At 33.5% G+C, this 71,004-nt stretch overlaps 6 protein-coding genes across 9 annotated transcripts in view; 3 read left to right on the forward strand and 3 right to left on the reverse strand.

Annotated features, from left to right (window-relative positions):
* Window positions 1-12,844: 12,844 nt before the first annotated feature.
* Window positions 12,845-16,202, reverse strand: LOC107419571 (glutamine synthetase nodule isozyme). Its single transcript, XM_016028311.4, has 12 exons — window positions 15,894-16,202; window positions 15,542-15,581; window positions 15,350-15,453; window positions 15,191-15,239; window positions 15,014-15,120; window positions 14,789-14,876; window positions 14,199-14,327; window positions 14,043-14,117; window positions 13,859-13,912; window positions 13,692-13,729; window positions 13,417-13,576; window positions 12,845-13,276 (listed from the first exon to the last, which is right to left on the reverse strand). The coding sequence occupies exons 1-12, from the start codon at window positions 15,965-15,967 to the stop codon at window positions 13,124-13,126; spliced, it is 1,071 nt and encodes a 356-aa protein (XP_015883797.1). The 5' UTR covers window positions 15,968-16,202; the 3' UTR covers window positions 12,845-13,123.
* Window positions 16,203-19,050: 2,848 nt separating this feature from the next.
* Window positions 19,051-23,704, forward strand: LOC107435131 (NF-X1-type zinc finger protein NFXL1). Its single transcript, XM_016046686.4, has 2 exons — window positions 19,051-19,404; window positions 19,791-23,704. Exon 2 carries the CDS (start codon window positions 19,904-19,906, stop codon window positions 23,354-23,356), a length of 3,453 nt encoding a protein of 1,150 aa, XP_015902172.3. The 5' UTR covers window positions 19,051-19,404; window positions 19,791-19,903; the 3' UTR covers window positions 23,357-23,704.
* Window positions 23,705-24,304: 600 nt separating this feature from the next.
* On the reverse strand, window positions 24,305-43,859 carry LOC107419569 (isoleucine--tRNA ligase, cytoplasmic). The gene is made up of 27 exons (XM_048473466.2): window positions 43,168-43,859; window positions 41,965-42,030; window positions 41,609-41,752; window positions 38,918-39,234; window positions 38,573-38,738; window positions 37,389-37,502; window positions 36,858-36,955; window positions 35,638-35,716; window positions 34,414-34,572; window positions 33,921-34,010; window positions 32,895-33,028; window positions 31,274-31,433; window positions 31,087-31,170; window positions 30,714-30,926; window positions 30,013-30,138; window positions 28,750-28,887; window positions 28,470-28,573; window positions 28,294-28,357; window positions 27,492-27,580; window positions 27,277-27,418; window positions 26,622-26,685; window positions 26,473-26,540; window positions 26,160-26,282; window positions 25,593-25,658; window positions 24,991-25,102; window positions 24,732-24,823; window positions 24,305-24,609 (listed from the first exon to the last, which is right to left on the reverse strand). Exons 1-27 carry the CDS (start codon window positions 43,699-43,701, stop codon window positions 24,499-24,501), a joined length of 3,657 nt encoding a protein of 1,218 aa, XP_048329423.1. The 5' UTR covers window positions 43,702-43,859; the 3' UTR covers window positions 24,305-24,498.
* Window positions 43,860-45,577: 1,718 nt separating this feature from the next.
* Window positions 45,578-50,842, forward strand: LOC107419568 (potassium transporter 25). 2 transcript variants are annotated; one of them, XM_025073956.3, is made up of 11 exons: window positions 45,578-45,727; window positions 45,913-45,959; window positions 46,958-47,183; window positions 47,274-47,516; window positions 47,605-47,658; window positions 47,772-47,822; window positions 48,289-48,549; window positions 48,657-48,709; window positions 48,794-48,911; window positions 49,001-49,255; window positions 49,437-50,842. In XM_025073956.3, exons 2-11 carry the CDS (start codon window positions 45,915-45,917, stop codon window positions 50,513-50,515), a joined length of 2,385 nt encoding a protein of 794 aa, XP_024929724.3. In that variant the 5' UTR covers window positions 45,578-45,727; window positions 45,913-45,914; the 3' UTR covers window positions 50,516-50,842. The 2 variants fall into 2 exon arrangements, with proteins under 2 accessions (XP_024929724.3, XP_024929725.3); XM_025073957.3 differs by lacking the exon at window positions 45,578-45,727 and having other exon boundaries at window positions 45,780-45,959.
* Window positions 50,843-51,379: 537 nt separating this feature from the next.
* Window positions 51,380-60,140, forward strand: LOC107419573 (uncharacterized). 3 transcript variants are annotated; one of them, XM_060814608.1, is made up of 16 exons: window positions 51,718-51,757; window positions 52,196-52,270; window positions 52,368-52,426; window positions 52,544-52,858; window positions 53,643-53,750; window positions 54,215-54,404; window positions 54,983-55,245; window positions 55,969-56,098; window positions 56,597-56,676; window positions 56,949-57,200; window positions 57,290-57,366; window positions 57,879-57,970; window positions 58,163-58,245; window positions 58,528-58,599; window positions 59,130-59,255; window positions 59,774-60,140. In XM_060814608.1, exons 4-16 carry the CDS (start codon window positions 52,589-52,591, stop codon window positions 59,828-59,830), a joined length of 1,800 nt encoding a protein of 599 aa, XP_060670591.1. In that variant the 5' UTR covers window positions 51,718-51,757; window positions 52,196-52,270; window positions 52,368-52,426; window positions 52,544-52,588; the 3' UTR covers window positions 59,831-60,140. The 3 variants fall into 3 exon arrangements, with proteins under 3 accessions (XP_015883798.3, XP_060670590.1, XP_060670591.1); XM_016028312.4 differs by having other exon boundaries at window positions 51,380-51,757; window positions 52,196-52,426; XM_060814607.1 differs by having other exon boundaries at window positions 51,380-51,757; window positions 52,196-52,426; window positions 56,606-56,676.
* Window positions 60,141-69,783: 9,643 nt separating this feature from the next.
* Window positions 69,784-71,004, reverse strand: part of LOC107419559 (disease resistance protein RUN1-like) — a 4,778-nt gene continuing 3,557 nt past the window's right edge. Inside the window, exon 4 of the mRNA XM_025073459.3 lies at window positions 69,784-71,004. This exon is cut by the window's right edge and continues 309 nt beyond it. Within this exon, the coding sequence (XP_024929227.3) occupies window positions 69,976-71,004 (1,029 nt within the window). The 3' untranslated portion in view covers window positions 69,784-69,975.

Below are 71,004 nucleotides of genomic sequence, written 5' to 3' on the forward strand. Positions count from 1 at the left end.
TTTTCAATGATTTTGGAAGTACTGCACCCTCCTCTCACAAACATGTGGGACTCGTATGGGATTCACACATATAATGTTCATCTATTAGCGGAGGGAGGAGCATCGGAAATTTTTACCCAAATAAGATTGGCAAATGAAAATCTTATAATAACCATTTATTTTCACAAACTTTTTCAACATTTTGGATCTTTAACTAAAACAATATTCACAGCTTTTTATATTTTCAATGCAATATTGCTAAGACAAATTATTCACCCAAAAAAAGAATATAGCTAAGAAAAATTGAAGACTCTAGCTCAAACTTCATTATTAGACTTTTTTTTTTTTTTAAATTTAGGATTAATATTACCTTTAATCTCTAAACTATACTTATATTTACACTTTGGTTTTTATTATTAATATTTCTTTTTGCACTTTGGTCTCTAAAATTTAGTCTTTGTTATATTTTGGTTTTTTAAATTATTTTTAATCTAATCTTTATCAATTTTTAAGTATACAATACATATAATGTAACATGTAGTAATCTTATAACGTTGCCTAATTTTACAATTTTGTTGTTTTCATGATGCAGTAGGTGCATTGCATGCCTCAAATACTTCTACAAATTAAGCTAAGATTAGTTTCAAAGATCAAAGATTAACAAAAATTGAAGTTCAATGACTAAAATGGTAAAAAGAAAAAAAAAAGAAAAAGACATTTAAAAACCAAAGTTCAAATGTGAACATAATTTAGGAATTAAAAGTGCTAATAATCCGTTTTTTGATTTATTTAAAGATAAAGAATTCGAATTTGAAATTATTATATAATTAAACAAAAATGTTTAGCATAAACTTTAGATGAGAAAAAAGCTTTAGGTGAAGATATTTTTTTTCCCTGATATAATATATCTTGACAACAAACATCTCAATTTCATGCTTAAATTGTGGTAGAGTATTAGTCCTTACATATATAGCTAGAATAAAAAGAAAAACAAAGTTGAAAAATATGCTCTGAAAATATGTTAGTAAAACAAAGACGAACAGAGTAGGGTGAAATATAGAGAATGCAATATTTTATTAATACGAGTACAACCAATATAAATACTATGCACGTATAGTTGCTGTTAGAGAAGATAAACAATATATCCTATATACACAGTATAGTTTAAATTCAAAAAATAGATAGTCTAACTAATATTTAAAAATTAAACAATAACTAGCCTAACTAATATTGGTTACAATGTTCTATCATGCCCCCTCAAGATTTGGGTTATGTCAAGTACTTGAATCTTGGAACGCAATGATTGAAATGGCTGTTTAGATAAGGACTTGGTCAAAATATCTGCAAGTTGGTCACTAATAAAAACATAAGACACTCAAATGGAGCCTTTAGAAACTTTGTCCCTCACAAAATAAAAATCAATTTGGACATGCTTCATTTTGGAATGAAGCTTGGGATTCTTGTAGACATATGTCACACCTAGATTATCACAATATATTGTAGGAGTAGTAGAGGACTTCACGTGCAATTCTTGAAGAAGAGAAGCAAGCCAACAAAGTTTTGAAGTAGTATGTGCAACTGCTTTATATTTTGCCTCAGTAGAAGTTCAAGATATAGATTTTTGCTTTTTTGAGGACCACGAGACAGGATTGTTGCCGAGAAAGATGACATAACCAGTTGTTGAGGTGCAGTCATCTTTGTTTCCTCCTCAGTCTGAATTTGAGAAAGCATGAAGAGCTAAAAGTGACTGTCTTTTGAGAGAGAGACCATAAGAAAGAGTTCCTTTCAACTACTTGATAAGGCGTGTTACCGCTGTCCAATGAAATTCAGTGGGTTGGTGCATAAATTGGGAAAGTTTATTCATTGTAAAAGCAACATCAGGACGAGTAAGGGATAAATACTACAAGCTGCCCACTGTTTGCCTATATTTGGTAGCAGAAGGAAAAGCAGAGCCAGATGATAACTAGAGGTAAGTAGAAGAAGACATGGGGATAAAGTTATCATTTTCATCACTCATGCCAGTTTTATCCAAGAGATCCAAAATGTATTTTTGTTGGGATAAGAAAATACCAGTTGAAGTTGGAATAACTTCCACTCCAAGAAAGTAATGCAAGGCACCCATGTCTTTAAGAGAAAATTTATTCGAAAAAGAGGAGATGAAACTATCAATAAGAGAAGAGTTATTACTGGTTACAATTATGTCATCCACAAATACTAGAAGAAACAAAATGGAACCGGCTTTGTGAAGAATAAACAGAGAAGTGTTAGTATAAGCATTTCGAAATCCATAGGCAATAAGAAAAGCTTTAAGTTCAATAAACCATGCCTGAGGAGCCTAAACCATAGATTGTCTTTCGGAGCTTGCAGACATGCAATATTGGTTTTGACCTTTCTGGAAAACAGATCGTGAGACAGAAGATCTAGAAGTGGATTTAGTGGCAGCAAAAGTGGATATGTCAGTTTCCACCGGTCTTGAATCGACTCTCTTTTTATAGTTTCCATATTCAACAAGTTTATCATACAACTCATTGAAAGAGATAGATATTTCTCTTGTTTGAAACGCAACAGAAATATTTTCAAAGTCCTTTGAGAGACCATTAATAATGAAGAGGGTGACATTATCATCATCAACGGTGTGACCCATAAGAGCAAGTTCATCAGCAACACCTTTGACATCGTTGAGGTAGTCAAGAATGGAGTGAGACCTTTGAGGGTGATGAAGTCGTTCACATAGACGTAAAAGTCGGGGCCTTGAAGGTTTGGCAAACGTGAGTGCTAGATTGTCCCATGCTTCTGTGGAGGTGTCTGCAAGGATGGCATTAAGCAACAGAGAGTCTTGTCGAATCTAGAAAGTATAATTGGGATTCAGAGAATTGGTTGTGTCAGAAAAAAACTAGAGATGAATAGGGAAGAGTGCCATCAATGAAACCATAGAGATCATAGCCAATAAAAAAAGCATCAAACTGCTTCTTCCATGGAAAATAAGTAGTTTTAGTAAGTTTTAATAGTGCTTGTGTGACGACATTTATGACTACCAATGTTCTATTAGCATAGAGAGGCGCGGTGGTAATAGAAATAGGATTGTTGACATCATAGAAAAAATGGGAAGAAGAAGTCATGATGAAAAACATAAGAGGCAGAGAGAAAAAAAAATTAAAAAGACTTGTTAGAGTACTTGTTGCTTTGATACCATATAAAGAAAAACAAAGTTGAAAAATATGCTATGAAAATATGTTAGTAAAACAGAGACGAACAGAGTAGAGTGAAATATAGAGAATGCAATATTTTATTAATATGAGTACAACCAATATAAATACTATGCACGTATAGTTGCTGTTACAGAAGATAAACAATATATCCTATATACACAATATAGTTTAAATTCAAATAGTAGATAGCCTAACTAATATTTAAAAGTTAAACAATAACTAGCCTCACTAATATTGGTTATAGTGTTCTATTAGAAAAAACGTGCTATCAAATTAAAATATTACAATAATGGAAGGATGAGGGTCTCAAAATCAAAAAATTGTTGTGCTCTAGAAATATGCATTTTATAGATCTAAGAGTTTAAAGAAAAAATAAAATAAAAACTTATTTTTAATTAATACTTTAGTAAATAAAAAGAAATTTTCTATAATTAACATGTGGACATATTACAATATTCATATTTTTATTTTTGTATTTTTGTTTTGGATTATATAGATCCATACATCACTAGTATCTATTACCATACATGCTAAAGTTATGCTATATCTTGCTTTCAATGTGTTTAAACATAATTAATTTAAACATGTGATTAGAACATTAAACAACATAATTTTGATGCTTAAATCTCACTCAATTAAAAAAACAACAAAAATCTTCAAAAAGTAAAACAAAGATCCAGTGCTTAAATACCACTCAATACAAAATTAAATAAATAAATAAATAAAATAAAATAATGGTCCGCTCCACATTATGTGATTGTAATAAAAACATGATACTTCAATCCTACTCCAATAAGGTTTTTTCTTTTTCTTTTTTTTTTAAAAAAAAAACATTTTTATAATTCTCAATTGTTCAAACAATCATTGAATTCCAATCAATCTCTACTGGAGTAAAAAATAAGTTTTAATTTGTACGCAAAATTTTGCATGTGTCAGCATATTCTATTCCCATTAATTTTCTTTTATTTTACGAATTGTATGTATAATATAAAATAGCTGACCGAATGAATTTGGAAAATTAAGGGGAAAAAAAAAAAAAGTCATTTAAATCGTGAAGAATTGCGTTTCAGAAAAAAAAAATCGTGAAGAATTGGATATTGTTGTCGAATAGAAGTTCGCCACATGGCATTTTGCTCACATCATGGTTATGAAAGCCGGCAGCCCACTAACAAACTCTAACCTCCTTAACCCAGTGGTCAACGCCACGTCAACTTCCACGTCATGCTTCCTTAGGCATAATAGATATATTGCCCCTGATGTTGACCTGAATTACGGAGATACCATCCATGCCAAAATGCCCAAAGTCTTTGACTATTTTATATATTTTAAGGCACGAGAAATAAGTGGGAGGCCGGAAAATATTCTTCTTCTTTTTTGGCGTGAAAATGGCATTTTGAAAATTTATAAAGATTGAAATGGCTTTGACTTGGTATCACTCACCAGCCACCCCACCAAACCTATCAAAATTTATGTTGTTTTGGATATGGGTATTGAATAATTCAACTATGCAAATATACCAAAATTATGTTAAAAAAAAAAGAAAAAAAAAAGAAAATCAGAGAAAAATAAAAAAGAGTACAATTTATGCATAGGTTAAAAAATTTTGATATTGTTATTAAAAGTCCCTAAGTTTCTTCACCAAAAAAATTGCATATGGGTATGACTATTTTTCAGCTTTTTTTTTATTATGATTAGAATGCTCGTTACTAATTTTGAATTAGAACGTGATTTTCGTATTGTTTAATCATAGTTATTAGCGTAGAAATTTGAAATTTAATTTTTATGAATGATTGTGACTTTCTTATTTTATGATATATAAATTACAAAGAAGATTAACATATTTAAAAGATTTTAGCAAAAACAAAATAAATAAATAAATATAAGAAAAATAAAATTATGATGTCATCAACCATTCATTGCTCATACCTATGTCACCCCTTACGACCTCTATCATTGCTCATACCTACTAAAAGTCTTTCTGTGCCAAAATCATAATTTAATTAGCTACACATTCCTTCCAATACATAATTTACTCGTTCTTTTTTTAGATTTTTCATGGTGACATTAATGGGGCAAATATTAATATATTTATTAAATCTTGCAAAAATATCCAACATCTAATTTTGTGGTGGGTTTTCAACGTGGTCGAAAATCAATGGGCGAGTTGGTACCTATCAACAAATACGAGTTAGGGGATAGAATTGTAGAATCTTTGTGTCCAGACGGTTTTGGTATTTGGTAAATCTCTTCGAGACACAGCCTTAGAAAGTGTACGAGTTTTGACCTTGACAATTGAAATTTGACAAATATTTTTGCCAAGACTTTTTTTTTGGTAAATTGAAATGTGACAAAATATTTTTGCCAAGACTAAATAGCCCTTAAGATACTTCACCTTATGTTCACACACAAACACCTTTTTCCACAAGTAATTGTCATATAGTTTCCATTTTCCATTAAATTTTAGATGTCCAATATTTTTTGTCATAAATTTCTATGTTTCCCTAATTGGAGATGGAAAAAACACAACAATTTAGTTATTATACTAATAGTGCATGAATTTGTAACAACTTTAGGGCTAAGATTAGCTAAAATTAAATGTAAAAAATAAGAGAAAGAAATATGATTAAAATAGCGGAAATGTTCATGTATTAAAAAAAAAAAAAAAAAACAAAAGTGCACCAGATTATGACACATTTATATATATTTAGTGAATTGGATGTGGTTTGTTCTCGAATAGACGATTGTCACTTGATAACTTCAAAGCTGACTTTTCATCATTAGACCCCATCTATGAATGAACTACATCTCATATATGCCACTGCTATCTTTTTTTTTTCTTTTTTTCTTTTTTTTCTGTTTTTTTTGTTTTTTTGGGGAAGAATTGAAAGAACCATCGTTGCTTTTATTACAAGTCAACCTAAAGAAGAAAAAAACATTAGGTCATGAGCATCTCTAAATTTAATAGACCCCACATGAACAAGACAATTATCACCATAAGATCCAGTGTAAAACAAAGCAATCAAACCGTCCATAATGCTCATACCAATAGTCGGCTATATAATCATATTATACAAAATATTTAAAAAAAAAAAGTATTATATTATATGATTTATTTAAATTCTGAGTAAGAGAGTAAAGGATTAAGTCTTATCATTATTTGAATCGTGGTTTAATGATATTTCTAGAAATATAAACATAGATATACACAAAAAAATATGGTGGCCTCTACTTTTTTTTTTCTTTTTATTTTTTTTTCCAAAAAGAATTCAAATATTATATTGTTGAATTGAATATTTTATGTTCCAAAGGGTCTAAATTAGTCGTCTCAAAACTGATCCACAGATCAAAAGAAGTAGATGTTTCCCACCAAACTTGTGCTTAGTCCCTCTTTCTCCAACCGTCCAAACGTCTCCAACTTGGAACATTTTCTCTCTCTTTCTCTTTCACTTTCTCTCTCTCTCTTCCTATGTACAAATATAAATAGACACCCACAAACCCAATCAAACATATTCATCATCATCTTCTTATTTGGATCTCTACGCAACCAAAAGAAAGAAGAAAATGGAGAACAGAAGGAGCAATAATAGCAAAAGAGGGTATGAGCAAAAGGACTATCCAATTCATAGCCAAGTGAGGAAGATCATCAAGGAAGATGAAGATTCAGAGGAGGAAATCATGGACTGGTTGCCAAGGCAAAGTTCAGAGATGAGGAGACCGGCTCTGAGGGAGATAACAACAACAACCAAGCAGATTTCTCCTTCTCCTTTGGGAATTTCTGGTTCTGTCAGACCCATCTCTGTTTAGTTGGGATTTCAAAATTCTTGCTAGTTATATGGAGCTGGGTTCAAGACAGGATGGTTTATTTTTGCTTTTCTTGAAAAGAGGCAGAGGGGCTTTTTTTTATTTTTTATTTTTATTTTCTTCTTCTTCTTTTTCTTCTTCTTCTTAGATTTTCTATGCTCTGTTCTGCTCTGCTCCTCCCCCTTTGTTATAAATAGTGTTGTTAGCTTTTATTTGCTTTGTAAATAATACTTTTGTTTTCAATATTTAGTATGGACAACAGTTTCCATCTCAGATAGTTAGTTCTATCCTTATAGTGTATGTGTATATATATATATATATATATTCGGGAAAGGAAGAATTTTTCTCGATCAAGTTCTTTGTCTCTCTCTCTCTCTCTCCCTCCGTCTCTCTCCCTCCAAATGTTTGATTTATGAAGATGGACATAAATAAAATTTTTCCAACCTTTTATTGGTATACATATACATATAATATATATACAATATTATATATTTTATATTTTATATTGATAGATATTATTGAACTAGATTACGGAAACACCATCTTTCAAAGATTTTAGATTTTATTTTTTATTTTTTATCTGCTTTATTATTGCTTTTGGAAGTTGAGAGGGATTTGTTTTTAACTTTTAAAAGGAAGAGTATACATAATTTGAATTAAAGGGATAATATTGAGATTTTCTCTTTCTTTCTTTTTTTTTAAGTAAAGGAAGATTTATATGATCCAATGTTCAAGCTATTGTTATATAATTATAATAATAATTGTGTTTGAAGTGAGAATTGTGAGATGAGAATTGGGTTAAATTTGGGTATCAAAGAATAATTTTGCTGAAGCCAATAATCTGCTTTGCGGATCAAACTATACTTCTAAACCATGACCTAAAAGATAAATAATTTTAATTTCTTCAAAAGGACTAATCTAATAACAGCAAAAATTACCAGATACCAATTTAATTATTAGAGAAGAATATTTAATTACCACAAGTTTTGATCGTCTCTCTTTTTTCTTTTTTCTTTTTTGGGAAAGAAAGTTTTGATCTTGTCAGTCACAGTATTTTTATCATTTTTTTTTAATGTTTTACATTTTTTTCCCATACTCAAACATGAAGTTTTTAGTTAAGAAGTTTTTAAATTTTAGTATTTAAATGTCCATCAATCTCACCTTTTTTTTTTTGCCCCCTCTCCCTTTTTCTTATATGACCATTATTTTATTCTTCTTATGTAAGTTAAAAAAACGAATTTTAGATAGCCAATAGAATTCTCCTGACTATTCTTATTTAACTTGACCTACCATTTTTTTCCCCTGTTCAAAATAAGCAACTACTTATTTGTCCAAACTAACATATTATTGAACAGAGACAGAATAATAATGACAAAGGAGAGGTCAAATTTTATTGATAAACTCATTTTCTTATTTGCATATATATGACCTTAAGTAAATTATTAAACGGGTTTCTATTGTTATCGCTCTTTTGTTTTTGGATTTATTTTCAGCATTAATTATTTAGTTTTTTTTTTCCTTAAAAAATTTGTTTAGTTTTTGATTCAAAAGTGAAAGGATAATATACGCACAAAAAAAAAAAAAAAAAGAGAGCATAATAATTCTCTATTAGAGGTAAAATTTATTGTTTTAAGTTCTATTTAGATAATGACAAAGTTAACGAAAATCTAATTTATTTGAAAAAATTATGAATTTTTTTCTTTTTGAATATTTATTTTGAGGTGAAAAGATGTAGGATTAAAGAATTAAATTCTTAAAAATGTGGAGAAATATATGGAAGAAGTTTTTTCTATCTATGCAAATGTTAAGAAAATAATTTTATAATTTTTTTAGAATACAAATTTATCTTTAATTTATTATATAATATTAAATTTAATTACTTACAAGTCTACCAAACATAATTAAAAAAAAATTTGATTCTTACAAAACTAATTCTTAAAAACATTAAATCGTAGAAATCAAACTTCTTTTAAATTTTGATAACTTTCCAAACATAGCCTTAATTCAAAACCTGCGTCCTTAGCTTACTTGTGATTAATTTGTCCACTATTATTCAAAATTGGCCTTGAAGTTGTGTTGTTTGCTTGAAAAGAATGTGATTTTTTTTTTTCTTATACAAAATAGAGAACTTTGGTCAGGTTGTTGAACTCTGGTCTGCTTTCAATTTTCAAAATCCAATATCCAACATCAATAAAATTGATTTATAAATTACAATTATTGAATAAAAAATATAAACAGATTAGAATAACAATAAAATTAATATTGGTTTGCCTAATGGCTTAGAGGGTGTATCTGAATAAATACATGGACCATTGAACTTTACTTGCTGTTCTTAATATTCAAAACATAACTGCTCCTTTTGAATTAGACCAGACAAACTTGTTCATCTATTATACAATTTGATTGTTCAATCTTTTGGCTATATATCTTCTAACCTAATTTAGATACATTTTCATGTTCAATTCGGTCAAAATCTATACTTTTCAGTCTTTAGAATTGTTCAGCTCAGATGTAAAAACATGATCCTAACTTGATCGCTGCTAAAAACAAAATTGAGGGCCAAAAGTTCAATCAATGAAGATTTCATATCCCTAGCCATTGTCTTTTATTTATTTTTGTGGAATATGAAATCTCTAATATCTTAAATTATGTAACACCGGGAAAAAAAAAGGGTTATTTCTAGATTTTTTTTGTTTTTTTGTGTTTTTAGTTCTTTTTCCCATTTTTTGCTTTAAAGGACAAATAATTTTATCAAAATCAAAATGAACCCTCAAACTAGGACATGTTTTCATGGGATTATCCTTCCCCATGAGACGTTTGGTATTATGTTGTACCTTTTGTTGAATTCAAGTATATTTCCTAATATTTGGGAAAGCAAAAAAAATAGAAAAAAATAATTAGTATTTTTATTTTTATTTTTTTAACTTTACTGGCTGTTGATAAGCTTTAAAGTTTGGTCATGTATTAGATAATTAGTATTTTTTATTTTTAAAAGACAAATTTGTTCATGTAAATTAAACTTTTAACCAAAATATATATATATAAAAAAAATAGTAAGACTGGTCATGTTATTAACATTGACTTGGACTATCATATCAATGCTTGGAAGAGACAGAATAACCAATAATATAATGCATGTTTTCATGGGCATTTCGGGTGTAATCCTTCGGTTGACTCACTTTTCCTTTTTGCACAAAATCTTTTAAAAAAATATATATCAATGTACATGGATGTGCAAATATCCAGTTGTTTTTTGTTTAATTTTTATATTTTAAGAGTTCAATGTTTTTAATATTAAACTACGAAAACTTACATGTTAAAACTTTAAGAATCAAATGTATATTAAAAAGGTGACACATTGGAGGGAAATTGATATTACAGAAAGGTTTATGTAATTTCTATAAAAATACAAATATATACATCTAGAAAATTAGCAAATCAAAATAGTATTATTGCATTTTCGCATTCCATTATCATATGATTAGGACTTCACTCTTTATTTATTTGTTTATTTATTTTGACAACAATTAAAGAATTATTGGTCTGGCTTGTGCCTGATATCCCTAATCCCCTAGAAGATATGCTCTAAAAGCTATCTATTTATTTTTCATTGTGCATATGTATGATCTAATTTTACCCTTTGCTTTATGAAATCTCATTTCTTTCCCACCTTTTTCCTTTTGTACCAATTGTATAATTAATTCACTAAAATATGATGTAATATGACATGACTTGTGATAAACCTATATGATATCGTAAAAATCTTTATGCAAAACATATTCAAACCTTTTATGGATTTAAATAACATTTAACTTACCCAACTTAAAAGTTTAAGCTTTTGGACTACATTCCCGACCTCTGAATCTCTATATTATAGTTGGATTGACAACTATTAGGGAGAAATTTTAGTGGCTTGGGGTAAAAATTATGAAGATATGGTTCAAAGATGATTTTCCTTCTGGGATGCACACAAATGTCATTTTCATATATGTGAGTGTGTGTGTTTGTTTGTTTGTTTGTGTGTGTGTGTGTTTGTGTTTGAATAAAAAGTAGAGGTTGTCTAGTTTGGTTTTGCCCCACTAAGTCTACAAAAAATCTAAAGCAATATATAATCACACAGGCGAAAGATAACACACCCTGTAATCCACTTATGAAATTAACTTAGAAACTGTGATTGAAACAACAAAGAAAGAGACAAAACATAATAATTAGTTGACATACATCCACCAATCTATTTATGTATATACGCATATGCATCGGCATATGATCTGCATATCATTGGGATACCATATATAAAGGTGATATATATTATAGATGACATGATCTATATGATGACTGTTAATTGTTGTGGAAGATCTTGCTTGGTTGGGCATTGACAGCTACTTTTCCACAGTAGTGTTGCATTATCAAGCCTGACTCAATTTGGATTGTAAAGCCAAACCAAGTTAAAATATCTGTTCACTTTTAATTTCTATTTTCTTTTTCTCTTTTATGTGGACCGTGCATTTTGCTATTGTTTTGAAATCTTTAATTTCTTTGAAAATTCCAAAGTCATAACGAATTAGGAGGAGTGTCAAATTCACAACAAATGAGAGAGCTTATTGGAAGCAATCAAAGTTTTATGGAACAAACTAACTAGCTTTTTGGTTTTTTTTTTTTTTTTTGTGTGTGTGTGTGTGTGAAAGAACAAACAAACTAGTTTTTAGATAAGTTCAAAGGTGTATAGTATAAGATCATTATTTTAATGAATTTCTGACACTTTTTTTTATTTATTTATTTTTTTTTATTTTTTATTTTTATAATAGATAAACTCTATGAAGGAAGATTTCCAAGTTGAGATTGTAAAGAAACTGCTTAGAGCGGTTCAGAGGGTATCAAGGAGTGAGTCACAGTGCTCTGGCAGTATTCGCAGAAAAATAATGGGTATCAAAAAGCAGCACAAAAAGCGAAAGGATTGGTCGGTGGTTTTCATCAGAAAACAGAAATCTATGCAGGTTTTTTGGGGGTTCAATGACCGGGTGTGACTTTTGGGATACTGTTTGGTTTACAAAGCCCAAGAAGAGATATTCCAATCTCAACTCATGTAATGGGGGCAGATTCACTGCCTTACAATGCTGACTACTCCATTATCAAAAACAACAATACTGACCTCTCATTGTGTTATATATATATATATATATATATATGTGTGTGTGTGTGTATGTATATAATATGTTATATATATGTATGTATGTATATAATATGTTTCTTTTTTGGCACCACTTTGTGGGGGGTTTACCTTTATCCAATGCTATCATCACATGGGGTTGCAGTTGTTTGCCATGGCTTTCCAAATTGACAGGGAGTACAGAATTCTATGCCTCTAACCTCATTGCTCAAATCACTAGTTTTTTGGTTGATAGATTGTTGTATATATTTCTTCGTCTCTAAAATCAACCAATGACAGTATGGGTCTGAACAGAATCATTTATTAAAAGCCGGTTGATAATAAATATCTTATATACTACAAATTTTAGGGAAAAGAAATTAAATATATATATATACATATTAAATCCTCTGTCTACCAAAATCTTTGCGCACAATAAGATTTCTTTTTATAACATATACTTGATTCCTTCAGGCATTCCTTCTTTATTCAAATTAAGAAATAATTGAACCAAGAGAATCTTTTAGATTTTAATAAACCCTGAGAGAGCTTATACATCTTAATTCTTTACTATCCAACATGGGGAAGCCTTTATGTTTTATTATTATTTTTATCTTTTTTGTTGGGGTATGATAGTAGATGATCAATTTCACAGAGCAGAAAAGCAGAAAAAAAGGTGGCCAAACAAAATTTGCAGTGACATACAACCTTAACAACAATCCGCCCATTTTATCAATAATTATATTATCCAAACAGGCAAAAATAAGGCCTTTAAAAAGGACAATTGCCTGTTTCAATGACCATAAGGGCAAGAATCAAGTTATTACAGCTAAAAACAGGACTTGCAGACTCAAGAGAAAGAGAAAACAATATAGTTCTTCAAGTTTCCCCTGATTAAACATAACAATGAGATAAATTTTTGAATGCTAGTTTCAAATAGATAGAATTTTGTTGTCCCGGTTCTAATGGGGTAATAGATGAATAGCTTCTATGGTTTCCAGAGAATGGTGGTCTCTGCAATCATGGAGGTGACGACATAAGGATCCATGTTAGAAGCAGGCCTCCTGTCTTCAAAATATCCTTTGCCTGCTTTCTCTGTGTCTCTTCCAACTCTAATAGAAGCTCCACGGTTTGCTACTCCCTGTCATAACAAAGAAAGGAAACGAAAAAAAAAAAAAAAAAATTCATATGGTTTCTTATTTCTCAAGGATTAATGTTTTAACTTTCTGTAAACAGCTACTTGACTTTGTTATTTATCATGTGTTAGATGAAAGAATGTACCCATAAGAAGGTGTTGATGTCTGCAGTTTCATGTCGTCCCGTGAGACGTCGCTCGTTGCCTTCACCGTAAGCAGCAATGTGCTCCTTGTGCCTCAATCCAAGCTTCTCTATTGCCTTTTTGATGACTTCGTACCCTCCATCTTTTCTCATGGTCTTGGTGCTACAATTTCAAAACCATAAGCTTCCATTATGCAAATGACAATCCATAAACCATATATTTTATCAAGGAATGAATACATGGATTTCCTTATGAGTACCGAGAAATAAGGTAATACCTGTAGTTTGTGTGAGCACCAGCCCCATTCCAGTCACCCTGATAACAAGACGTAGATAGTGAAGTTAAAATATATATACGTATATATATATATATATATATATATTTATATACACTAAGCAGAAAACAAAAAGGACAAGATGATAAAACTTCATATAAGAATCTAACCTGAATGGGTTTAGGATCAAATGAAAGAACCACTCCAGCTATCTCTGTAATCCTCTGTACACAAGAAACAATCACATAGAACATTCAATTTTTAACATCGTTCAAATAAGATTAATTACACGACAGGAATCTAACAAAGTAAATGAAAAGAATCGAAAATGAAGAGATGTTTAACATAAATTACCTCCAAAATGTAGCGAGCAACCCATAACTCATCTCCAGCAGAGATACCAACAGCAGGTCCAACTTGGAATTCCCACTAAAAAAGAGAAGAGATAAGATAGAAGAAGTGGAAAGAAGATTACAATGAGAAAGAACCACAATACAAGTAATATTTTACCTGTCCGGGCATAACTTCTCCATTGATGCCACTGATGTTGACACCAGCATAAAGACAGGCTTTGTAGTGAGAATCAACAATGTCACGACCAAAAGCCTTATCAGCACCAATGCCACAGTAGTATGGTCCCTGCTCTCATCAAACACATTATGTCACATCATCAAAGATTACTTAAATTGACATTTTGACAAACACGGCTAAGAGCGGTTCATGTACTATATTTCTAAACATGGTCCATTTCTGGAATACATTTCAGGCACAACTTTTTTATCTTCGAAAATTTAAAACAGGATACAAATTTCTTCTATGCAATTACAAGAGAACTAAAAAGACATTAATATTCTATTGCGGAATGATATATCTTCTCATGATTGCTTGAAACTCTATTTGGACGATGCTTGGAGAGTTTAGACATAATCAATGGAGATATATTTCAAAATATTCAATACTAGGTTTCCTCATTTCAACGTAACAATAAACCATGAAAGAACCAGTAAAAAGAAATCAAGAAAATTGTTTACACAGTAGAAACAAAAAGTAAATTATGAAAATCTACAAACTAAATTATGAAAATTTAGATTTTTTGTCACCTGTGGTCCTGGATATCCACCCTTGGGCCATCCAATAGGCCATTTCACATCTTTCTGCAACAAGGTATACTCTTGCTCTATGCCATACCTGTATGAATTTTTAAGTTCAAGAAATTATAACAGAAACAGTGAAAATATACAGAGAAAGCAAAAACCCAGGAAAGAAAATGGAATAGATCTTAGAAAGTTGGGAAAAAAAGGTATTAACAAACGGGTAGAACTTACCATGGCTCTTCAGCTACAACATCAGGATGGCTGAAGATTTTGGCAGCATTATGCCTCTTATTGGTTGGAATTGGCTCTCCAGCTGGTGTATAAGCATCACATATGACCTACATAAGGCAAAATTAAGTTAATGGAAGCTAACGAATGATTCAACCATATGTTGGGAAAGTGACTTACAAGAATATTGTTTCCCCTCCTAAATGGGTCCCTGAAAATTGCCTGAGGGCTATTTTGAGACACCAAAAATGTTGAAATTCTTATTAGAAACAGAAAAACATAAATATATATAACTCAATAAAATATATATATATATATAGAGAGAGAGAGAGAGCATACTATAGGATGACTTCACTGTCTTCTCCAGGAGCTTGGCCAGTGCTAGAACCATCATAGTTCCACTTGGGAAGCTTTGAGGGATCACTAACTGGTCCAGCAAGAGTCTGTTTCCAAAAAAAAAAAAATAACAAAATAAGAAATATAATGACAGAAAAATTAGCATATAGAAAGGAAAAAAATAAAAATCATCACCCTGGCTTTGCTTCTGAGGTCCATTCCAGATCCACCGATCCTGTTTTGACATTTTTACAAACATATCAGAACTTGGATCTTGAAAGAAACAAAACTGAAAAAGCCCACAAAACATATACACAATAAAACTTGGATCAAACCCCAAAAAACAGATGCTACTCTCATAAAGAAAAAAACACACAAAAACGAAAGGGACCCGAGAAAATATAACCATTTGACAGAACAGTGATATACCCAGAAACAGACAATCATAGATAAGAACACATAAAACACTAGCCAAAAGTAATTGTCATCTAAGATGAAAAGCAAAATAAACTGGGAAAGAAAAGAGTTGAGATCAGAGAAAGCTCACCATATGTACTCTGCAATAATCTTATCAGTGGTATCTGAGAGGTTGAGGTTGATCAGATCAGAAAGCAGAGACATTTTTTTTCCACAGAAAGTGGAAGAAAATAAACAGAGAAAGAAAGGAACCACACCAAACAAAAGGGAGAGGCTTTTCTTTTTCTTCTTTGTTTCTTGATGTTGGAAATACAATAATGATTAGATATATATATATATATGATATATGTATGTATCTATTTGTCTATCTGCCAAACCCAAACCAAAGAGTCCTTAACTGTGCGCAGAGACGTGAAGATAGAAACTGAGGACACAGGATGTGTTGCTCATAGAGCGCGAGACTGCGACTTTAGCGTCGAAATATTTATACAAAGTCAAGTTTCCCAAAATATAAATAAATAAATAAATTATATGAATAAAGATGAAGGAAAAAAAAGGAAAAATGAAGAAAATAATAAATAAAAATAAATAAATTTATGGCAAACTTTTGAATAGTGAACGGTAGGTATTGACCATGAAGTCGAAATGTGACATCCACCACAACCCACAAATGGGACAAAGATATGCATATTTTATCTTTTGCATGAATTTCTTACAGTTCACATATAGAAAAAAATAAATAAAATATTTTAACTTTTAGTAAATGTATATCTAAATATATTCTTAAAAAAAAGTGTATATATATATATATATATATATTACTTTAGAACATTTATGTTTATTTACAATATGATATATACTTTTTTATTTTTTTAAACATATATATTTTACAATATGATATATACTTTTTTATTTTTTTAAACATATATATATATATATATATTAATGTTGTTAAATGAGGTTTTATCTGAAAAAAATGTTGTTTATGAGATTTAGGTCATGGTCGTTTACAATTCTGCCAATTGAAAAAAAAAAAAAAGGTATATTTGTCTCCATATATTATTGGTTTGTAAAACTTGCAACTTATCTTTGCATATGGATAAGTCACAATATCTAATCACCTTCTTTATTTGTATATATAGGTAATTATTAAATGTGATATAGATAAACAGTTTTTTGCTTTTATACCTTCAAATGTTTCATTTACTAAAAACATGTTTTTTTTTTTTTTTTGCTTAACATTTACTAAAAATATGTTTGTAAACTATTATTTTCAATTGAGTATTTTTATTTTTATTTTTTTAAGGGTCTCGATTGAGTTAGGTAATGGTATAATGCACAATGACTTGAAGTAGGTAGGGACACATGAGACTGCAACAACTACTTATAATCCTTGTTCTCACAAATTTGTGAAAAACATGTCTATATCAAATTGTCAAAGATTAGGAGAAAAAGTTAACAATAATAATAATAACAAGTTTGCTGTATAAGGTTCAAAGTTTGTTGTATAAGGTTCAAAGTTCAACGAGAAATTTTGTTTCAATAGCATATGTAACATTCCGTTTACACTGGCCTGCTTTAAGAAAAAAAAAAAAAAAAAGGGTAAAAATCAAAATAAAAGATAAATGTAAAAGTGGAATTTACCAGTTTTAACTATATATATATATATTTTTCATTATAACAGTCAAAATTAAAAGGGTTGTTAATGTAATTTGTGGGGACAGCAATGGCATTCTGCTTTTAAAAAGTGTTTCCTGTTTATTTAAGCAAAATTGTTTCATCTTTCTTACCAGTTTTGTGTCCCACATTCGGCTTCCCATTTTAATAAAATTTTAGGCTTAAATTTAAAGTGACAAGACAGCCCCCTTTATTTATTTATTTCGTGAAAGGGTCTCAATTGAGTTAGGTAATGATATGATGCAAAATGACTTGAAGTACATAGGGACACAAGGGATTGTAACAACTGCTTATAACATCCTTCAAAAGCAGCCAAAAAAAAAAAAAAATGCTTATAACATCCTTGTTTCCACAAATTTGTAAAAACTTGTCTATATTAAATTGTCAAAAATTAGAAGAAAATGTTAATAATAATAATAATAATAATAAGTTTGTTGCATTGGGTTCAAATTTCAACCTAATAGGAGAAATTTGGTGTCAATAACATAAGGAAGTGGAATTGTGGGGAATTGCATTTTATCTGCAATTGGAAATTGGCAAGTTGCTCATTGTTCGGTAAATGGTGTTGACATATAGGTCCCCAAATAAAAGCATGACCAATTAACGAGTATGAAATTTAATGATTTTTTGGTACTATTGGTATATCTGGCTCCACTATATTATACAGATACAAATTCCCAATGGAATAGTCCAATAAAATAAAAATGCAATAAATATCACAAAAAATAAAATTAAAAAAAAAAACTAGAAATCTTCTTACTTTCTTTACATTTTATCACTCTCTTTTTTTCTTTTTTCTTTTTTAAGTAAGTATTAATATTAAAAATTCTTAAGTATTAATATTAAAAATTATTATTTTTTCTTTAAAAAAAAGGTACTAATATTAAAAACTCCTCTCGAGTATGAAATATATAGAATTCCATATTGTAAGGTAGATTTTATCTCCAATCTTTTTTAAATTTTATAGATATTACATATTATTTTAGTGAATCGCAAATATTTTGACTTTCATAGTTTAAAGCCCTTATCAATTGTAATGCTTTCATAAATTTTGTTAATATATATATACACAAAAATAATATGATAAAATTTATAAACAAAAATTTTAAAAAATAGTATCAACAATTTTTTATAATTTGATGACAATAGGTAAATTAAATATCTATAAAGCATAGACATGCACACATGCATTACTGTTTTCCAAGCACTCCTAATTAATGAATGAAATGCACAGATTGTACTTTGAATTGAATATCCATCACGTGCATATACAGAGTCAAAAAAACTAAAAAAAAGAAAAAAGATTATGGGTATTTTGGTAAACATAAAACGGACAGAGAGTGTATAAAGATAAATTGGAATACAAATAGAAGTTTCTTAAGAGAAAGATCAGGCCCAAAGGTAAGTCCTAACAAGATCATAAAAAGACGTGTACAAATGTCCAATTGAATAAGAACAAAGCATAGAGAAGAAGGTTCGAGGAAAAAGCCCAATAAGAGAAGAGAGAAAGCCCAAAGAGTGTTGCGCAAGGAAAGAGGCGGAGGAGTTGGGGTCAAAAAATGCAGATGGCGGTTTGGAGAGCAAGAATGCAAAAGGAGTAGAGTCAGCAAAAGCCGAAAAATCTCACAGCCCCACAAATCGGTCTCCTCCAAATTTCCTTTGGCCCCAAGCCAATCTCTCTCTCTTCTTTTTTTTTTCCTATAAATACTCTCTCTCACTCTCTTCCTCTCTCTTACTATTTCTCGTGTGTCTTGGTTTCTCTCCAGACCAGAGAAACCTCTTCCCCCCCTCAAAAAAAAGAAAAAAAAAAAAAAAAAAACACAAAAGGCTTCAAGGAAGTTAACCCCCCCGAATTAGTAGCACCAACAAGAAAATAAAAAAAAGAAGAAGGAATTTTGATCGGAATCCTAGAAACAGAGAGTGTGATCAAGAAAGTTTCTCCTTTGGGTATCGTCTCTGATCAGGTAATTTTCTTTTTTTGTTTTGTTTTTATTCCACTTTTGGTTTGATTGTGCTTTGCTGTTCTTTGATTTTCTTTTTTGGGTTCTGGATTTATTGGGAATGGAATTCTGGGTTCTGGGTTTGATTCTTTAAACACCAATCTTTTTTGGGTTCCGTTTATTTATTTGTTTCTTTTTTGTTAAGAGTATATGGAAGTGGATGAAAATTTGGAAATTGGAACCTGGAATTTGTTTATGGTAATGGATTGATTACCATTTGGATTGATGATGGTGAAAATTTAAGGTGGGGTTTAGGTGAATGAGAGGGTATGCGGGGCTTTGTTTTTCTAAAATTTGATTATACGCCGACCTTGTTGATGATTTATTTATTTATTTGTTTATTTGTGCAGTTTGTAGAGGAGGTGTTTTTTTTTCCTTTCTATATTCTTTTGGGTTGTTGCTGGACATTTGGGAGTCGTTTCTGTTCAATATAGAAACGGTCTTGGGTTTGCTTTGCTCGGAAATGAGTTCTCAGGTCCGAAATGAGCGAAGAGATAGACCTAGGATCCCTACCCACACTGCTCGTCGTGAGTGGGTTCCAAGGGGATCCTCTACAGCCACTGTTGTGAACCAGCCATCAAACCTCAATTCAGACTCAAGTGAAAGTGGCAGCCAACAGTCGAGCTTGTATTCAACCTCAAATGAAAATGGAAGCCAACGTTCGAGCTCGAATTCCAACCCAAATGGAAATGGCAACCAGTCCTCTAGCTTTAATTCAAACCCAAATGGAAATGTCAGAGATTCAAACTTTAACTCTCCCCCCTATGAGGGTCGCTATAGGGGAAATCATAGTTCGAGGGGTCACGTAAGTCGGCCAGCAAATCAGAGGAGGGAGAGGGAGAGAAGTGAGAATCAGGAGGTGAGGGGTTTGAAAGAGAGGAATATAAATCAGGGTGGAAGAGGATTGAGGGATTCCAATTTGCCTCAGCTTGTGCAAGAAATTCAGGAGAAACTGATGAAGGGGACTGTAGAATGCATGATTTGTTACGATATGGTGCGGAGATCTGCACCTGTTTGGTCGTGCTCGAGCTGTTTTTCAATTTTCCATCTGAATTGTATTAAAAAATGGGCTCGGGCACCCACCTCAGTCGATCTTTCTGCAGAGAAAAGCCAAGGGTTCAATTGGCGGTGTCCTGGATGTCAGTTTGTTCAGCTCACCTCATCAAAGGAGATTCGGTATGTTTGCTTTTGTGGTAAGAGGCCAGATCCACCTTCTGATTTATATTTAACACCGCATTCATGTGGGGAGCCATGTGGAAAGCCGCTTGAGAAGGATGTCCCATGTGCTGGAGGGAGCAAGGAGGATCTTTGCCCTCATGTTTGTGTAATGCAGTGCCACCCTGGTCCATGCCCTCCTTGTAAAGCTTTTGCTCCACCACGGATATGCCCATGTGGAAAGAAAGTGATTACAACAAGATGTTCTGATCGGAAGTCTGTTCTTACTTGTGGTCAGCGTTGTGATAAGCTTCTAGAATGTTGGCGACATAGGTGTGAGCGTATTTGCCACGTGGGTCCTTGTGATCCATGTCATGTTCTGGTCAATGCTTCCTGTTTCTGCAAGAAAAATATGGAGGAAGTTCTGTGTGGAGATATGGCTGTAAAGGGAGAGGTGAAAGCAGAAGATGGTGTCTTTTCATGTGGTTCCATTTGTGGGCAGAAACTCAGCTGTGGGAATCATGTTTGCGGGGAAATTTGCCATCCAGGCCCTTGTGGAGAGTGTGACTTAATGCCAAGCAGGATTAAGACGTGCCATTGTGGAAAAACAATGTTGCGGGAGGAGCGGAAGAGCTGTTTAGACCCAATTCCAACTTGTTCACAAAAATGTGGTAGGTCTCTTCCTTGTGGGATGCACCACTGTGAAGAGGTGTGCCATGATGGTGATTGCCCTCCTTGTTTGATTAAAGTCACCCAAAAGTGCCGTTGTTCATCAACTTCTCGAACAGTGGAATGCTATAGAACAACTACAGGCGATAAATTTACTTGTGATAAGCCTTGTGGGTGGAAGAAGAGCTGTGGGAGGCACCGGTGTAGTGAGCGGTGCTGTCCTCTTTCTAATTCAAGCAATATTGTCTCAGGGGATGGGGATCCACACTTTTGTTCAATGCCGTGCGGGAAGAAGCTAAGGTGTGGGCAACATTCATGTGAGTCTCTATGCCACACTGGTCATTGCCCTCCTTGCCTTGAAACAATATTCACTGATTTAACTTGTGCATGCGGGAGGACTTCCATTCCTCCTCCATTGCCTTGTGGTACACCCCCTCCTTCATGTCAGCTCCCATGTTCAGTACCTCAGCCTTGTGGCCATTCCTCATCTCACAGCTGCCACTTTGGAGACTGCCCCCCTTGTTCAGTGCCTGTAGCGAAGGAGTGCATTGGTGGACATGTAGTTCTCAGGAATATTCCATGTGGATCAAAGGATATCAGATGTAACAAGCTCTGTGGGAAAACCAGGCAATGTGGTATGCATGCTTGTGGCAGGACCTGTCATCCACCACCTTGTGATAGTTCAATGGGTTGTGAACCAGGTGTAAAATCTTCCTGTGGGCAGACATGTGGGGCTCCTAGGAGAGATTGCAGGCATACATGTACTGCTCCTTGTCACCCTTCTGCACTTTGTCCTGATGTAAGATGTGATTTCCCTGTCACTATCAGTTGTTCTTGTGGTCGGATAACGGCAACTGTTCCTTGTGATGCTGGTGGCAGCAGCAGTAGTTTCAGTGCTGATACTGTATATGATGTTTCAATCGCTCAGAAGCTGCCTGTACGACTTCAACCGGTTGAAGCTACTGGCAAAAAGATTCCACTTGGACAGAGGAAGCTTATTTGTGATGATGAGTGTGCTAAGATGGAGCGTAAACGGGTTCTTGCAGATGCATTTGATATAACTCCTCCGAACTTGGATGCTCTTCATTTTGGTGAGAATTCTGTTGTTTCTGAGTTGCTTGCAGACCTCTTCAGACGTGATCCCAAGTGGGTAATATCCGTGGAAGAGAGATGCAAGTATTTGGTACTTGGCAAGAGCAAAGGAACTACCAGTGGTCTTAAAGTTCATGTTTTCTGTCCAATGCTGAAAGATAAAAGAGATGCAGTTAGGGTAATTGCTGAGAGGTGGAAGCTCACAGTTAGCGCTGCTGGCTGGGAGCCAAAGCGTTTTATTGTGGTTCATGTTACACCCAAGTCGAAAGCCCCACCTCGTGTTCTTGGTGTTAAGGGTACCACCACTGTGAGTGCACCCCATCCTCCTGCATTTGATCCTCTGGTAGACATGGATCCAAGGCTAGTAGTTTCTTTTCCGGATTTGCCTAGAGATGCGGATATAAGTGCGTTGGTCTTGAGGTTTGGTGGGGAATGTGAACTTGTCTGGTTGAATGACAAGAATGCACTGGCTGTGTTTCATGATCCGGCCCGAGCAGCAACTGCAATGAGGAGATTGGATCATGGAACATTATATCATGGGGCTATTATGGTTCATCCAACTGCTGGTGTATATGGAGCATCGTCAGGAACAAATGCTTGGGGTGGAGCGGGGATATCTAAAGAAGGAGGAGCAGCACTCAAGGGTAATCCATGGAAGAAGGCTGTAGTTCATGAATCTGCTTGGAAAGAAGATTCATGGGGTGAGGAAGAATGGTCTGGTGGTTCTGTTGATATGCAGTCATCAGTGTGGAAGAAAGAAGCTCCACTTGCAACCTCATTAAATCGTTGGAATGTTTTAGACTCTGAAACTGCTTTGAGTTCATCATCTACCTCCGTCAGAATTAAGGATTCTGGAAAGCAAGCTGCCGGGGGTCCATCTTCAAGCTCGGAAGATACAAAAGACTTGAATTCAGTGGCACAGCATGGAAAAATTATAACTATGACAGAAAATTCTGAAGTGGTGGATGACTGGGAGGACGCTTATGACAATATAACATAGAACATTACATGCATATGCTAAAATTTTAGGATCATGGACAGGGAAATGAGGTATTTTGTCACCTTCCCGTCTGTTTTGTTTCATATTTTGGCTATCCTGCAGCGGCATTCTTTCACTTTTTGAGATTTTCTTCTGTTGCATCTCCCATTACCTGACATGGGTGTCTGCTAAGAATTTTTTTTTTATTATTTTTTTTAAATTCTACTTTTCTGCCTTGGAATTGTGGAGGCAGCAAGGGTGTGTTCTGCTGTGGGAAAAACATTCCTTTTGTATATGTGAATTTTCATTGTATTGAAGAATCTAGTAACTATGTTTTGAACCTGCTACAATCACATCTTTTATTCGTCATATAGTTGGAGCTTCTGCTTATTTAGAAGGAACTTGGTTGTAGGGATGAAGATAGAAGAAATCATTTGTACTTTTTGATCCTGGAAACAGCAGCTTATTTACAAGGAATTTCAAAATCCTTTCTAATTTTCAGATTGTACCATTGAAGCTTGTCACTTATTTGTTATCAAGAAAGAAAAATTAACTAATTACCAAAAGTAAAAGAAAAAATATAAAAATAATCTGCATATTACTAGGGAATTTCATTGATTTTGAACTAGTGGATTAAGTCACCAGAGATTACCAGTGCCAGTTCTTTAGGTAATTTTTTAGGAGAACAGTAGGATCAGATTGCCTTCTATTAATTATTTATCTTTCAATTAAAACTAACAATTATTTACATCAGTAAAATCATATTTAATTGTTTAGACTTATTTAATCCATATTCGCTCGAAGGAATGTAATTTAAAATAATTCAATAAGACAACTTTTAAAATTTGGAAATATAACTTTTATTGCAAAGAAATAATTATGAGGGATAATGTCAAAGAAAATAACATTCAAGGGAATGTTACGTAATAAAATAATAATAATTAATAACATTAGTAAATCTGCAAAAAGTTCTAAAAATTTTCAAACGCTTGATAAATTATATTGCAGTAATTGAATGGCATTCCAACTATGAAAAAAATTACACCAGTAATTTAACAATTGCCCTCGTATGTACAAGATTTAATCATAACAACAAACCATGTGATTTGAGCTTTGTAGAACCTCAGCTAAACAAACAGTAAAAGTGAAATTGAAAATAAGACTCAGTTTTCCTCAGATCTTGTGCTAGAATAGAAGTCTCCAACAGTCAAGAACACTTGCTTCCCCAGCACCAAATCCACAGCAGGAACATTTTCAATGCTGTCAACAGTTATCTGCAAAAAGACGTAATTGCATGGACTGAGTAAAAAATACCATTTATACGATAATTGAACCAAAACATACACAGTTCATTAACAATAACAGAAGCATATATTGTTTGCGAAATAACACAAACCTTTCCATTTCCACGTTGAAACTGAGACTTCAAATTTGCAAGATCCCTAGATAACAAATAAGTCTGAAGTCCACCTGCTAATTTTGTGTTTCCTGCAACCACAATGCAACATTTTTCTAAGAGATTAGGCATGATAAAAATTTCCTCAGGCGGAGTTTTTCATACGTGGTTCGCATCAGGTTGGATGTAATAATAACACAGGTTAGTCAAGAAACTACCTACATACAAGAGAAAAACAAGGGGCGAAAGGAAACCAAACCTGAATATAATGCAAGAACCTCACGTGAGTTGAAAGCTACTGTAGGCCGTGACAACCTGATTACAAATGATATGCCAGAAATCCCATGGAAAGTCTCCTCACCGAGAATGACCTGCAATTTGTATGACAATCAACCATAAATTAACAACTAATATGAGACTCCCACATTGGCAATAAAGAAACTGGTAGTTCCACTACCATCCATGTTTTGATTTCTTTCATAAATATTAACAAAAATTATCTACTAGGTGCCTAATATCATATTACATATAATTTCGATGATTATATATATATATATATACACACTTCTTACAACATCAGTATAAAAAGTCATGGGAGTAATTTTTGAATGCAAATGCTTCGGAGGGCACGAAGGATCATAAGCTATTATAAATTTATAAGAATGGCTATCAAGCCTTTATCAACAATATATATATATATATATATATTACTGTATTCAGATCACTTTACGAAATTTATATATATATATATATATATAATTTTTTTTTTTCTATTTTAAAAACCAGACTAGAAAATTTTCAAAAATAACAATTTAAGAAACCCACAAATACCAAAGCAGTTTCTTATTAATTCCAACTTACAGCATATGGTGGTAACACACTGGAAGGAAGTAATTGAGAACCAATAGCATCCCTTATGTATAGTTCCTGCACATAACATAGAACGACATATCAGTTAACAAAGGCAATGCATTAGAATTCAGATCCTGATTTATATACCAATGCAAGAATACTAAGATGATAAAATCATTTATATAACCAACATCTATGTTCAAATAACTCCCCCCCCCCCCTCTCTCGGTTTTCAGGGATAGGAATACATATCAATTTAGTAGTAACTGAGTGGCTGACAAACTCAGGTGATACAGATAAATGATAACGTAGAAACCCTGAAGAGATGACAATGGAAGTACACAGAAAAACGTTCTATATAATGTTGTTTTATAGTTATTCCTAGTAAGCATTCTATTTAGTATTATGATTGTTCCAAGTAAATTAGGATAATACATTGATTTGAGATATTATAAAGCTGTTACTTAATATGGCTTGGTTTTGATGATGCACGTATTTGTCAGCTGAAGCAAAATAACAAATTGAAACTTCCTGATTGTTAAGATTTATCAACTTAAATAATTGATCTTATCATACCTGCGATTGCAAAACCCGTTGTGAGATTGATTGATCTTGGTCCAATGATTCAAAGAAAACCTCCACTGCATCTGTAGGTTCGAGGGCAGTTTTTTTTCGTAACTTCTGGATTCTATTAACAATCTACAATGTTTTGGCAAGAAAATATATATCAGAAATATGCCCACTTTTGTTTGCTGACAATCAATGCATGTTGCAAAAAAACAAATGTTTAAACAGCCTCTACAACAATGAAGGCATAAAAGGCACAACCCATGTTCCAAAACCAAAGATATATACTCTCATACATACATCCAGAAAGGACTTAAGTTACCTCACGAGCAATGCCAGCCTCAAACAATGACTCATCAGGACGCAAATCCAAAATAACCAAGACATCACCTGAAGTATAGGATAAGAAAAATGTTAGGCAACATATTGGCAAACAGTATATTATAACATGATACCAGCAACAATCCCCACCATCTCCTTTTGCATCAATCTCCTTTTCTGTTGTGCCAACAGGACGTTTGAAATCCCGAACAACCTAAAAATTTACAATTGAAATTATTCTTTCATATAAAACCAAAACACAATTTAAATGAGCCACCACCGATCCAAGATGGTCCATTTTCCATCAAATACTATAGTGTACTCACTAGCTTGCTATATATTAAATAGCTAATGTATACAAGAGATGCTATAATTTGTCCAAATAGCAGTCCTACTAGTCTAAAGGCAAGCCAAGAAAGAGGTACATGAAAAATAATCAAAGAAAGGGAAATATGACAAAAACAATATTTTAGTCAGCTTGATAATTAAATAGAATCAAATCAACAAAACCATAAGTTCAATACCCATTCTCTTCCATGCAGCTTACCCAAACCATTTTTATGTGATGTTGATAAATATATTCCTTCATTTAGAATAACATTGATTTACTCCTTTTCTTCAAATGGAAATAGAAGGTAAAATTATCATTATTTCATTGGTTTTGTTTTGTTAGCAACAAATTTCTTCTCATGGAACACATCACAAAAATACATGCTATTTAATTAAGTACTCACAACAACTTAACATAACATATTCAACTAATCAAAGAAGAATATCAGGTATTTTAGAAGCAGAAGATGAGGACCTTAATATCAGACAGCTGCAAACAATGACCGTGAATAGTAACTTTTCCATCTTTCTCAAAAGCCAATATTTCTTCATGGGTCATCCTTTTTACAGCTGCAGCAACTTTTCCCATATCTTTTCCAAGCCGCCTACCTAGTACACTATAAGAAACAAACAAATAACATTAACATGGATCTGCAACAACATACAGGCTTGCATAAGGAGTTCACATACCTAAAATCAGGCTCTGCTTGTAAAGAGGCATATTTTAAAGTATCATTGCATGGGACAAGTGACCGAACATTGAGCTCCTCTAGCACATACTGAAATATAAATGAAACAAATCAAGCCTTTATATGGAAAACAAATATGTCCAAGAGAACAAAAAGCAGAAAGCGAACATACATGAGATATTCATAGGAATGCTAATGGTCAAAAACATAGACACTTATATTAAAGGTAATAGTTTTGCAAATAGAACACAACATTAATAATTTTTATTTGTTTTAAAATGATAAGATCTTTTAACCACCATCATGACAGCAGAAGGTAAGTTGAAGGGTGCATAAAGCAATTAATCAATTCAGAGCAGGACAACTGATTAGTTCAGTTTTCAAAAATCTTCATGGGAAAACCAAATCAATTATGTAAAATTATCACTGCAGTAGAATACTGCACAACAATACCCTAAAGGTTAAAGATTTCTAAGATCTAAATAGTGCTTAACAACAATATGGAAAAAGATAGAAAAAAGAAAACAAACAAACACACACAAATTCGCCAGAACCAGTCGACCAAGAAAAACAGACAACTTTAGCCATGGAACATGTACAAAACAAAGGAGTAACTGTGAGGTAGTAGAAGTTAAAAGCAAAAACCTAGAAGACTTCTGGGCATGACTGTTACAAAATATGGCAAGAAAGGACTATTGCATAAACAATAGAATTTTTGGTATAATTATTGATCAACTGACCAGAAATTTCTAGAAGTACCAGATAATATAAAGTTTGGTTGACAGGCAACCATATTCATATACCTCTCTTAGCTTTCCAGCAATATCATCTAGAAAGTCCGAATCAGGATGAACTATGACCATCTCCCTGAAATTGCTCAAGCAAAAATAGTTATAGTCAAGATATTAGAAAAGGAGGTGAATAAAAAGCAGAAGCATATAAATAAAAACAGAAAAGAACAGCGGTGCCACTATCACACCTTAATGGTGTCTTGAGAGGCTTATTGTGACGCTCACGAATGTTACGGGCAAGATCAATAATAGTCATCATCCTTGTAACACTTTTCTCAATTCGCTCATCCCTCTATAATGGCATTAGAATTTGGTCAGAACATGTAGATGAAATGAAAGGGGACATATAATGACCAAAATCACAAAGTTCCAGAATCTATTAAAAAATAAATAAATAAAATTAACAGCTTGAATTCTTAAAAATGGCACAATTTCCAATCAAAGCTAACACAAAATGACAAGGAATACCTCTCCTCCTGCAAGAGGAAAAGTGCAATAATGAATGCTTTCCTCTGCCTCATTGGAAACTTTTCGCATATTCTGATAAAGAACCTCTGTGAAGAATGGTGTAAATGGTGCCATAACTTTACATGAAAGAACAAGAACCTGCAAGCATATGTGAAAAAACATATTAACTTTTGATTAGTAAAACCATTGAGGACACTTCATCAATAGCTAAGATGATAGAGTACCGGCAAGAGAAACAGAGAGAAGAAAACAACAAGGCTCCATACAATCCCCATTTGAAGATGATATGTAACCCAAAATGAATACCGTATAGAAAAATCCAAACAGAACAAACCTTTGAAACTTACAAACAAATGAAAATAAAAAAAGTAGGTGAATGCCCAGATAACACAAAACAAGACCAAATATGATGAAACAAATCTTAATTTACAAAACATCAGACAAGAACTATCTACAATAAAAAAAAAGTAGGTGAATGCCCAGATAACACAAAACAAGACCAAATATGATGAAACAAATCTTAATTTACAAAAAATTAGACAAGAACTATGTACATCTGGGTAGAGTGTCATTTTGCTTCCCATCCCAAGAATAGAATCTTATAAAATCAACATGCTTACAATGAAGCTCTGCAATTATGAGTTTATCAACCACAGAGGTTTCTATAGTCCCTTTTGAAGCAAAAAATTCTCTTATATTAGAATGGTTACCTGTATCCTCAAAAGTTTAAAATGGATATGGCTATTATTGGATAAAGACCTTGAACGTTTATCAGTCCAGAAAGACAAAGATACAGAAGCACATCTTTGTTCGTTTTACAACCTTCCAAACATAAAGTCATAACACTAGTCTTCTTAAATAGGACTCAAGCTTCCTTTGATTATGGAGATATGTATACAACCGTGTGAGCTATTTTAGTTTGAGTAGGTATATCATCTCCTATATTCAAATTTTCCTTCCAACCTGAAGATACATATGGGAGGCACACTTAAAACTAATATACTTTCATCAAACCACATATGGTCCAAAAATTGAAAATAATTTCAGAACATATACTTGCACATAGAAAGAATCTAATAAACCTACAATTTTAACTAGGATTCAATCATTAAAAATAGGACCAGCATGACCATCAGGCTCAAAATTGATATTTAAGCAATCATAACTAATAGCACTAAAGGTAAAACCATACCGTTGATTACATACCATATTCAACCAAAAAGAAGGAATACTTGAAAATGCAATAGAAGTTACCAGTCATACATTAAAAAGAGTAGAGAGTGCTGTCCTACAGTCTTCTTCTCCAGTACGACCTTTTAGTCTCTTGCGGTTGAACCTCACATATATATTTGTCAGGTTGTCAAGAAACTTCAAAAGATATGGCACCACCTACGTTATTTGTGAGGCCACTAGTTAGCATCAAATAACTATGATACAATCTGAAGGAATAAAAATTATATTTGCCAGGTAAACTGAGGTGCCTCAGAAAGCTTTAAGAAATTAACTTTCCTTATATCTTGATTTTTAAGTTTTGATAGGTTATTTAAGGGAATCGATGAGTTACTATTTACTATGTGATAAAATTAAGTTTTTGACAGCCTTTCAGTTATGAACTCCAAGCAGTACAATGATACACTAAGTTTATGATACATTTGAATTGAAAGAATGTTTCATGATTCAGTTTTGCAATTGTGCTTTTGAGCTCTGATAGAGGATTCATAGCAAGAAACTTAACGGAATGACCTTTTTTATTCTTTGACATTATATCCTAGCTTAGGGGTAACATTACTAAAATTAAAGAGAGGGGGGAGGGTGTTGTGTAAATGAGGGACTCGATTGCTGCATGACGAAAGTAAAGGGGTCAATTTTGAAATTATCCCTAGAAGTTTTGTTTGCATATTGTTCCAAACCCCCCCCCCCCCCCCCCCACAAAAAAAAAAAAAAAAAAAAAAAGGAATACTAACTGTGTAAAGTCGATAACCACTCATCTCTTGGCGGACAAAATAAACAAGACTCTCTGTAGCTGAGTTGATCCACTGATCAAGCACATTAGATGACTTCTGAAGGGTGGTTGGATCAATGGGGACAAATGGTGCAGACCCCTCAACTTCAAGTCTCTTTGCATTCTGAACAAGAAACCTATATGCGTTGTACCATGGAAGAAACACATCCTTTACCTGTAAGAGGTAAAAATACATTATAGAAAGAAAAAGTATTTGTGGATCAATTGAAATGAAACAAGACAAAATTGAGATCACTATGATTAAATAAAAAGACAAAATAAGACAGAAAACCAATGAGAAATCAATAAGAGGACAGCGGATAGCCAACACTCACAACACCATAAACTCCTTCCCTCTTAAAACGCAATGGTTCTGCACGTACAACTGGAGAATTTATGAGATATAATCGTAATGCATCCTGCATAAATGACAACAAGGATATAGACCACAAACTAGTTCATGAAAATATTAATAAAAGAACAGAAGAATAAGCAAATAGAAATGTACAAATATGAACTTACAGCCCCATAATCATCAATAACACCCATTGGCGAAGGATAGTTTTGTAGACTTTTACTCATTTTTTTACCATCCTCAGCCAAGACAAGCCCATTGCAAATGAGATTCCTAAATGCAGGTTTCCCAAATAAAGCAGTAGATAACACCATTAGAGTGTAGAACCTGCAGAGTGAAGCAAAGAATTAAAAAAAAAAACCACGTTACTTAAGCAAATGGAAAATCCAACTTGACATAGAAGATTTTTAGACCATTATTGGGAATAGAAAAACCCGCAACACTAGAAAGATATTACTATTTACAAATTACACTTGAAATATGCTACTAAAAACTAGCTGACAGACAAACAAGAAAGTTGGCAAACATATAGATACTTTAATAGCCCTTATGAACAGTAAGACAGTGATGAAAGTATATTAGGTAGTGATCCAATTGAAATCAAGGACAAAAGAATATACCAATGTTTCATTGGGAAACTTATATAACTTATTGTTCCTAGACCAGACATTACTTTTGATGTTACTGTTAAGTCATTTTCCAGAGAATCCTAAACAAATACACTGATCCCATGTCTCGTTAGCACAGCAAGCATATAGAAATGGACAACTTCATTTGGGACGTTGTGGTGAAGGGAGACTGGTCACTTCATGTTTTAAATAGCATAGCAGTATTGTTGTGCACTACCTAAACACTTACTTGTACTGCTATGCATCATGCTAGGCATAAAAAAATATATGTGGGAGCTTGAGGTGGAGTGTTAAAACATATAAGTTGTGGCTACGCATTTAACTTGATATTTATCTTAGAATTTAGACACACATATATATGTAGGTATTGGATATATGACTTAGATACAATTTGCTCTAATATTTTTTCTCCTACACCACATGGAATCTCTGATATAATTATGTAAATGATATAAAAAGCAAATAAATAAACCCTTAAACCCTTAAAACAAGAAGAAGATCTTTTACAATGACAAAAAGTATATTAAGATCAAAATACAAACGCTTGAGATAAAATTCACATTTTTTTTTTAAAATATTTTTTCCTTCCTACAAAGGAAATTAAATCTGACATTAAAATCCTTGTTGTTGCAGTTTTAAGTGCCAAACTTACAGTATTATTACTAGGAATGCATATATAGTTTACTATTAATAAAAGAACCTCTATAAAAAGCAATTATTATCTCGCAAATATCATTATTATGGTGATGTCCTCTTGCAAAGATTTGTGATTTGCAATGTTCAACAATCCTTTTGAGTTACCAGTATCAAAACATGAAAATATTTGGTCAACAAATTATACATTGACAAAGAAAAACAAAATAAAATTCTATGTCTGCTTAAAATGCAAATAGAGATGAAACAAACATTTCTATACACTCTGAAAGCAGGTTAGACACACTTTATCCATAAGCAATCATTACAAAGAAATGGTTGATGCTACATCTGTGTAATTAAAACTAGGAAAATAAATACTCGTAAAGTTAGTAAATCAGACACGTAGATTTAAGGACAAAATTCAGAAATTAGCAACCAATTGAAAAATCTCAAATTTATGAAAGAGTATAATAAGATATATCCAGAAGGAAGCTGATTAAAAAAATTAAAAAAAAGCACCAACCATCCTCGAGTCTGATCAAGACCTTCGGCCACAAAATGCCCTGGAAAATTTTTCTCAAAGAGTTCTACATTTTCAAATGGATAGTGGATATAAGCATAAGGCATGGACCCACTCTCGAACCAACAATCAAACACCTGAAAAATTTTGGCTTAGCACTTAAAATCAGGAATACAAACATAAAAGCAAAAGATTGATTAAATGTTGGACAAAAGTCTAAACTATACAAGGCTTCCGCCCTTAAATTAAGAACTAAGACACCTAAGCCTTTTAACAGAGTCAGAAAAGAAAGCTTGCATTAAAAGTGTAGGTGGCATATTGAGACACATCACAAAGTCAGAGGTGTAAATCCTTGCAGTTTCAGAAATTGTACTCAAGGTGGGTTGTTTTTCATAAACTATTTCAATTGGTTTATACATGTCAGCATTAAGTTTTTTTAATTTTAAGAACTATTTTCTTTTCTTTTAGGTGATTTTTCATCTTCTAAAGACTTTGTCATAACTTCTTTTCTATTAACAAATTATGGTTTCTTTAAAGAAGAAAAGTGGTCAATGGTCATAATGTCATCAGATCAACACCAAACGAGACTGTTCTTTCACAGAAGACATGTAAACATTGAAAAGTCACTTGATTGAAAGAAGATTTTAAGATCAAGTTTCAGCATGGTAGAGTGAACTTAGTCTTGTAAAATCAACAGCAATAGCAACTGATTATTATGCAATATTTTTATATTATATAATCCATTTTCACCCTGCCTCCAATAAGTTTGAGACCTGAAGAAAAGTACTTTAACATGGTATCTAGGTCTACTGTCTGTCTAGTCCCATGTTTCAATCCTGCTAACCCCAATTTTTGAAAAAAGTAAGGGTGAATGTAACATATAACGCTTTGTGCTGCCTTATATGCATTGTTAGCCCCACTCCTGACAGTTTAAGCTTTTAATATTAAAGGTAACATAACAATTATGAATGAAAATTCATGAAATGGATACAGAAGTGGACTCTAGTAAAATAGATTATTGAATCTTACATCATCTACGCGATGAAGAACACCAAATTCAGGACCTCGACTAGATGGAATTGTGATATGATCGATGTTGTGGCGGTGCAGATCAAATATCTGCAAGAATTATAACAGCAAGACAAGGACAAATTATTGATCTCAAAATAAGTTTAGACTGTGGCAGAAAATCTAATAAAATCATCATTTTCAGAAAAAGGAAAAAAGCGAAAAAAATATTTTTTCCACGCATTTTAAAAAACAAATCAGCCACTTAAAACCCAATTGAAAATTGTTACGGAAATTTGATTATGCTCACATGAGCATAGGTTTATAATCAACTCTAAACGAGATAATCAACTACGATATTCTGGCATCTCATCCTTGCCAACACCACCAGGATAAATTTTTTATGCGCTAACTAATAAAGATATCAAAATTAGGCAAACCTGACCTATAGAGTTATGGATCATAAAGTAGTAAGTCACAGAGAGAGAGAGAGAGAGAGAGAGAGAGAGAGAACCTTAACCCCAGAAAGCTTTTCAAATTTCTGAATAGAATCCATCACAATTATTTCCTCGCCATCCTCACTAATCCACAAAGGAAGAGGAGTGCCCCAGAATCTACTTCGACTAATTGCCCAATCTCTGGCATTTTCCAGCCAATTGTGAAATCGTTTTTCCTGTAAGGCAATTTCAAATCTCCATAAATATCTGCAACCAAGAACATCTTCCCCATCCAAAAATTGCCGTGATAAAAAATGAGAAAATAAATAAGAACAAAAACACAACCGAAGGTTCTAACAGCAAGAAACCTCAGAAGCAGAAGCAGCATATCATAATGCCATCACACGTCTTTTAAGAACCCAACTACTTTTCAATCATGATATAGCTATATTTTAGATATTGTTGCGCAGAAGAGTTGACATTGGACCATAGTTCAATAAGCATCAGCATGATAGCTGACATGACCCATTGATGAAAGATATAGGGATTGTTACAAGTTTAACATTAAGTATATGGTTTCTTTTTCATGCGCATAAAAGAATTCATTACTTATGTATAAATGCAGCTCTTGTCAGTATGGGATGATATGAATTAGATAATTCTTGATATATAAGGTGGAGATAAAGCAAAATTTTGAGTGGGACTAACTTATCTTTAACAAAGAATGGTAGAAAAATAATGTAAAACCCAACACATGCAGAATAAATTAGGACCCTGAGTTTATGAGCCTTGGCCTTCATATATAACCACCCCCACATAGCTAGGAAATGAAATATTAAACCTCAACCAAAAGTAGGTCTTGAAAAATTTATTTTGCTTCACAAGTCCTCCAAGGTAGAGGGATTTTCATGTACCAATGTTCAAAAGTACCCCTGCTATATAAAATTTCTTCCCAAAACTCACGATGTGTAAATTTATGACAATTATAAGACCTAACAAGAACCAATGGAATTAGCAATTGATAAAAAATTCCAATATCATTTTTCACCAACTAAAAGTTCAATAAAGCATATATTTCAGCATAAACTTCTTCATGGGTAGATAGCGAAGCCAAAAGACAGTATTTGCATTTGAAATTTTATCCATTCTTATCCCCGGCCCAAAACCAAACATGAGTGCATGAACTTTTTTTTTTGGGGGGGGGGGGGGGGGGGTGGGGGAGGAGAAGGGATTGTGTGTGTGTGGGGGGGTTTGGGGAGGGAAAGGAAAGAAGCAATATTTGCTAGCTAAAAATACCCTACCTTCACAAAATCTGGAACCCAGTACGTTTGCTTGTTGTTTTCTAACAATTGGTCTTTCAACTGTTCCACCCGAACAAACCTGGTTGCAAGCAATAAAACTCTCAATTACAGCAAAGAAAATAGTAAAAAAGCAAACACTGATGAACAACAAGAAGCAACGAGTATTTATTGCTAAAAGCTATGATTGAATCAAGGCGCTAATGCAGAAACAAAAGTAGCAAGGAAAGATAACAATCCTGTCAAATATTCATTGTAAGACTTAGCAATAATTTTGTTACTGCAATAAGAATATCAGGCTTTTCAGAACTGCTGTAAAATTCCATACTTTTGTTATACTAAAAAGTTATTTAAAAGACTGGAAAAACTAAAAAATTAATAAATAAATAAATAAAAGAGAAAGAAAGACATTACAAACAAAAATTGCCTAGCTGTGCAACTTGACATTCCAAGCGCAAAAAGATGTCAAATACACGACAAAAGAAACCTATACAACCTTAAAAAATCTCTTGAACTACCAAAAGGAGTATAGGAAACAAAACAAAGAAGCAATAAACATAACCCTTCCCACGTGTATCAACATATTTTTACATTTTCTTCAAAATTCTATCATCCCTTTCAATCCAGACTACCCATGACAAGGCCAATATTTAATATCATTATAGAATTTTGCTTTTTCTTATCCTTCCAAAACCACTTTTAAGTCAAGAAAAAATTTGTAGATATGTTGAGAGATACGATCTAACAACTCCATTAAGCACAACAATTTACTCCATAGTCCAAGCACCAATTCAGACTTAATAAACAGGTATTTTGTAGATTCACCATTTTTCTCCCAAAGAATACATTAATTAGGAAAAAAGCCAACTTGGACCCCTCCCTTCAATTAATATCCTCAGCATTCATTTTCCATCCCTCAACATCAAGCCAAGAACTTAACTTTTGGGGGTACAGGAGATTTCTAAATAACAATCCTAGATGAGAAAATTGAGAAACATAAATCATCAATCAATTTCTCAAAGAAAGATTTGCATGAAAAGGTACCTGATGAGTTAAGGACTCGGATCTTTTATCATTTATGATTGAGAAGGGAATATAAGTTTAGAATTTTAATCAAAGAGGAGAGTTCCTCTGCCCCACTGTTGTTGAGTTCTTGGATAAAATGAAAGTTCCAATCAATTGAATACCAGAAGACGAAGTAGATCATGAATGGAATAGCTTACCAGCTTGGAACAGCTCTGTAAATCAGAGGAGTTTTAGATCTTGGGCAAAATGGATAAGAATGGGTAAATGTTCCAGTCTTGACGAGTCTTCCTTTCACCTGAGCAAACATGAAGAATTACAAAAATATTGAGAAAAATGATTGGTATTAGATTTTAAAGACATTGCGTCCAAAACCTAACATTAATCTCTTATTGTTCTTGATTTCTAACTACATGACAAAAAGAAGTTTGGCCATGTAACTCAAAAGCTGATTCTGGTTTTAAAAACAACATTCTTCAAACAAGGATTTTTCAATGCCGTCTGAAACTTGATTTTAACACATGAAAATTGGAAAAAAAAAAAAAAAAAAAAAAAAAAAAGCAAAAGGATATGAAAATATTGTTATTTGAGGTAGTTAATATTGATAGTATTATATGATGACAAAATTCTCAATATATAACAAGAGATTCAAATTGATCACCCCTTCTTATGATCAATGCAAATATATACATAAACAAATCCTCCAATATTCAAATCCTCGCAAATTCTACCTTTACTGATTCAATAATATCTTTATCTGCATCCTTCACATAGCACCCGCTAAAGTCAGTAATTTTCTCGGTAAAGCAGCCATCATCATCAACTGCTACAATCAGGTTCTCTCCCTACAAGCCAAAAAGACAACATCTTGATAAGAAAAAGAACTTTATTAATTAAAACTTTACGTTGAGAAGTCCTCATGCAGTCAAAAACCAAGAGAAATAAAAAGAAACTAGCATTGCATCAATTTCCACAATCTCTTCCACATAAAGAAACTAGCATGACATTTACTCTCCATCATAAACTTGTAATGTTTATCTTGATTCTGGTGGTAAGGAAAGCATTGGCTAAAATGTTACTGTACCAGTTAAACAAAGTGAAAATCCAGCATGAAATTTCCTCTCATCCTAAACTATACTAAACAGTCACGTTGTGCTCATCTTGTTCTAAGGTGCTATAAAACCATTGTCCTGTATATGTCTCTCCTAAGAGGTTCCTAATTTATAACAAATCCTTTTTCTCTTCAAGCAGATTTATGTATCCTTTAAGAAACGGAGAGCCGGAATATAAATTTAATCATATCCAGGATCATAACTGAATATAAATCTCTTGTGACTTCATTAAAAAGAAAGACCTGGAACCAATTGTGTAATATTCCAATTGAAGTGTGGAATTCATTATTCATGTCAGAAGTATCCTCTTACACATCGCACCATACATATCGCATTTGTGCATGTGTGCACAAAGTCTCACATGAGGAGGTTGAGTGGACAACCAAAAATACTATTTTAAAAAATGAGCAACTATAGCAGTATAGGACACAGGAAGTATTAAACAAGATTATTGGGAGATACACTGAGCAAGAACTTTACTATTAATCAAGAAACTTGGATGAAATGGCTGAAAAACTGCAACAGAGTCAGAGATAAGCAGGAAAAATGGACACTATTCGAAGGCAAAGAAGCAAAGAAGCTAAGAATATAATACTAAATACTTTCAACAGCGCTTGAAGCAGAATAGCACCATCTTTAAGAACATCACATGATGTCAGAGTTGAGGCACAAATGACACATGAAAAAGCTAATTGCATTGAAGTTATCATAAATTTATGCTTTGAAAGTTGAAATTGCAGCGTTAAAATGTATCTGGACGCTAATGATCTCATTTTCACTACAAAATGTATCTGGGCGCTAACCTTTCTAATGATCTCATTTTCACTACAAACACGATAGTCATCTTCACCAAATGCAGGAGCACAATGAACAATTCCAGTACCACTGTCATCAGTAACGTAGTTATCTGCCACAACTCTGAACGCTACATCAGACAACTCTGGAAAGTAATTGAACAGTGGTTCATACCTGCAGAGTAAGCTTTCTTTAAATTTCTATGGTCCAAAAGCATCTATAAAGTAATCAAACATTACTTGAAAAACAAATTAAAAATAATAGAAAAAGCAAGAGGGGGAAAAATGTAACTATCTGAAAGCACCATAAAAACAATAATAGTAGTTATGTAAAAGGTTAAAAGAAAAGCTTACTTCACTCCCACCAGTGAAGCACCCAAGAATCTCTCCAAAACCTCATAAGAATCATCTATATTATCCTTCTTCTCAGCTGAGGATCCTTTGCTTTTAGAATTTGATTTCTTTGAAGTATCAACAGATCCCTTGCTTTTCGATGATTTATCATCCACATTATCCTTCTTCTCATCTGAGGATCCCTTGCTTTTAGAATTTGATTTCTTTGAAGTATCAACAGATCCATTTGCTACATTTGTTTTCGGTTTCAAGCTAGGGAGTCCAGACAAACGAGATTCAGCAACTACAAATATTTTTCCAGAATATTTGTTGCTAACCTGATTGTTTTGTCCAGTTTAAGTAAGAAAGTCAACAAACATATGGAATTCAAACATTTATTTATTGGTCAAAAATCTTAATCGCTTGAAATGGTAAGGTAATAGAAGTCTTAAGAATTAAATAACAAACTACACAGCAAATAAGTGCCAAGAGTGATATTTGAAAGGGCTAACCTACTCTTCTTTTGTAAAATATATATACTTGTATTAAACCAAAAAAAAAAAAAAAAAAAAAAAGGGGCAAAGCAATCAAGAGAATGAGAAATCTTAAAAATGCATAACATTTCTCTCTATAAAAAGCTTATTGATAATAAAAACATTCCATAAGAGAGTATGATAAATCCTCCAATACAGTCAACAAAACTAAAGTAAAGACAATAAATGACATCCTTGATAAATCCTCCAATAAAGTCAAAACAAACTAAAGTAAAGACAATAAATGGCATCCTTCTTGCTCTAGAAAATATCTTCAAACTTTCTACAAGTAGAAGCTCAAATTTAATTTAATCCCATAAAATCCTCACCATTTCACTCTTCATTCTGAAAGCCTTCCATCTCTTTCCAAAAATATTGGTCCAGAACAAAACCAACATAAGACATAAGACATATTCAAAGAACATCCCTTCTTTTACTACCCAAAACATAAAAAATACAGTAAATCTTACTCTTATCAAAATGGTACATTTCCCCACTCAAATTTAACAAATAAGGTAAATCATTAAACTCCTTTATCGTAGATGCCCAAACAAATTTGAGTCAAAATCTTGTTATGATTCCAAAAGAAATCTAGATCTCAAAATCATCCTTCAAAAATTGTTTGGTCCCTTTTCCATCCAAATAACCCAGAAAAGAGCCAATTTCCATATCATTTGCACTTCCCTCTTTTCCATTGCTAAGATTAGATTGAGATATAAAATAGAAACGCCAAATTGAGTCGTTTTATTTTTATGAAAAGGGAAATTGATGTTATCTTGGAACAACACTGAATGGAATTGTAACCCTCCACACACTTTCAAAATCTAATAGTCAACTTTATCAATTTTTATGAGCTTCCAAAGGAACCTGTATCCACTACATAGGAACCAAAACGCCATTTGCATGCACTCTATGCTTATTGTTAATAACTTAATGCCACAAGAAATCCTTTTCCTAAACCAACTATTTGCCTAGAATTTAAATGTTCCTGGGATTGACATTTCTAATTCTCTAAGGTGTAGATAATTATTCCACGGAAAAAATAAATGCATCTTTAAAACCCCATCCTTACCTACAAATGAAACTTGTTTCTTCACTTTTTTTTTTTTTTTGTTTATTATTATTATTTTTCCATAAACTGCTTTTGGGGTTTTGGAAAAGGAAAGAGAGCAAGTGAAGATGCTGGACAAAAAAGATTGGACCAACAAGTTACCATCTGCTAAATAAACAAGCTCAATTCCAACCATCCAATAGATTTCCAACTTTTGCCTCTGATGAATCCCAAAAAAATTGTTAACAGGATTCCCTCCCTGTGGAATTCCAAGATAATTTAAGGGTGAGTCACCAACTTGACAAGCAAGACAAGAAGCACACATTTCTTTATGAATGGTGCGATTCACCCCAAAATGATACTCTTAGTCAAGTAAATCTTTATACCGGATCCTTAAACCAAATTTTTAAACTTGTAACCCCAAAAAGGAAAAAAGAAAGTATCATCAGCAAATTGTAACTTGTAAATGGGTAGCCTCTACTCTATTTATTACTAAACCTTGAATCAATAAGCTACTTTTTGCCTTTTCCATCAATCTACTAATAAGGTTCATAACATACACTATCCATTTAAAAGTAAATGGATACATAGGTTCCCTTGCCTCAATCCTCTAAAGGTAGCAAATTTGCTTCTTGATCACTCTCATTCATTCAAGAAAACAGAAAACAGTAAATCAAAATCTTACAATATCATATGCTTCCTCAAAACCAATCTCTCTTTGCCTTCATCCCTATACTTTAACTGCCTCGTTAGCAATCAATTCAATACCTAGAAGTTGTCTCCCTCTCATAAAAGCTCCTTAGGATTCCGAAATACTTAATCAGTATCCAATAAAACCTCTTTTATCTAATAAATAAAACTTTGGTCACATTTTTACAGGCTTTGAGGTTTTGTGACTGAACTAATTAAAGTTTTTAAGTCTTGACCGATTCAAAAATAATAATACTTACACATTTCATATCAGAAAATAAAAAAAAGGCAGTAACAACAAGATATACAAAAGAAATAGTAGCAGAATTCAATGTAAGAGTCAACAGAACCTACTAGTTAACCTTCAAATAGAATATTATCTTTGAGGCACCAAATTTCATGAGAACGGTACCAATTAAATCAATGAAGCTAACTAACCTTCACATAGGTAAAATTTGCATTTACACAAAGCGCTAGATTACTCGGGAGTGTCCATGGAGTTGTTGTCCAAGCCACAAGAGCTGCATTATGTGGATCACCAACAATTGGAAAAGTCACCATTATTTCAGGATCAGGCACATCCTGTATTACTTAAAGTGTATTAGAAAAATTGGCCATTCCAAAAGTTGGAAGGATGTTCTGTTACTTAGTACCATTGTCCTAACTTTGTTGATTCTGATAAGAGTTTCTCATCCTCTTTCAAGTTATACTTCTAAATTGATAAAGTTTAGTTTCCTATGAAATAAAAAAATAAAAAGAAACAAGAAGATATGCAGAAGTTCTGGATCACATACCCTATATTCTTGGCTAGCCTCAAAGTTAGACAGTGGCGTCTTGCAACCAGTGCTGTATGGCATGACCTACAAAGAAAAGTAAAACAACCAATAACAACTTAATATCTCTTTACAGCAAGGCCAATAAAGAAAAGAAGAGACACCAATAAAACCTTGACACCTTTTTACAATAAGTAGCAACATAAAACTCAACCTGATACAACTTAGCAAGCGTAAACTGAGTGCATTTATTCTAATCACACAAATCTGAATTTCTTTTATTAAAAAAAAGTAAAGAAGATTATTTCATGATGGGTTCGCTAAAATGGTTTGGGTACTAATAACTTGGCTGAGGTGATGTATTTATAAGTCTCTGTTAATGTCTTAATGTTACTGTTTTGGTTTTTTTATTTTTTATTTTTTATTTTTGTTTTATGAGGATTTCTTATCCTCTCTTTTACCATTTGTATTGATTTCCTATCAATGACAGGTTGTTTACTATGAAAAAATAAAAATAAAAAATGATGGATTCGCCAAAATCAGAAAACAAATCTGAATTGCACAGGAATCCATTATCAGAAATTAAAGACAAAGATAGCCAATCTTCAAGAACAGTAGGTTGAAAGCATCAATAGCTACAACATCAGAAGTAATTCAAAAATGAAATTGAATAATTGGTAAAATCTCTTACAACCTATATTTTAAGAATTTTCTTTTTCATAATTCCCATATTTTAAGAATTATCACAAAAAAATTTACTTAAGAAAGAAAATGATTGGTGTATTCCCTCAATGAACTTTATGTTTAAGAACTGATATATTGAACTCCAGTTTGTGTGCCACAGGCTTGTGGCTAACACGTAGCACTTTTGCTTAAAATTTCCCAGCCATTTATTTTGTATAAGACCAAAAGTACATCCAAACATGTGCTCATATGTTGCCTAAACAATATCAATTTTCCTGATACATTTGAGAAAATAGTGAATAATCATGCGGGAAGAAAATAAAAGACAGAACTTACCAATCTCATAAACTGAAGCCAACAACCCAACACAGAATATCTAACCTACTTTGAAACCTTTGTTCACAATAATCAATTTAGCATAAACATTAATCATTAATATTACTTTAAGCATGAAAATTTATCAATCTCATACAACGGAACAAACCCCACAAATAAAAATAAATTAATAATTAAACAACAAAGAACAAGAATCCAACAAACCTTGAAACCTTTATACACAAGACCCCTCTCAAAAAGCTGAGCAAAAACCCACCAAACACTCTCCATGAACTTCAAATCCATAGTCTTATAATCATCCTTGAAATCAATCCACCGCCCAGTACGAGTCACAATCTTCTCCCACTCCTCCACGTATCTTGTAACAATACTCCTACACTCCTCATTGTACTTATCAATACCGAACTTCAACACGTCCTCCCTGCGCTTGATCCCAAGCTTCTTATCGATTTCATTCTCGACGGGGAGGCCATGGCAATCCCAGCCGAATCGGCGGGTGACGTGGTGGCCGGTCATGGTGTGGTACCTAGTGACAATGTCCTTAATCGTTCCGGCCAAGATGTGGCCATAGTGGGGTAGTCCGGTGGCGAATGGCGGGCCGTCGTAGAATATGTATTCTGGGTAATCTTTGGTGCGAGCCAACTGGGTCTCGAAGGCCTTGATTTCGGACCATAAGTGGAGAATTTTCTCCTCGTTTTTGGGAAAGGAGAAGTCCTTGCCTTCGCAGACGTCTTCCATTGTGGATAGAGAGAAAGAGAGAGAAGAGAGAGAGAGGGATGAGGGTTTTTGCAGTGGAAATGGAGATGGAAGAGGGTTTTACAGTGGAGAGGGATAGTGCGGCGGGTAATGCTCCAATGGGGTTGTGACTGTTTGGGCGTGTTTTTCTTTTACTTTGTCTTTTTCTTTTTTAATTGTTTTACAAACTTGTTCTCCAAGGAAAAAGTAAGTAAATAAAAAGTCTGTAATGGCCATTTTCTACATTTTCTGTTTTTGTCTTTTAAACATTATTCTCAAAACAGAAAACAAAAAACAGATTTTTGAAAATGAGTTTTAATTGTTTTCTCAAATGTTACCAAAAAAATAAAAAATAAATAAAATTGAAAGTTGCTATTTCAAAAACTTTCTTTTTCCGAGAATAATCACTAATTTTCAAAAAATAAAGAATAAAGCTATATGACCAAAAAAAGAGGCTCATATAAGTTTTCATACATTTTCTCTTGATTTTTTTTATTTTCTTTTATTTTTTTATGTTTCCTTTTATTCATAATTTTCTTTTGACCAATCAATGGCAACCAGAATATTTTATTATTATATATATTTTTTCTTTTGCTGAAATTTTTGTTATTTTTTTACTTTTTCTATCATTGATTCCATTCTCCAGCATATAAGTTCCTATTTTCCCCTTTATTCTCTTTCAAGCATCTAAACTAAAACCATATAGAAAACACATTCATATGTTAATGTTTAAAGGTGCTTTTTTCTTATAATTCCACCTTCCCACTACATTTATTCCATCAAAAGACAAAAAGAAAATTCTTCCCACTATTAAAATCTTATCCAGTGGAATTTTTTTTTTTTTTTGGGGGGGGGGGGGGGGGGGGGGGGCAATGCTATTTAATGAAACTTTAATTGTAGTAGTTTTTAGCAGACCAACTACAAAAAAATAATAAATTTATTAACAAATTTCATAACGGTTATTGTTTATTCTGTCTGATAGATGGGCCATTGGATAAGCTATTACATTAGTAAATTGGGCTTTGACATATGGATTGTCACATGTTTGGGCTTTGAGCCTTGATTGGGGATTGAAATGGGCCTGGTATAAGTTGAAGTTGAAAATTTCCTTTTAAAAAAAAAAAAAAAACCTACACTGATATTTATATATTTATGTATATAATTATTTTTTAGGAAAAAATGGCATTCCTTACAAGGCTGAAATAATAAATATATCAATCAAAATTTTACATTTTGTTTAAAGGACTTTTTATTGATTAACAAACGGACGATTAGCTTATATATATAATATTTACAAATTTAACATTTTTAGAATTATCTTTTGATTTATAATAAAAAACATGATAACACTTACAATTATTTTTAATTTTGAATTATTAATTAAAATGTTACTTATACAACTTAACAAGTAACCATGTCACTAATTATTAGTTAGATGATTCATTTGAATATTTTTCATAATATTTATTAGCAAAAATATATTTACATATATTGTCATTTTAATGTATCTTTTATTTGTTTTTTAACATTTGTTTTAGACGTCCTTTTATATTTTATGTGAATTAGAAGACGATGGATACTTTATAAAAAAATTATACATAAAAAAAAAAAGTAAAGATGATGCAAAATCAGAATCCAGCAAAGAAAAGGTCAAAATGATATATGTATATGTATATATATATATATATATATATAAAAGTCATTAATCACACGACATGTGAGGGTGTTCTAACATGAACCCAATCCCGACCGGAAAGGCATGTGATTTGATTTGCTATCAACCATTAATTATTCACATACTATATTTAATAAATCTCAAATACCATTATCTTATTCATTTTTAATACCAAAACGGTTCATTTGTCAGTCATTGTATTGCATTCCCTATCAGCTTCTATATGAGTTATATAAATAACTAAATTATTCCCTCCAATCTCATTGTCTTTCATAGTAATAAATAAACTAATAAAAAGCTTAATAACAGCTACTGTTGCTGCAAAAGCCTACCTGCATCACCTTGACATTATATGTGAGATCTCTTTCTCTTTCTTTCTCTGTCAGTCTTTGTGGGTTACGTCTATTTATTTATTTTTTGGCATAGTGATTTCCGTTTGCAACGCATTGGCTAAATCGACTGGCATTGTATATATCAGTTTTATCTATGTTAATGCATTTTAATTTGATAAAGTTTGTCATTTTCTGTATTCATTTCAGACATGGATCCTCAGCTCAGTCCTGATTCCTACTCTCATCAGATTAAGGTAATCTTTTTGCCTCTCTGGAGCTGTTTCTGTAATTCATTTTGGTCCCATTTGCTTGTTCAGTACCATCTTATTTTTTACATTGGACTACATGAACTGGTAGATGCACTGATCACTCTCTCTCTCTCTCTCTCTCTCTCTCTCTCTCTCTCTCTCTCTCAGTCACTTATGGGTTTTGCAATTTTGTTCAGTTTAATTACTCTGTGTTTCTTTTGAATGTTAATATTGGACACCTTTTGTTACATCAAGTATTTAATGGTAACCATGGTAATAAAAAGTTGAAAGATCTTTAATTTTAAATTTTGATTGATCTTTGGGTTTTTGCTGTTTTTAAAAAAATATAAAGTTTGAATCATATTTTGGAAGACGACACGGTAATATTGGAATGGTTGCATCCAATATTGAATATGTGTATGGAAAAGTTCTACTTCATGTACCTCATAATTTGGAGCAACATACTGATTCAATCTTAACTATGAGAGTTCTATTCTTCCCTGTGTGAACAGATTTGGTATTGCTTCGTGCTATGTTGGCTTGATATGCAAACTAGGGTCCGCTTCCTAACAGTTTGACGTGAGATTGATGATAACATACTAAAACTATGGCTAACTGCCTAAATCTTTTGGTAATTAGGATGGTTTCTGTTAAGATCATAAATTTTTTTTTTTCCATATGTTTATTCCATTATGCATTTGCATCCATGTCACATTAAGTATGTGCCTTCTCTATTACTTGAACATGGGCTTCAGTACTTTGTTCAATTTTGATGCATATAGAGATCTACAGCCACTCTTACTATATCTTTTTTTTTTTTTTTTTTTTTTTGATTTTCAATTTACCAAAATGAGATCTGATCTGTTTGTTGGCAAATAATTGTGTACTGGATTCTTAGAAATCAGTTTTAACCGATTTAGGTTATAGATTCAACTGGGATGGAAGCACAATATTTACTATTAGCTTGTTCTTGTGATCTATTTTCCTGACATGGTAATATGCAGAAAGAAACATGGAAGCATACACTTCTTTTGTCATTTCAAAGCCTTGGAGTACTTTATGGCCAATTAAGTACTGCTCCCTTATATGTATTCGGGACAATTCCTGCAAAAGATATTTTATCGGAAGAAACTGCATACGGACTCTTCTCCTTCATTTTCTGGACTTTGACAATCGTTTCTTTGCTGAAGTATGCCTTTATAGTCCTGAAAGCTGATGATGATGGAGAGGGTAATCGTCTTCAGTAACCTGTTAACTACGAAAAGTATTCTGCCTAAGGATTGTTCTCAAACAATTACTTACTTTACCATATTCTTGTAGGTGGTACTTTTGCTTTGTACTCAATCTTGTGTAGGCATGCCAAAGTGGGTCTACTTCCAAGTGACAGAACTGCTAATGAGGTTACACATTATGAAGCTGGAAGTCCTTTCAAGATCAAGGTTGAATCAAGGGCAAGAAGGGCGATCGCAAAACATAAAAGCAGTCATTATTTAATGCTGTTCTTGGCTTTGTTTGGTTCTTGCATGATAATTGGAGATGGGGTTCTTACTCCAGCTCTTTCTGGTGCAGTCCTTATGAACCTCTCTCTCTCTCTCTCTCTCCCCCAAACATTATTTACACTGATAAAATGGTCTTCTTTTTTCCTTGTCAGTGTTATCAGCCTCAAAAGGTCTCCAAAGATCACTATCTGATATGTCACATATATGTAAGTGACAACATTAAAAAATTTTATGGCAGAAAAAAAATTTCTGGTGAAGTTTAAAAAAATAATCCAACGGTTTCTTTCTCATTTTAACTATATCTTGTGATTTTTAACAGTTTCTTCTTCTGAAAGTAGACAGGAGTCAATATCAAAAGATTTTAAAAGATGTAAGTATATGTCTGTATGCATATACTTCAATCGAATATTTGCTTTCCTCTTCCTTGTCTTTTTGGTTAAATTCAATATGTATGAGACTTATTCTCACTTTCATTTCACTTTGCACATAATTCTTATCCAAATACCTCAAGTGGCTTAGAAACTAATTAAGATCCTTGTCATGAAAATATGTTATTTTCTATTTGTCTACTAACATTTTTTACCCCTTGTAATTTGTATATTCCTATGCTGTGAGGTAAGCTTATGTACTGGATCCTGTTTATAAATCTACTCTTTAGACTACGTGTATGTGAAAATAAGTTAGAATGTGCATTCAAATCCTTCAAGGATTATGCGTATGTGACTAATTTCCAGTGTAACAAAAGAGTATTTATATGTTCCGGTTTCTTGGACTATTCATAACTTTAAACATTTCAATTACTGATTTTCCAGTTCTTGACATATAATTGATTGCAGATGTCCCAGTGCCTTCTGCATGTGTCATACTGTTGTGCCTTTTCATGCTGCAGCACTATGGGACTCATAAAATTGGGTATATGTTTGCCCCGATTATCATCATTTGGCTCTTTCTTATAAGCGGAGTTGGTATATACAATATCTTTTACTGGAACCACCACATCATCTATGCGATATCCCCAGTATACATGTACAAGTTTATTAGGAATGTCCACGTTAGCAGCTGGAGGTCATTAGGCAGCATCATTCTATGTGTTGCAGGTTGGTCTCCATGACGCTTAATTATGATATCAGAATCTTCATATTTGAGATCTATTCAAAATGGTGCTATGATTTCTCTTTATCACGATGTGCTGTACGTTTTGCAGGATCAGAGGCAATGTTTGCACATCTAGGTCATTTCTCAAGGAGATCTATCAAGGTATTCTACATATCTCATATCCTATCAACTTATGCAAAATTTGGTTGAGCAAAAAGGAACTTATCAATGCTGTCCTGACTGCAGATTACATTCATATGCTTAATTTATCCGGTTCTTGTTTTATGCTATGCTGGTCAAGCGGCATACATATCCAAAAATCTTCATGTTGAAGATTTTAATCATCTCAGTGAATCTGTACCTAGTAAGTTGTATACTTGTAATGTGCTTTGTTTCAGTGGCAGCTTCATTCAGGATATAGGTTTCTAATATATGAGTGCATTGTGAGTCCAGGACATATTCGCCACTTCTTCATCGTGTTATCCCTACTTGCTTCAGCTGTTGGAAGCCAAGCAACCATAACTGCCAGTTTCTCCATCATAAACCAATGCCTGGCACTTGGTTGCTTTCCGCGAGTTAAAGTTATTCATACATCAGATAAGATAAATGGGCAGGTTTACATCCCTGATATTAACTGGTTACTTATGGTGCTCAGCCTTGCAGTCACAATTGGTTTCCGTGACATTACGAAGATTGGGAATGCTACAGGTATTCTTTCCTTAATATCTTCCTTAATATAAAGAAATATACACATATAAAATGCATTTTCCAGCAGACCATGAAAATGGTAACAAACTTGAATTCGCCATGTAGTCACAAAATTGAGAAACTGATTCTATAAGAAATATGCTAATAGTTTGCTAATCGTTTTTCTGTCATTTTTCCACAGGTTTGGCCGTAGTTTCTGGAATGCTTGTAACAACTTGTTTGATGTCACTTGTCATTGCTCTATATTGGGAGAAAAGTTTAGCAGAATCAGTATGCTTTCTCCTACTCTTCGGCTTTATCGAAGCCTCATATGTCTCAGCATGCATGTTGAATTTTCACAAGGGCGCTTGGTATCTGGTTGTCCTTCTCATGTTTTCGTTTACAATCATGCTCGCTTGGCATTATGGAACCATGAAGAAATACGAGTTTGATTTACAAAACAAGGTGTCTACAGAATGGCTTACAGATCTTAGTCCAGGCCTTGGAGTTTCCAGAGTACCTGGTATCGGTTTTATCTACACTGATATAGTAATGGGAATCCCAGCTTTCTTCTCACACTTCATTACAAATCTCCCTGCATTTCATCAAGTACTTATCTTTGTATCCTTCAAATCTCTGCCAGTTCCTTATGTTCATCCGAGTAGGAGGTATCTAATAGGCAGAGTTGGCCCCAAAAAGTACAAGATATATCGTTGTGTTGTAAGATATGGATATTGTGATCGTATTAGGGACACAGATGATTTCGAAGAGCAGATTATTCGTTCGATTGGAGAATTCATTTCTTTGGAAGAAAATGATCTTGAATCCTTGACTTCACCAGAAGGAAGAATGATTGTTGTTGGAAAACCATCATCGTCACAGGATGGCAATGCTTTGATCCCTATGGATGATACAATCTCAAATATGAGTCCTGCTGGCTTTGCAAACAATGAAACACAGGTGAGTCAATTCAATGATATATCTGAAAGAGGTAATGGACCTGTGAAGAGGAAGAAGGTGAGGTTCATGTTGCCTGCAGATAGTCCTAAAATGCGAGTATCTGTAAGAGAGGAGCTACAAGAACTGGTTGATGCCAGGGAAAGTGGTACAGCATATTTCTTAGGACAGTCACATTTATCAGTTCGAGATGGTTCAAACTTTCTCAAGCGATTCTTGATCATGACATACTCATTCTGTGATAAGAATTGTCGTGAGCCTCCTGTTGCGCTGAACATACCTTATGCTGCTCTTGTTGAGGTTGGTATGGTTTATACCATATAAACTGTACTACAAATATTGAAATGAAAAAAAAAAAAAGAAAAAAGAAAAAAGTATGTAACAGTTTGTACAGAACGAGATGAAGAACAAAAGGAGAAGAGAGAAGATATTTATGCCAAGAAATTAACAAGTTCAACTTGGTAGTTTTTACAGTTCATGTATTTGATGAATTTAAGAGAAAGAAAAATTATCTTCAAGATAATTGACAAAACAGTTATATTTATATCTAACAAAAATAAATAAATGTAAAAGTAAGAATCATGAGAATGGTATTATATCTTTTGTGTTTGTTTGTTATGGATTGGAGGAACAGAAGGACAATTTGGAATTTTGTGACTTGGCACAATAATTGGCAATGCCAATATACATATATAACACTTTTCATATATTTCATTGAATGATTTTAACATTTGGAGTTTTTGCAAGTAGAATTTTATGGAACAACTATAAAAGCAGAAACTTCAAAATCCCTATTCAGTGCCTCTAAATGCCAATTTTGGCAACAATTAAAAATATCACTAAAGAAAAAAATAATAATAACAAATTATTAAACAAAATTAGAAAAAAAATGATAAGAGTTTTATAACTGGGAAAAAAAAAATCATTGAAACAAGAAATGAAAGCTTGGATACAATACAATCCAATTGTTATAAATTTATTTATTTATTGGTTTGTAGTGGATTTGAAATAAGGAACAATTAATTAAATTTAATAGTTATGAACAAATTATAATCTCAACTCGGAAACAATGATGAATCACAATTGGGCTTTCTTGGGCTGGAATTAAAGCCCAATTTTTAGCCCATCTGAAACAAATCAGAGAGAAAAAAAAGAAAAAAAAGAAAAAAAAAAGACTACAGTGTTGGACTCTTGCTGAAGATTGTGTATGATGATGCTGACAGTGATAAACTAGGGTTTTTCCAAAATCTCAGTTTTCCGATTAAGACTTCTCGATCTAAATCATTTCCGAGTTTTCCAAAATTTTGAATTTAGAAATTCTTTCTAACTGTTTGCGAAAATCTTTGATTGCTTAAAAATTTTATTTGTTAATCCGAATAAGAATAAGAATAAGAAGAAGTTGCAGAAGAAGAAGAAGAAGAAGAGGCGAGAATGGTTGCACACAAAAAAGGTGCATCTAGAGGTTCAGAGGAGCCGGAGGAATTGGCACGTGTGCCCTTGCAGGCCATCCTTTTGGCTGATAGTTTCACTACCAAGTTCCGACCAATCACCCTTGAACGCCCCAAGGTTTCCCACTCTCTCTCTCTCTCTCTATATATATATATATATATATGTATATATATGTATGTATCATATACTTAATATTTGTGAACATATTTGCAATGGGATTTTTTAGTTTTATTTTTTTATTATTATTATTTTATTGCGATGTTGAGTAGCTCTGTAACCGCAAATGAAATTGGAATGTTGATTGCTTTTTTTAATTTTGATAAATTGCAAACTGCATGAACAACATCTTAATTAGTTGCTTATCAAAATTTAGTTTGGTTTTAGCAAGTTCATTGTACAAAAGCTTGGAAAAACATTGTTCTTTTGTGTGTGGAGTAAAATGTGATGTTTCAATTTACTTTGTGAACAATTTTGGTTTACATAAAATCTCCTATGGTGCAAAATTTTGGGAATGGTGCAATTTTTTATGAACTAATAAATTTCTGCTATTTGAAGGTACTATTGCCATTGGTAAATGTCCCAATGATCAATTACACCTTAGCATGGCTTGAATCTGCCGGTGTCGAAGAGGTTTTTGTTTTCTGCTGTTCTCATTCCAAACAAGTCATTGATTATTTGGAGAATTCTGAGTGGTTTTCTCAACCAAATTTCTCTGTCACTATGATAGAGTCGCACAATTCTGTGAGTGCTGGAGATGCTTTACGCTTGATATACGAGCGCAATGTGGTATGTTGAGATCCCAATCTTTTTAATGTATTAGGACTACTATGCTTATTCAAATTTTGTAATGTGCAATTTCATTCTTATACTAACATTTTGATACTCTTCTGTCTGCTTTTGAAGATACATGGTGACTTTGTCCTAATTAGTGGAGATACTGTAAGCAACATGTCACTTACACAGGCCCTTCTAGAACATAAGGAGAGAAGAAAAAAGGATAGTAACGCTGTAATGACAATGGTGATTAAACGATCAAAGCCTTCTCAGATTGCACTGCAGTCTCGACTTGGCACTGACGAACTTTTTATGGCAATAGATCCAAATACGAAGCAACTGTTGTATTACGAGGACAAGGCAGACCATTCAAAAGGATCTATATATCTAGATAAGTTGTTGCTCGTTGAAAATACTTCGATATCTCTGCACAATGACAAACAGGTTAATTCCTCAAATTTCTCCATCAAAAGTATTTTGGTTGTTTCTAGGTTGCTTATTAGTCTGGTACGGAAATGTTGTACTTTGCAGTCTTCAGTTCTTTCTTCTGCCATTATACACTTTTTAATTTTTTTTTTTCACCTTCTATTTTTGATAAGTATATACAAGTGGAGTGGAAAAGGTACTTCAGTTTAGCTGCTTATGTTATATTTATAGCTTGTGGTTGAAATTCGTGGATAAACACGATATTTCTCTATCCTTCTAATATGACGCAAATAATGGGGAATGTTTTTTCACCAATTTGGATTGTATATTAAGTTAATTGTTTATTAAGTCTCCTTTCCACTACTTTCTTTCTTGTAGTCATGACTCATGACCAAGCTATTTATTTTTTGGCACCTCTATCTTTTACTGGTTCCTACTTTGTCATATCCGCTGTTTTACTTTTAATTTTCTGTACCTTGTGATAAAAAATCGTTCTACAAATCACCATCTGTTCTTTAAAGCCCATTTGATTGGTGGACCTATATGGTATATTATTGGGTTCACTGGAATACAGTAATGGAAGCTGTATTGAGTTGGGACAGATGGTCCTATGCTGTTACTGGAAGATAGGAATTTCTTTTTTGTTCACTTCCTTCCTTGTACTATGGTTTTACGTACCAAAGTGTCTTTTAGAGTTAAGGTCTTGGTATGCATGATAGACATGGATATTTTTTCCATGGGCATGTCATTTCTTATTTTGATTGAATCTTGAATATATGCTTACAAAGTTTCTCATTTGTAGGATTGCTACATTGACATCTGCTGCCCAGAGGTTCTCAGCCTTTTTACTGACAATTTTGATTACCAACATCTACGGCGCCATTTTGTCAAGGGATTGCTTGTTGATGATGTATGTATTTCAAATTAACTATCTATTATGTTAGAACAAATTTGACCTGTCAGCTGGATTTACATTTCCATCAACTTATATATTGTATTACATAAATGGAGGCACAGATGCACATACATGATGTTTGTGCCTCTACCAACATGAATCGTGCATATATTATTCAAACTTTATGTTTTTAAATGTAAACAGAACTCTCTTTGATTAGAATGTAGCAGAATTATTTCATGGCTATGCTTAGCTGTCCATAAACTTGTCTAGTTATGTTGGATAAGAATGCGGATGGACAAAGATGTATTCATGGTGGAAATTTCTCATGTTTGTTGTTGATATGTAGCCAATTTGGATTGTCATTCTCACTGTTTAGTACCTTTTGTCAAGTGATGCATTTTGTCCTTTTGGACATGTCAACGTTTATATTTATTTTAGTTTTGGAATTCTTCTAAGGTAACCGTCTATCCATTCAGATTATGGGTTACAAAATATTCACACATGAAATTCATTCAAGCTATGCGGCTAGAATTGACAATTTCCGCAGTTATGACACTGTCAGTAAGGACATAATTCAGCGATGGACATATCCATTGGTGCCAGATGTTAAGTTTTTTGGGAACTCTTCAGTTAAATTGGAAAGACAGGGAATGTATCGAGCATCAGGTAATTATCACAAAGTTGTTATGGGATATCCATTTTATAATTGTTTGAAGAGTTGAGAATTTTCTCGTGTACTCATAGCTTTATGAATGGTATCATTTATGTAAAATATTCACGTACAAGAGAGTACCAAGTAATTTGACTTTAAGTCTGCTAGAATCCTTATTTAAACATATCTTTGTTACTTATGTTAAACTAATATTTATTTCTGTCAATATTAATAAATGCAACTAAAACAGTAGAAAAGCTCTTATCAGATAGTTGCATCTTTTTGGTGCTTATTCTGAAGAATAGCTTCACCTCTCTCTCTCTCTCTCTCTCTCTCTCTCTCTCTCTCTCTCTCTCTCTCTCTCTCTCTCTAAGAGAAAGGAGCTTTCACCTATTTTCATAGCAAGAATGAAGAATTATATGGTATAGTGTTTGGAAGTGGTTTGATTTGTTTACTGGTGATTTGTATTTGAGTAATTTTCACCATACTCCATGTTGCATAACATCCTTACAGCCTTGTTTCTTGTAATTCTTTTTGACTTTTTTCCTCTAAATATTCCATTATATTAATGTGATGAGCACCTGCTGTTCAGAAATAGGGCTATCACGTTCTGCGCAAATTGGTCCTTTTACTGTCATTGGAAATGGCACCAAAATTGGGAACCATACTACAATTACGAACTCAGTTATTGGGGAAGGGTGTAATATTGGATCAAATGTTTCAATAGAAGGTTCCTATATTTGGGATAATGTCACCATTGGAGATGGTTGCAAGCTAAGGCATGCAATAGTTTGTGCTGGGGTGATAATGAAGTCTGGAGCAGTTTTGGAACCTGGTGTAATATTGTCTTTCAAGGTATGTGATATTTTATCTTTTATAGAACTATATTTTACTGCAAGAATTAGTTCTTTCTCATATGGTTGGAATAAACTAGGTTGGCTATGATAATTACATGCCAGTGCCACCAATTAGTTTAGTGGCCCGGATACAACTATTAGATTTTTAATTATGGGGGTATAATTCAATTAAGTTTGTGTTCAGGCATTGAAGATGGATTAGATTTTTTCTGGCGTTTGGATATTTGATTTTTTCTGGTGTTTGGGTATGGTCCTAAGATAGAAAATGCCTTATTATATGATATTTGAATTTTGATTGTAAAATTTATTAAACTTGCCATCTGTTGAAGGAATCTGAGTGTGATTGCTTACTAAAAAGGTCCTTAGTGCTGAGTTTGCTGACTCATTGTATTTTTTTTTTAAAATTTGTTTCTGAATTTTGGCATATATGCTTACTTAAAAAAGAAAAAAGAATAGAAATAACTTAGCCGCTATGAAACAAGACCCTGTTCTTTTAAAATCTAAATAGTAACCTTGGAAATTGTATATTTATTCATGTGTTCAAATAGTCTGAATCGCTTGATGCTCAAACACAGTCTTGTCAGTTATTTGAGTTGTATGAATTTAGTGTCTTACTGAATTCTTTTGCCCCCTCTCCCCATTTCTATTGAAGTCCATCTTTCTTTTGTGGCGTTTCAACTACTTTTATTTTATAATTCTTTTGACATTTCTTATTCTCCAGGTATTAGTAGGGCAACAATTTGTTGTTCCTTCATACTCAATGGTATCTTTACTTCAACAGCCAACTAAGCAAGATAGCGATGAGGAGTTGGAGTATGCTGACAATAGCAGTGGGATTGTAGAGATACCATGTAACTTCCATTACATTTTATACCTTCTTCTAGTATTTGGGTTTTTAGTTGCTCAAGTATATCTTTTTGTTGCAAAAGCATGACCTAGTATGGTGTAGGCATTGGATCTCCTTTCTATTTATTATAATTTTCAAATGACTGTTGTGTAAAACAAGTCTACAAACTTTCTGTCTTGTCAAGCATTTTAGTGGATATAACAATCAACTTGGACAACATGCCTAAGAAACCTCTCATTTGTTTACCAATTTACTATTTTGATTTTCCATTTATGGAATTTTCTTTGACTTTCATGTTTCTTTGTCATCTTTCCTCGGAAAGAATTTCAGTGAATTAAAAAGAAATTGAATGCTAGGTCTCTGTAATTCTTGTAAATTTAAAGAGGAAATTGCTGTGATAGCCGTAACTTTTAAATATATCTTTGCTTTTGCTTATTCGAGTTATTGATTGGTGAGATACACATATTTTTCATGTCTCCTTTTTAAGTTGCTTTATATGTTGCATTTGCAGGTACATCGGACAAATCCAATGGGGAGATGACATCAGAACAATCAGAGTCACAATGTTGGCCTGCATCACAGGTTAGCTTCTATTTTATTAGATGTTGTAGGCAGTCTTGAAAGAACTGGGGTAGACCATTGCTGGTAATTTTTTGTTATGTTATTGATTGAACAACTATATGCATCTTTAGATGAATCCAATTAAGAAATGATAATATGTCTTGGTTTCTGTCTTTTAATAAAGGGGAGCTCTGAAAGAATTGTGCTTCACGATGAGTACTTCCTGATGTGTTATTGATTGAACAATGCTATGCGTCTTTCCATCCTCTTATACAGTTACTATTATTGATCAGCTTGGTAGTGGTGGAGCTGGTTATATTTGGTCAATTTGTGAAGGAGCCTATGATGAAGAATGGAGGCATTCAGTTGCTCCCATTCCTGCAGATAAACTTGCTGAGGCAATGGATGCTGCAGATGATGACCAAGAGTTGACACAAGATGGCAGTATTCTTCCACCTTCAGGAGAGTTGAAGCCTGATTCAAACGACTCAGAAGATGATGATAATGAGGATTCTAGAGATGAAATGATATACTTTGAGAAAGAGGTGAAAATTTTCATCTAGAAAGCTTGTGGTGATTATGTTTTTGTCCAAACCCAATCATTATAATTCCTTCCTAATTTGCAAATTTGCAGGTTGAAGCAACATTTTTAAGAGCTGTGCATGAAAATATCAAAGTAGACCATGTAATCTTAGAAGTTAATTCACTTAGGTATGGTCTTATGGCATTCTGATCATTTGTTACCTTTATTAGCCTTATTTTATCACAGCTTTTGAAATATCAAGGGTATTTAGTATTCTAGGGAATCAATCATTTTGAATCCCAGTTGTGTGTGTGTGTGTGTATGTGTTTTTTTAAATTTTTTTTTTTTAAACTTTTACTAAATATAATTGAAGCTAGACAAAGAGGCAGCAAATAATTGCAGTTGGAAGAAGTGAGATTTTTGGTGTACGAATTTGAATTCAATGATTTATAATGGGTTTCTGCTTGTTAGAAAAATATTTCATTTCTGAAGATGCGGGGTCCTGCCCCAATTGTCTGCTGTCTTCTGCAATTGTTGACCTTTATGCAATCTATTTTCCATTTCATTGCCATCCTCATATGTTTTACATTATGAATATTCTGAATTTTACCCCATTATTGTTTCAAATGATTGCTCCATCTATTTGTTACTTTGATATGTATTGCTTTTGCTCATCACCTTTTTGTCCCTTTCATTTCAGGTTGTCATACAACAAAGTAGCTGCAGACTGTGCTGGAGCTATATTTTATGCAATGATGAAATTGGCTTTAGAAACCCCTCATACTTCAGCTGGTAAGTTTTCCTTAGGATGCCAATCTCCCAGTTTAAATTTCTTTGATTCAAACCAAATATGTATGTATTGAAATCTCGAATTACGTTCAGATTCTCTGATTTTCGTGTCCTCTATATTTTGTTTCTCAAGTATTTTATTTTATTTTCCCTTCGTGGTTGCAACAAGATGATGCTTTTAAATGTATTCCTCAGGTGAATTGCTTCAAAATGCAACTAATGTAATTACGAAATGGAAGAAGCTTTTGAAGTATTACCTAGCAGATATAGATGAGGAGGTTTGTTCTTGCTTGCCCTTTTGAATGCTTGTAAACGTCTTTTCAACTATTCAAATTTGATGTTTGACCTGCTTAAGCTTGTAATGTTTCAATTTTATGTTCGCTATATCGTAATTTACATAGACTTTGAGTCTGTATACATAAGCAATTTCCCAACTTATGGTTCCAGTGCAATGCTTGTTGTTTTCAAGCAATATACTGCTGGGCATGTTTGATAATTGCTAATATAATGATCATTTCTAGTCGATGTTTTGTGATTAACCATGTTTGCAAATTCTGCAGATGGAAGTAATACTTAGATTTGAAGAAATGTGTTTGGAGTCTGCTAAGGAATTCTCGCCATTATTTACGAAGGTGTTTTTTTAATTCAGTTTCTGGTCATTTTGTAAAACAGAAGAATAGGATGTGTCAATTTTTTAATAAATTCAAATTTTCACGTTGCAGTATTCAACTGGATGGAAATTTAACATTTTGCATAAAAGCATTGCACAGCTTCTCTCTCTCTCTCTCTCTCTCTATATATATATATATATTAATAGATGGTAATGGAAAAACTTCCACATGAACATTGTCATGTTTTTAAGCTTAAAGCTGTTACAGAAAGATATTATTTAACATTTTGCACAAAAGCATTGCAAAGCCTCTCTCTCTCTCTCTCTCTCTCTCTCTCTCTCTCTCTCTCTCAGTCATGGAGAAACTGTTGCATGAACATGACCATGTTGTTATGCTTAAAGCTATTACAGAAAGATATTCGGACAAAACCATTGCTAAATTTCTGGAAGAATTTGTTGTAACCTGACTCATTCTAACCATTGCTTCTTTGTCTTCTAATTGTAGCCGATGAGTTTCCTTTGTCTTCTAATTGTTGTTATAATCTTTTACAGATATTAATTCAGTTGTATGACCAAGAAGTCATACAAGAAGACGCTATTCTTAGGTGGGATGATGAAAAAAAAGATGCCGATGAGTCGGATAAAATTTATGTTAAGCAAGCTGAAAAGTTTATTCAAGTAAGTATTGTTATTTCTGCATTTGAACTTGTTTTTGATTGCCTGATTTATGTAGTTTCTTTCCTTGTATGATACTAGCATATGATTCCATCATGTGAATGCAATCCCTCTTCTAGTCTCCTTTCTTGGAATTCCTGGCATAGTGGACCATACATATGAAGTATGATTTATGACCATTTAAACTGGCTCGGTTTTAGTGTGTAATTCTATAAGAGTTGTTCTACGGGTATCAATTTGCTTTTTGTCCTCACCATCACATCTAAGATTTTACATCATGGTAGATACCCCTGAAAGGGAAAGGCAAGATATGAGCGCATGATGATGGAATTCTGAGATTTCATTAATTTTATTGCATACAAGCTGTGATCTTTTTACGCAAACTTATTGGAAAATGGTATTGATGAGTTTATAGCAAAGTATGCTCATATCGCCTTGAAGGCCATATGCCATGTGCAAACTTCTCTAAAATTCCTTGGCCTAGTTCATAACATATTTGCATTCTGTGTTCTCTTGTGTAGTGGTTGAAGGAGGCATCTGAAGAAGAAGATGAAGAGGAGGAAGGGGCAGATTCATAATTCTCATTTGGCACATAATGATGTTTTTAAGTTGAACGCAAGTTGATGTATAATTTTTAACACCCTTGTATTCCTTGTATTGTAAAAAGCCAAAAGCTCTCTTTTTTTCTTCTAAGACTTCACCCTCTCTCTCTCTCTCTCTCTCTCTCTCTCTCACATGAACTGTCAAATTCTTCTCCTGCAAACTTGTGAAATTGAAATTTTTTGTTTTAGCATATTTCCTAGACCATATCAGAGTTCATGGAAATCTAATACGTTACAATAATGTAGTATTGTTTTGATCAAAATTTTATATATTAATTTAATGATATATATCTTCTTTTAGGGCTAGATCAAAGTCTGAGACCACAATGGGGCAGATGGGGGCAATTATCAGGTGAATATAATTTTGAAGGGGAAATTTGCCCATGTTATAAAAAAGGGAAATTTAACCAAATTGCCAGCTTTTAAGGGCATTTAGACTTGAAACTGTGGTAAAATCATTCAAAGTTCATTCATAAAGTTGTGGATCGGCTCATTGTTCATTGCAACCAAAGTTTCGAAAGAATCGGTGGGCATAGTAAGTAGACCAAAAAAAAAAAAAAAAAAAGCGCCCCAACCAATGGTTTTTATTTATTTATTTCTTTATGATTTTTTACTCGAATTTTCTAGTAAAACAAGAAAGAAAAAATGAAAGAAAAATTGCTTTCCAGAACCCCCCCCCAAAAAAAACAAGGGGCAAAAAAGAAAAATTTTGTTGCTTATTTTCTGGTCTCCCAAAAAAAAAAAAAAAAAAAGAAAAAGCTAGACCTTTGTTATTGGGATTTTATAGTTCCAAACATTGGTAAATTCTTGAGCTCCCATGCGACTCTTACTTGGCTTTCAAGAGAAATTAATTACATTTTTCATTAGTTTTTTATCTTCAAAGTTCAATGGGATTGTGTATGGGCTTGGGAAGAAGAAAGAAGGAAAGCAGTGCAGGGATTGTGCTTCTCGGGGAAGGAGGAAAGAAAAAAGTAATATTTTATTTTAATGAAGGGTAAAATAGGAACAGATGGGCAGATATAAAAAATTTGAAAAATAAGGAGCATATTTCATTAGGCACCTATTTTGGTGGGTATTGGGCCACATTCCGCGTATCAAGCTATTTATTTTTTATTTTTTGGCAAATAATCCAACTGAAAAATTACACAGATACTTAAGGTGAGGGATGTTTTTTCATGGAGAAAGAAGAGAGCTGAGAGAAAAAAGTAGAGATTTTTTTTTTTTTTTTCAATGGGAGGGATTATCTGTGGAAAGAAGGAAGAAGAAAGGTGCAGGGACTTAGGATTGTGGCATGAGTTCTCAAAGGAAAAAAAAAAAAAGAAAAAGAAAAGAAAAGAACACTCAAGTCATTTTTAATTTTTATTAGGTACAAAATAGATATAAATGGGTAAATAAAAAAAAAAGTTTAAAAAGGTATGGGTATATTTCATTAAGTCGGGGCAATAGACTAAATTTTTCTTATTATTATTATTATTGTTGTTGTTGTTGTTATTGCAAAATCCATAGAAAATGAAAGAAAAAGGATGGGCCTAGTTGATTGTTGATGAACTTACATACAATCTTTCCAATAAAGGAGTCAATTGTTAGGCCCACTTCATGAAAAACTTGATCGTTTTGTGGTCCATCGATTTAAATTTCAGAATGTCACAAACATCATTTAGTGTACTAACTTAACTACTAATTATATATGTGTTATTTGATTTATTAATATATTAATATAATTTAGATATAAATAAATTAACTATTAAAAAAATAAATATAAATTAATAAAATAATAATATATATACACTTAATAGGTAACTTGTAAACTAGATGATGCCTCTATTATTATTCTTTAAATTCATTTTATTATAATTGTTATTACCATTACTATTATTATTATTTTTTAATCTGAATATGGCCAACACTTTTTTTTTTTTTTTTTCAAATGAAAATATGGCCAACACTTATTGTTTGGGTTTCCAAAGAACCAAATAAATAACTTTGAATAGTAGATATTGGGATGATGCCAAGGAAGATGTTGAAAGAGAAAGAGACCTCAACAGAGTAACCGTGTAACCTCATTGGAAGTTTATTTTCCAGTTGGGTATCTTTTTTGTATACCAACTCCCACCCTTTGTGGTGTCTACGCCCAAGACGGCTGTCTCGGAATCCTGTTGTTCCTTTAGAATGGCGACCAACCCAGACTTTGATGCTGGTGGAGTTCCTGAACTTCAACTGACGGCTGACGAGCAAGGGGCCAAACATATTTCACAGTGCTCTCTGGTTGGGAAACTCTTATCTGAAAAAGTCATACCTAAATTCAAAGTCCAGTTGATTATTCAAAAAGTGTGGTTCACCCAAGCATCGGTCGGGGTAGAGATCTTGGAACCCAATGTGTTTCTGTTTTCCTTCAAATAGGCTCTTGACAGAAAAAGAATATGGACGAAACGACCATGGTCCCTGAATGGATCACACCTTCTTCTATGAGAATGGGGTCCTAACAGAGCCGTTCGCAATATTGACTTCCATCTCTCATCTTTCTGGGTACAAATCCATGGCCTTCCTCTACAATTTATGACCAGAGATAATGCCATTAAAATGGGTTCCCTGTTCGAAGCAGTGCTCCAGTGCGAATCAGTTTCTCGCACCAACATTATAGGAACACGATATATGCAACTACAAGTTGAGATTGATGTTAGGAAGCCGATCCCTACAGGGTTTCTCCAAAAAACAAATACAGGAGGTGTTTGGATCTAATTTAGCTATGAACGGTTGGCCGAATTCTATTATAATTGCGGGTTGATTGGCCATGGGAAAGTTAGCTGCCAACAACCAACATCTCATAACCAACTGACGAGTGGCGATCTTTCTGGCCCTTGGTTGCGAGCAGAGGTAGGTGCTTTTACCTTTGTTTCTGAAGGAAACTTTCTGCGAAGAGTTGAGATTCCCCAGGGAGAAATTTTAGACTCCTTCTCTAAGGATACCAATTTAGATATCAAAAATGGTGAGACCAGAGAGGTCCTGATGAGTTAGAATCGTCGGCATAGGACGGTAACACTGAGTTGAACCACTACCGAGTCTCTCCCCAAGTTTGTTTCAGGACAGATGGTGAGCACGAGCTACATGCAGAACGTTTGGGTGCAGACAAACCAATCAATTATGGACATGCGTTTGAAAAAGCTGCCTTGACAGGAGGAATGCAACAACCCCCTGACAATGGGTCCTCCTCTAGAGTTGCAGTTGCCAATCTTTCAACCTACAATGACCTGCAGACTAGCCATATAGAGGGAACTCCCCAACAGTACAGCCCTCTTCTAATGTTTCTATTACAAATATTAATGCTTTTCTGGAGAGTGCTACGGTCAAAGTGAAATTGAAAGATCGAGCACGAAGATGTAAAAGTGGAGATGACCACTCTGGAGCTACTTGTGTGATTGATTCTGGATTACTGATGGCTGAGGAGGTGGGCTTTACCATGCCCCCTCCCAACCAATGAAGGTGATGTCGTGGAACTGCCGAGGGTTGGGAAGACCCTCGGCAGTAAGAGGCCTAAGTGGTCTTAGAAGGAAGTCTTCCCTCTTGGGGCTTTTCTTAATAGAAACCAAGGCTAGTTTTACGAAAATGAATTCTATTGCAAGATCTTTAAGTTTTGACCATTTTCATATTGTTAAGGCCATAAATGGATGTGGAGGGCTGGGTTTATTATGGAAGGAGGAGTTGAATTGGAAGATTATTTTCAACTCTAATTGGATTATAGGTGTGAGAGCAACAAATCAGCAGGGAAGGTCTTGGGATATGTGGTGCTGCTATTGCCCTGCCGATTGGGGTTTGAGGAAAGATTTCTGGACGGCCTTAACAGATTATGTCCAATTCGGTTTGGATGCTTGGCTGTGTATCGGTGATTTTAATGACATTGTGGATCAAAATGAAAAGTGAGGAGGTCGCCGAGTCTCTTCTAAGAAAAATTTTTTCCTTTGAAACTTCTTACAGGAGGTGGGAGTGCTTGACTTGGGGTTCACAGGAAATCTGTTCACCTGGTGTAATAGGACAGGTGGCCAAGCAAACATAAGGGAGAGGCTGGATAAGGTAGTGATCAGTCTTGAGTGGGAACTTCTGTTTGATAAAGCGGAGGTCATCCATTTAAATGCATCCAGGTCTGATCACGCCCCTATCATGCTGCATTTTGTCTTGGATCATGGTCAAGCTCCTAGACCATTTAGATTTTCGGAAGCTTGGACACGGGATCCTACTTGTGAGTTAGGGTCCGCAATGCTTGGAATGAAGACAATAGGAGCGGTAGGAGTTTCTCTTTGAGCGCCAAGTTGCAATGTACAGCTCTGGCACTGAAAAAATGGGATAGGGAAGTTTTTGGGTTTTGCCAAATCAAAATCAGAGATTTAGAAGAGCAGTTAGCTTTTATTTAGAGTTTGGAGCTATTAGAATCCAATCTATCCTTGGAATCTAATTTGCAGGACCAATTTGATGAATGGCTTCTGAGATTGGAGTCTTGTTGGAGACAAAAGTCTAGAGAATTATTGCTTCAATATGGAGATCGAAACTTTAAGTTTTTCCATGCCTCCACCTTAGTTAACAGACAAAAAATTTTCATTGCTGCTCTGAAGAATGATTTAGGAGAGTGTCTTGATAGTAGGGAAACTATTGGAAGCTTTTTACTTCAAAAGTTTTCTAAGCTGTACAGGGAAGAAGGAATGGTCTGATGCTCATTCCTTGATGATTTGCTACACCTTTTGGTCCTCGTCGGATAATAATTCCATAGTAGCCATCCTTTTCGAATCTAAAATTTGGGAGACCTTGAAAAATATGAACCCAACTAAAGCGCTGGGTCTGGACGGAATGCGTGTCCTTTTCTACCTGCGTTATTGGAATATCGTCAGGAGAGACGTTGTCCGGACTATTAAAATGTTTTTCTTTCTGGTCATATCCCTGCTGCTGTTAATAGAACGTTGATTGTGTTGATTTCGAAGTCTCAGAGGATGGTGGAGTTTAATCATATTCAGTCTATTAGTTTGTGCAACACTATGTATAAGCTGATCTCCAAAATTTTGGCCATTCGGATACGTCCCCTATTGTCTCATCTTATATCTCCCAACCAAGCAGCTTTTTTTCCTGGACGTTGGATCGGTAAGAATACTATTTTGGTGAGATTATCCATACCATGAGGAGGAAAAGAGTAGCCATTGGCCTTATATGTTTTAAATCCAATATGAACAAAGCTTATGACAGGATAAATTGGGAAGTTCTCAATGAGAGTCTTATACGGTTCAGCTTTTCTGGAAGAGTGATTTCCTTTCTCAGTCAGTGCTATTCGAATGAGAGAGCTTCTATTCTTCTCAATGGGAGTATCTACGGAGAAGTTAAAGTGGAGAGAGGGCTTCATCAAGGAGACCCTCTATCCCTTTATCTGTATATCCTTTTCGTCGAAATCCTCTCAAGAATGCTTCACAAGTCAGAGATTGAAGGGAAGATCCATGGAGTGTCTTTAGGAAGAACCGATCCTTCCTTCTACTATCTTTTTTTCGTAGATGACATTTTAATCTTTTGCAGAGCAAATAGGGAGGAAGTCCGAGAAGTGGCTAGGTGTCTTTGAAATTTCTGTGATTAGACAGGGCAGATGGTTAATAAGGCTAAATCTAGTTGTTTTTTCTCTAGAAATGTACAAGGCAGTGTGAAGGCTTTTATAAAAGACCCTTTTGATATTAAAGAATTACCTAAAGAGTCCAAATATCTGGGAAACCCTTTGTTTTTAGGTAAGAATAAGTCAATGGATTTTGAAGAGTTGAAAAATCACGTGGAGGCCAAGCTGTAGAATTGGAAAGCAAAGCTTCTTTCACAAGCTTCAGATTAGTTTTGGTCAAGTCCGTGGTCACGGCAATGCCCATTTATACAATGTCAGCTCACAAACTTCCTCTTCAATGGTCCAGGCATATCGACAGCTTAGCTAGTAGATTTCTGTGGAAAGGAGATGTGTCTAAAAAAGTGTCTTTCATTCCTACCTCCTGGAGTAATGTGTGTCGCCCTTAAAGTGCTGGGGGTTTTGGGCATTCGGAAGCTAGCAGAAATTAAATTAGCTCTGCTTTTTAAGCTTAGTTGGTGTTTGGAAACAAAGTTGGAGCTACTGTAGGTCAAGGCTCTAAAGCCAAATATTTCCCCCACACATCTTTCATGCGTTGTGGTCGGAGAGCCAATTCTTCTTGGCAGTGGAAAGGAATTCTGAGTATATTACACACTCAATCCAAAGGCTTATGTTTTCGGGTTGGGAAGGGTAATACCATAGATTTGTGGGAGGACCCATGGGTGCTTTACTTCCTTAATTTTACGCCAGCTCCAAACCTAAATTTGCAAGTTGTACTGTGCCTTATGGTTGAGTCCTTGCTCTCCCCAAATAGCGGGTGGAATACTTCTCTTTTGAACCAATTGTTTATCAAGATTCTGTGCACAACATTTCTAGAATCTTTTGGGTAAACGAATCTATGGAAGATAAACTGATCTAGATAGCGAGCTCTTCGGGTAGTTTTCAAGTCAAGTCGGCTCATAAGTTTATTTGTTCTTCATAATGGGTTAATCCAAGGTAGTGGAATTTTGTCTGGAAGTCAAATATCCACGAAAGGCTGAAGTGGTTTCTATGGAGGCTCTCTTCGCATTACCTTCCACTGATATCTACCTTAGTCCGACGCAACTGGAGGATTGAGAGTGCGATGTGCCCTCATGGCTAGGAAAATGTAGAGGATGAAGTACATTTGTTTTTTAATGCACTGTTGCTTGGGCCCTTTGGTTAGTCCTTCCCTGGAGTATTAAATGGGACCTTACTCATTTCACTAGTTTGGAAGATTATCTAGAGTGCATAGCCAATCTAGTTGGTAGGCTACCAATTCATCACAGTGACAGTGCCACTTTTCTTCTTTTTGCTGTGAGTCTTTTGGAAACTACTTGGAAAGTCAGAAACAAACTCCTTGGAGAAGGAAAAAGAAGTTTTCTTGAAGAAGAAGCAAAGCTCATCTACACAAAAGTCGACGAATTCTCAACCAGTAGGACTTTAACGTCTATCTCATACCAGTCCTTCGAGCCCCAAGCTGCTGATTGGTCCCCCGCTGGCTTGGGTGCTATAAGATCAATTCGGATGCAGCTTTGGGGAAGGATTTTGCGAGTCTCGGTATAGTTGCATGGGACCATGAAGGACGAGTTCTCAAGGTCCAAGTGCTCAAGGGAAAGTTAGATATTCCAGAAGCTGTAGCAGTTCTCAAGGCTTTACATCTGGCTTATTCGGGTGGTTTCTATAATATCTGGTCTGAGAGCGATGCCAAAACCATCATTCTTTGCCTTAACAAGCCAGGATCCAATTCTATTCACTGGTTGGCACATGTCTTCATCAATCAAATTCTAGAGATGCATCCCTCGTTCAACTCTGTTACTTTTGCTTGGACCCCAAGAAACAACAACAAGTTGGCCCATTTAGCAGTCAGATGGGGCATCCTTAATGATTATTGTGGTTTGATTTCGGCTTTGCTAATCTCTAGTGATTTTGTAGAGGTGATGCTTCAGGAAAGTAGATTGCATACCACTTCCTAAAGCTGTGTTGTTGTCTTTCTTGTACTCTGCCTCTCTTTTGGTTTATAAAACTCCCCTTTTTAGCCAAAAATAAAAAATAAAAAATTGTTACACGTTTCTACTACAAAAAAAAAAAAAAAAAAATATATATATATATTATACTCTAAACAAAATGATAAATATATCCTCAAAATAATATCTAAAAAATAGTATGAATTATATAATCCATTTTAAAAGAAAATAAACCGTATGTGAAAAATAATAGGAATTACATATCCATTTTGACGTTTTGATACCTTTGCTTGTCTGATGTTGGACGTGTAAATTATAATGCATACGCACCATAACAGAGCTGTATAAATATATATATATATATATATTTTAAAAAGAAGAAGAAGAAGAATAAAACCAGGGTAGCTCACTCCTATGTATGACATGGAAAGATTTGCACATAACACAAATATAGAGCAATTTTCCTAAAAGTGTCCTTTCTTTTATGGTTTTGCATCTTACTTCTAGAATAATGTGAGGAAAAAAAATGGAAAAAATAACTTTCAGTAATGTTGCTTATTGAAATCTTTTGATTTGTTATTGTTAATATTTTTAAAATAATGTTTATTTTTTGTAATAAAATTTCAGTGTATAATTTTTTCAACATTATGTGACATAGATGTCCACAATAGAATATATGTAATTACTTGGCTTTTGAACTAGATTTTCAATGTTGTTAAAGCATGATATGCAAAACGCAATAATGCTAAAACCAATCCACGTGGATTAATATTGAACCTCAAAGAAAGAAAACAACATTTCATCTGAACAATATTTGCAATTTTTCTAAGCGTGTCCTTTCGTTGATGGTTTTGCATCTTATTTCTAGAATAATGTAAGGGAAAAAAATGGGAAAAAAAAAAACATTTCAGTAATGTTGCTTATGGAAATCTTTTGATTTGTTATTGTTAATTTTTTCTAAAATAATGCTGTTTTTTTTTTTTCAATAAAATTTCGTTGTGTAATTTTGTCAACGTCATGTGACATAGATACGCAGAACAGAATATATATTTGGCTTTTGAACTAGATTTTCAATGTTGTCAAAGCATGATATGCAAAAAGCAATAATGTGAAAATTAATCCACTTGTGGATTAACCATTGAACTTCAAAGAAAGAAAACAACATTTCATTTAAACAAAAGTTTATAGATACTTATTTAAAAGAAGTACAAAACCCCAGTTAACACTAAATCTTACAACACAAAAACTTTCTTCATGCCATTTTCCTTGAAGATCCTCTAGAGCATCTCTAAGAAGTTCTTTATTAGCCTCATACTTTTTAAAATAGAGAGCCAAGCATTTTTTTAATCCTCGAACAAGCTCTTTAAATTCAAAATTAAAAGAAAGATTAAGGTGTTAATTTAGCTTTCCAAATATAGGTAAAATTGAAAAATTAAATTGTTTTTTTAAAGCTTTCATTTAAAAAAAAAATAAAAACATTTTCCTTTGCACACACTATATTTATGTGCTCATTTATTATTTTACATTTTGATATGCATTGCTATCATTATCTATTAATTTAAAAAGTGCTGTTGGAATGATTTTATAAGTGTAACTCTCTGTATTTGAATTACCAAACCCAAAAAAAAAAAAAAAACACTCTTCATTTTGAAAATTCTTTAATCTGCTATTTACAGTAGAAAATATACTCTTTGAAATAAAGGATATTATTGGAGATACTCATAACTCTCTTTCTACTATGAAAATAGCCAACTCCATTTATTATTTCAAATTTATATTAATTTAGTTTAGTGTAGTACAAGTTTCCATGCAAATATCATAATATTTGATAAGGAATTCAAGTTTAAAAAAAAAAAAAAAAAGATGGAATATAAATAGAACAATAAATGTTTATAGGGACCCCAAAAAAGAAAAAAGAAAAAGCATAACTAAAGAGGATTATTGGAGGACCGTTTAAAGTTTAAACTTTAACCCCATTTTTTTTTTTTTTTCCTCCGATAAACATCCTTTTTATGTGTAAAGATGCTTTTATTTTACAGAGTTCTTAGGATGCTCTTAGCACCTAAGGTACCAAATTTTCTAAGTTGCCGTCCATTATACCTAAGCTGTGTAGACTTCGGCAATTTTTATTTGTTGGACAATTTACTATAAAAAATTATTCTCTATTCTTACCTGTATCAGTTAAATTAATTTAGGTTTATAATTTCTGGATACTTTATAGATACTTTATAGATTATAAAGCTATTCTAGCCATGGTACAAATGTAGCATGAAAGTGATTGGGTTTCGCCCTGCTTTAATCTCAACCCTGTTTCACAAAAATTCTCCTCTCTATTTATTCTATTGTATCAAAAAAATATTAGGTAAGATAAAATAAAATAAAAGGGCATCTAATGCAGTATTGTTAGTTAAAAACAGTTAAAATGCAATATTTGCACGTAAGACAAGCAAAATTAACAATACTATATTAAGCTAGAACCAAAATCAAAATATAATATATATATATATATATATATATAAGCTGGAGTTTTTTTTTTTTTTTTTTTTTAATTTTTTTCCTCCTCATCCTTCAAAAGGATATTCGATGCGGTTGCTGGAAATTGAGTCCATAGCTTCTATGTCTTGCTCGTACACCAGACGGACACCACACGATCTAATGTACTCCATTGTTAATGTCTTCTCATCCAAGTTTGTTGTTGTAAATGAAAACGTAAGCTCAGTGCAGTTATTGTTTTGCAAATCTGCGTCGATTTCATTGCGAGGCACATACAATAACCAAAGGTGATCCACTGGGGAACCCGCTGCTGAGACCACGTCTGCTTTATAAGTGTTTGTTACTGAAAATGCGTAGTCCATTTGGTGAATCACTAAATTACAACTGAAAATTGGGCTTGGTATATGAATGCATGAGAAAAGAGCGAAACCCATCCACTTACTGTTGAACCAATTCGGATCTAGTTGTAACTCTATGCAGGGCTCGAAACTTGGACAAGTGAACCAGGATGGAATTTCTTTTCCAGGAAGAAGAACGTCAAATCTTTTGCTGGGGAGATGCTGAAGGTATCCTTTTAGTAATGTAAATGCTATCCTTTCGCTGCCTTGCCTTCTTGGCAATTTCAAGCATCCCGTGCAAGTTGCAGAACACCCTAAGCTGCATTGCTCCTTCATTAATGGATCAAGACACTTGTCCAGTGATACACAGTAATCAAGGCCTACCCATTCTACACCAGGAGGAAGCTTTGGCAACAATTCTAGATGTCTACAGTGGCTTAAATCAACACAGCTAAGCTTGGATAGTTTATTGAAACCGACAGGCAGGTGAGAGAAATCATTATTGCTGAGGTTTAAATATTCTAAAGAAACTAAGCAGTCAAGATTATCAGGAAATGCTCCATTCCCAAGACCGCAGCTGACTAGTTTCAACTCTTTCAAAGAAAAAAGACCAGCCGATGACGAGAGACCTTTTCCAACAATTATATTCATCATATTGTTCCATTGTCGTCCTCCGCTACAAGATAGTGTTTTAAGGTTTTCAAGAAGTGCCATGGAAGATGGTAGATCTCTGTCTTCTACAGAAATGCCTCTCAAATT

The sequence above is a fragment of the Ziziphus jujuba genome, chromosome 2, assembly GCF_031755915.1.
Source record: "Ziziphus jujuba cultivar Dongzao chromosome 2, ASM3175591v1".
In the NCBI taxonomy this organism is placed as follows: domain Eukaryota; kingdom Viridiplantae; phylum Streptophyta; class Magnoliopsida; order Rosales; family Rhamnaceae; genus Ziziphus; species Ziziphus jujuba.

Bases quoted from the DNA above. Each gene is read 5' to 3' on its own strand.
- LOC107419571 (XM_016028311.4), bottom strand. From the start codon at position 15,967: ATGTCTCTGCTTTCTGATCTGATCAACCTCAACCTCTCAGATACCACT. The intron at 14,118-14,198 runs GTAAAATATTAC...TCTCTTTTTTAG, and splicing joins GAGAAGTTATGCCCGGACAG to TGGGAATTCCAAGTTGGACC. The intron at 13,730-13,858 runs GTTAGATTCTTA...TCTTGTTATCAG, and splicing joins TTGATCCTAAACCCATTCAG to GGTGACTGGAATGGGGCTGG.
- LOC107435131 (XM_016046686.4), top strand. From the start codon at position 19,904: ATGAGTTCTCAGGTCCGAAATGAGCGAAGAGATAGACCTAGGATCCCT.
- LOC107419569 (XM_048473466.2), bottom strand. From the start codon at position 43,701: ATGGAAGACGTCTGCGAAGGCAAGGACTTCTCCTTTCCCAAAAACGAG. The intron at 31,434-32,894 runs GTTGGTGCTTTT...TTCACTCTGCAG, and splicing joins CTTGATCAGACTCGAGGATG to GTTCTACACTCTAATGGTGT. The intron at 26,686-27,276 runs GTCCTCATCTTC...GTAAATTTTTAG, and splicing joins TGCAGCTGTCTGATATTAAG to GTTGTTCGGGATTTCAAACG.
- LOC107419568 (XM_025073956.3), top strand. From the start codon at position 45,915: ATGGATCCTCAGCTCAGTCCTGATTCCTACTCTCATCAGATTAAG. The intron at 45,960-46,957 runs GTAATCTTTTTG...GGTAATATGCAG, and splicing joins CCTACTCTCATCAGATTAAG to AAAGAAACATGGAAGCATAC. The intron at 49,256-49,436 runs GTATTCTTTCCT...ATTTTTCCACAG, and splicing joins GAAGATTGGGAATGCTACAG to GTTTGGCCGTAGTTTCTGGA.
- LOC107419573 (XM_016028312.4), top strand. From the start codon at position 51,623: ATGGTTGCACACAAAAAAGGTGCATCTAGAGGTTCAGAGGAGCCGGAG. The intron at 51,758-52,195 runs GTTTCCCACTCT...TGCTATTTGAAG, and splicing joins TCACCCTTGAACGCCCCAAG to GTACTATTGCCATTGGTAAA. The intron at 58,600-59,129 runs GTGTTTTTTTAA...AATCTTTTACAG, and splicing joins TCTCGCCATTATTTACGAAG to ATATTAATTCAGTTGTATGA.